The sequence below is a fragment of the Pygocentrus nattereri genome, chromosome 11 (assembly GCF_015220715.1).
Source record: "Pygocentrus nattereri isolate fPygNat1 chromosome 11, fPygNat1.pri, whole genome shotgun sequence".
Classification (NCBI taxonomy): domain Eukaryota; kingdom Metazoa; phylum Chordata; class Actinopteri; order Characiformes; family Serrasalmidae; genus Pygocentrus; species Pygocentrus nattereri.
The window spans coordinates 32,174,875-32,233,004 of NC_051221.1; the positions used below are offsets into that span (position 1 = coordinate 32,174,875).

The 58,130-nt window shown below is 38.4% G+C and overlaps 2 protein-coding genes across 2 annotated transcripts; both read right to left on the reverse strand.

Annotated features, from left to right (window-relative positions):
• Nucleotides 1–603: 603 nt before the first annotated feature.
• LOC108429398 (mucin-5AC-like) lies at nucleotides 604–29,836 on the reverse strand. The gene is made up of 18 exons (XM_017701103.2): nucleotides 19,254–29,836; nucleotides 16,614–16,828; nucleotides 14,514–14,682; nucleotides 14,134–14,369; nucleotides 11,944–12,127; nucleotides 8,206–8,431; nucleotides 7,841–8,016; nucleotides 7,684–7,753; nucleotides 7,447–7,568; nucleotides 7,218–7,249; nucleotides 5,600–5,750; nucleotides 3,698–3,738; nucleotides 3,271–3,393; nucleotides 2,868–2,966; nucleotides 2,628–2,759; nucleotides 2,453–2,492; nucleotides 2,169–2,286; nucleotides 604–1,160 (listed from the first exon to the last, which is right to left on the reverse strand). The coding sequence occupies exons 1-18, from the start codon at nucleotides 29,650–29,652 to the stop codon at nucleotides 986–988; spliced, it is 12,708 nt and encodes a 4,235-aa protein (XP_017556592.2). The 5' UTR covers nucleotides 29,653–29,836; the 3' UTR covers nucleotides 604–985.
• Nucleotides 29,837–30,106: 270 nt separating this feature from the next.
• Nucleotides 30,107–57,747, reverse strand: LOC108432636 (mucin-5B-like). The gene is made up of 27 exons (XM_037543066.1): nucleotides 57,689–57,747; nucleotides 57,316–57,577; nucleotides 56,203–56,317; nucleotides 51,196–51,283; nucleotides 50,699–50,802; nucleotides 49,608–49,821; nucleotides 49,028–49,153; nucleotides 48,483–48,600; nucleotides 48,227–48,365; nucleotides 47,939–48,037; nucleotides 47,037–47,103; nucleotides 44,512–44,646; nucleotides 44,259–44,423; nucleotides 44,019–44,113; nucleotides 43,767–43,893; nucleotides 41,748–42,003; nucleotides 41,392–41,438; nucleotides 41,186–41,289; nucleotides 40,372–40,523; nucleotides 40,030–40,168; nucleotides 38,331–38,438; nucleotides 38,012–38,191; nucleotides 34,939–35,178; nucleotides 33,379–33,535; nucleotides 32,881–33,003; nucleotides 30,489–30,956; nucleotides 30,107–30,372 (listed from the first exon to the last, which is right to left on the reverse strand). The coding sequence occupies exons 2-27, from the start codon at nucleotides 57,555–57,557 to the stop codon at nucleotides 30,107–30,109; spliced, it is 4,074 nt and encodes a 1,357-aa protein (XP_037398963.1). The 5' UTR covers nucleotides 57,558–57,577; nucleotides 57,689–57,747.
• Between the last annotated feature and the right edge of the window lie 383 nt (nucleotides 57,748–58,130).

A 58,130-nucleotide genomic window follows, 5' to 3' on the forward strand; every position in this document is an offset into this window, starting at 1 on the left:
ACTGTCCCCGGCTGCAGCTGAGTCTCTGGTCCATGCTTTTGTTACTTCCTTCATTTGTTACCTCCTTCATTTTTCTCCTGCATCTTCCTCGGGCCTTGTGTAAGGTGATATGCATTTTGTAAAGCGACCTTGGGTTTTGTGTAAAGGCGCTATATAAGTTCAACTTATTATTATTATTATTATTATTATATTGCAAGAGAAACTGTTGCAGTTGTGACAGTAAATGGACTAGTTAGACATGGCTTCACTTGGTTCTTTACTCTACTGAAAGACTTTGCATCATCATGCTTTGTGCTCTGGGCTAGCTGTAGTAAAGTGTTCTTCCTGCATATTTTTCAGATTTTTTTTTTCAAATAAATGGAGATTATGCATAACAGTGAATGCTGCCAACACATAAGAGCACAATCCTCTCCTCAGATTCAGAGATAGATTTCTTAATGCATTAACCACCTTTGCATTATCTGCCCATTGAGGAAATCATATTGATAAGTAAACTGAGAAAGCCTCTATACAGACATCTATTACTAGTTTAATTGCTGTATGATGGAATTTGATTTAAACAATTCTGCAGATGTGTAGAAACACTGAAGAGGACACATCATGACTGATGCTGTATTATTTTATTTTTAGCATTGATTCTAAAAGAAATGACAATCATAAGAAAGAAGATCATATTTAAAGAAACATTAGGCCATCATGATCAGTAGAGTAAGTTAAGACACAGCATGCAGGAGATTACAGTGCTCATCTGTTTTGTGCCCTTTTTTAGATAGCAAAACATTGAACTCTGTAGCCCAAAAATCTAAGAAATTATGTACCCATCATATAAAATACTAATCATTAATAAAAGAACTTCTGGAATGAGCACAGAGAGAAAGACATTTATCTCACCATTTGATTACTTGGACTCAAATCAACAGTGTTTCATTATCAGTTGTAAAGACTATAGACAATAGTTGGTGAGAATTGGGAACGCTTCCTTTATTCACCGCTTTTTGTCTTTGCACTCTGTCACTTGGCAGCCACACTCTTCAACATAAGTGTATGTGTAAGTGATCTGGCGCTGGTCAGGACAGTTCATCTCCACCTGCTTGCTCCTGATACGCAGCTCCTGACAGCAGGAGCACTGGTGCATCATGCTGTTAGCTGCCATCGAGTATCTGCACAGACACAAGAGACATGGTTACCAGAAGAATGGAGAGAGGAACAGAAGTGCTGAAATCTTGAACTTCCTAGCAGGCATTAAAGGATGTAGTATGTCAACATTGATAAAAAAACTGTTATAAAGAGTGTTACACAATACAGGACAGCTAATCATATCTGAGGTAATAAAAAGGGAAGTGAAGTTGGAAATAGTCATGTAAAAATGAACTATGACTGTTTAAGGTACATAAACCTACACAAATATTATAGGTGGAAAAACTAAATTTCAAGAAAATTCAATAAAATTATACAAGAATAAATAATACAGGCCCTTTAAAATAATAGTTTGGCAAAAAAATGTAATTTACCTAATTTTCCACTGTTTTTTGCACAATTTTTATTCACAAACTCAATCAGCCAAGGTGAGTATTGTGTCCAAATTTTGAACTGAAGTTGCAAGGCTAACAAACAGTAGTACTCAATTATCACCCAAATAGTTACTTTTTTCTGTAAGTACATCCCCAAAACTTCTCTGCACTATAAAAATAAAGAAAACGTCACCCCTATGGTCAGCCACTTCAGGCAACACCAGGGCTGGTATGCACAATGCGGGACTGATCTTGGATCAGATTCCTCTGAATTTATAATGACCATTGTCACAAAAACTGATTGTAGATCAGCATTCCTTTTTTTGTTTATTTTTTGCTTCACAATAATTCATACTGTACCCTAAACCACCTCACTCATCTGCATGTCCTTAATGAAGACCAAGATGCAGTTTGAAGGAGCTGTAGAAAGTTTTGGAAGTATTTTGTCCAGAAATAATTTGGGTTATTGGGTGACTACTGAGTTATCAATGTTAGCCCTACTTTGTGTAAGTTTTTATTTTAAAATTTTTTTTAGAACAATTACTTTAAGTAAATCCTTTTCCTGCTTTACAATTTCTACCCATTTCTATACCTCTAATTCAAATGTGTGTGTGTGTGTGTGTGTGTGTGTGTGTGTTTGTGAGTGAACACACTCACATTGAGCTGGTGTCACAGGAGCCGTAGCAGGAGGTTATCTCCACAGACTGTGCAGATGTACAGTTATTGACCACCAGGTAAGTGTTGTTCCTCTGAACACGGCAGTTCTGAATCTTGCCTGAGAAAAGAAATGCAGGTGTATTATAATCAAATTTAAGGTGGAAGAAAAAAAAATCACATAACTCAATTGATGTGTGTACACTGAGTATTGTACAATGGCTTCAGAATTCAGCCAATCACACTGTAGGATCAGAATTATAGACAAAGAAAATGTATCATCTTACAGGTTTTGCAACATCCATCGGGAGTGGTTGTCACAGTGCCCTTGAGAAAGACATGGAAGACTTGTATTATTGATTACTATGCATTATTATTACATTCCTTACCATTCTGACAAATCGATTGCAGGTTAGTCATGAGTAAACAGTTTTGCATAGCAAATTAGATTGATAAACTTACATTTATGCAGTATTCTGGGTTAAATGCTGGGCATGTAGATTTGTTTGCCACCAATGTAAATGCATCGTTGACTTTAGTGCAATTATAGCTTATTGCACACTTTTCATTTGGAGGGTTAAAGCTCTTCCCAACCTGGAACAGTACGAGAGACCAAAAGACAGGAATGACCAACATGCAGTAAAGAGGGGGTCATAGATAATTTTTTTAATCTAATTTCAAATCACACTCTGTTGCCCATACCTCAATAGTGTATACTGTTTTGTTTGGTCCTGTATAAATGCAGTGTTGTTGTACACATGTTCCACAGCATTGCCCAGGGTGGCTTACATAGCTGAAGCCCTTCATAAAACAACAGTGTTATTTAGTCCAATTATTCCTTTATTTCTTGCATACTAGAAGACTCCTAGGGCACAATACATAAAGTTTATTTTGCACACAAGCTGCTTCTAAAACAAAATAATTGAGAAGCAACCAGGAGTAAGTTATGCAGTGAGTTTTGAAGAAAATTAATTTTATTGCCTTGGTTACATTTAAGTTAGACCATATGGAAGGAAGACCATGTGTTCTAGCGACGCTGGGAATAGATGAAAAGCTATGTGTGACTATTTAGTTCATGATTTAGATTTCAGATTAAGGCCAATACCTGAGAGCAGGTAGTGTTGCAGGTCACTGTAGAGCATTCTATAGCTTTTAGTCCAGTCTTGGGGTCCAGGCTGGAACCACAGATGCAGTCCTTGCAGATGTCTACTGGAACTTTAGCTCCAGGCTATAAAAGGACACGACACAGTCAACTGTCAACACAACAATGTATTTTTGTCTCCAAATGCAAACTGTTCAGCATGCTATATCACATCTTTACAAACCACCACCCACACCATTTTGCTGAACTGCTCATCATAAGTGAAATGTTACATGTAAAAGTGTTACTGAATTCGCAAAACTGATCCTTACTTTATAGTCTGTTCCATATGAACTATGCCAAGGAACTCACATCAAGCTTAAAATATGCATAAATGATACCAGGTTGGTGGGCAATCATGTGAAATCATGAGATGAAACGTAAATCTTACCAAGTATTCTGTGTTGTTGAATACACAGACTGGCTTGCGTACTGATGAAACAAAAAGGCAGGTTTAGAACAATTACAAAAATACTTTGTGTGTTCCATATGAAGTAAAGCTTGTGAGACTGAGACTTATTGCTCAAGGGGGGGGGGGGGCTGCATAATCAGTGTTAGTATGTATGTTTTTAAATGTATGTTCAAAGTTCCTTGGAAACAACAGGTAAGCCTAAATGTATCCTGTAGACATCTCTCCATTCGTTTATGAATGAATTATTTGGCCTGATCATTCGCAAAATAAAATGTATTCAATGCAGGTTGGGGGTGTTCCCATTAAAATAGTTTACTTGATTTGAATAGATCTGGCCACAATAACAAAACTCCACTTGCTTGGTCAACATGTGGATGGTCTATGCGATAGCTGTAAAGTCTCTGTAAGTTTTAAAGCCTCTAAAGAAGAGGTCTTTGGTCTAGCCATTGGCAGGGTATATGAATTAGACGCTTCCTTCCAGCTGTTTTGAATTGGGATCAGCTGAGGTCAATTGTGTTGGTGGATAGCAGGAATATGTTAGACTGCACAGGCGCCTTAATGACGCAAATCTCCAGCATAAGGTACAATTAACCATACAGTATGTAGGAACTCAACTAGCCTCAACTACACGTTTTATAATACTGATCATTACAAACTAAGCAAAATTGTAGAACGTACTGATAGTAAGTACTGGTTGTAAAATATTTTTGGAGCATTAAACAACATCAAATTGAATACTGAAGAAATTTTATTTGTTATGAATTACTGTTCACCATTATTATTATTATTATTATTATTATTCAGCAAACCTTCTCCATGCCTTATATTATTGAGCCTTTACACCAAACATTACAGCATAGTCTTTTAAGTCACAGCATCACATCATTTTCTGTATTGACGGAGAAAAATGTTCATTTTGAAACTATAAAGCAGTCGTCTAACCTGTGGACCAAACGGCAGATATTCTAGGAGTCTGCAACAGCTCTAAATAGGAATATTTTTATTTTATTGTTTATTTTTTGACCAAAAACAGACTGAAGGAATGGAAGAGAATGGAGAGCTCTTCTCAAATGGTCCTCAGTTCATACATGGTGACATGCTTTGGGGGAACTGATGCTTTGAGTCTACCTTGCACATTCTAGAATGATGGCAAAATACAATGACAGCAGAAAAAAAACATACATTTTTAAGAGAATGAAATGAATCTTAAATATAGTTTTTTTTGACTGGGTATGCCCATAATTAATCAGTTCCTACCTGTGGCTACATGTCTGGGTATATGTACATATACTCTGCCTTGCAAAGTGCTGTGACTGCTTGTCAGCAAAACACATAACTTTTCCTAATAATGTAAACTTTTCTTAAATATGCCCTTTGGCCTCCAAGACCCCCCGGGGTGCTCTCCAAAGTTGCCCTAATGTTATTTTTCATTTCTACTGCAGTGATTAAATGATACCAAAAGAGCAGTCCTGATGTCAGTACTGCTTATATGTGATATTTACAGACTTAAACAACAAAATTACATTTGAATTTAATGACCGAAATTGTGGAGGTCAGACTCCCTGATAAAGAGACCTATTTTGTTTCAAGCATGTATAAAATACTCTGGCAGCTTTTTTCTGTCACAAAACACAGCATCACAGAAACGTTCTGCTTTGGAGGCCATGTCTCACCACTTCTGGTTAAATTGTGCAGTTTAAAGCTAAACACATGCTTAGGCTTAACATAAATATCTAAACTTAAAATTCAGGGCAAACACTTGGTGCATTATCATAATTAGCATATACTATGTATGTACCTTTGGTATAAATTTTTGGTTTTTAGTCTTAAAACTAGTCCTTTAAATGGAAGAAATCTTAAAACAATGTACTGATCACTCACCACACTCGGGACAGCAACCATCTCTTTTGATCTCATAGCCTGCTTTGTTACAGGGTTCTAAGACTGGACACTGGACAGGTTTACATACTGGACCCATGTTCTCAGCACGGCATTCACAATCTTTACAGTTCATTTTCCATTTGTCCCCTGGCTGTGGGAGAAACACACGATGAGAGCACACAAAACAGTAGGATTGCTTCCTAATGCTCCCTAACACCATTCTGTGTATCTAAAGTATTTCATGTATTTCATGTAGTTTATGTGCTGGATTTAAAAATAATGTTATTATTTTATGATGATTTAAAAGTCTTTTATCTTCTTGAGTGCTATTTGAATATTCAGGACAGGTAGAAATGTTCTAAAAGAAATAAAATAATCTATTGGCATTTCCAAAACACTACACTAGGTGCTCATGCACTACAAACTTTTTTTTGGCATATCACAAAACATTCCACCAATATGCCAGGGAGATAAACTGCGGTGCTAACTAGGAAGATATTTGGTCAATAGTTTCAGATGGGAATGGGTTCTGTGGGAATTTAATATGCTGGAATCAATGTACTCAATATTCTTTTAATACACTACAATCAATGTAGAGGATCAATAATATCATTGATTCAGTTAATACAGTTGATAATAGAAGAAACTATATTGTGTACCTCTGTTACTGCCTACTGTCTGAGATTTGATAAAGTTCATGTCTTCATTAAGTTCCTCTTTTATGTAATTACTTTTCTTGCTGAACTGTTAGAGAGAAGTGACGACCTCAGGTTGACATTATGTTGCTGAAGCTGTCTTTGCTATGGAGAACACCTTTCTCCTCTACCAAGGTAGTGAAGCTCTGCTAGACTATAAAAAGCCATATAAGTGTTTTGTAATTTTTGGAATCTGCGTGCTCATGCATTCATTTCTAGGCTGTATTAATAACATATTTTCTGTCTTCCAAGCTGTCGTCCTTTGATTGATTACATTTTTACAACAGGTCAGAGCTTAGTCATTCTATGGAAATGTCCATTTTTGTGTCCCTGGCCTTTACAGATATATCACACTTGAAAAACATGTTAGGGTTACAGTAATAAATATATAATATAAATCTTTATTATAACATATAAAATGAAAGTTGTTGTCCCCAGGTGTCATGTCACTGCTGTTACTGCGTAACGAAATACCTCTTATTTTGAAATAAAAATCACACTGATGAAATCACTTGACTTCCTTTTACCTATACTCTGAGGATCTATGAAGAAAATCACATGATAAGTCTACTGTGTCTTTTCAGTTATTTTGCTCATGATTTCATGTGAAGCTTTCAGTTGAAGTCACTGGTATGACTTACATTATTATTGGATAATTGTGAAAAAGTTGGATTGAAAAATTGAATACAAATGGATTAACTTATTAACATATTTTAGTGGACATTTCTTGATTGACAATATGTGATTTGATGTTATATAGCAGCCATTTTGTAAATACATTTTTCATTAGAAATGTCTCTGGTGGTAATGGTACCTTTCTTATATGTAAAACCAATGACGATCAGTAACACCAGTGACTCCTATGTATAGATAAAAAAAGTTGACATTTCAGTAGAAGGACCCAGCTTCACAAAAGAACTCACCTTTCTAGCCAGCCCATCAGAATCTTCACAACCTAAGACAGAAGAAATACATGTATAGATACATTTATAGATTGCTTTACTGGAGAAGTTTAAAAAAGCCAAGCCTGAGAGCTTCTTGTTCAGAAATCAGTCTAGAAACACAAATTAGTATAATCTGCCTTTATATTACAGTTTATAGAGCTACATCCGTTATATTATGGATCAATTATGAGTCACAGTGTTAACTTACCACAGAAAGGCGTACAAATGTCTGTAACACTGTTCAACTGAGTGGTGCCTTTAGGACAGACGCATCCTTCCTCGAGGCCTTGACACACCTGAGACGCACAATTTACAAACTTGTCGTTGTACCTGGATTGATAGTGAAAAAAATATTGGGCACTTACTATTAACAGATAACATTCAAAGAATGACAGAGTAAAATAATACAATAATCAGTTAAACACTACTGTAATAGTTCCATTACCCTGAATTGCAGGTTTTTTCCACCTTGGAACCACATGCCTGGTAGACTTTATGGCTGGGACACTTGTATTCTATAAAAAGAAATGAAAGTTAATAAAAATGATCATCTACATTTTCCAATCCTGCTTTTAATGGCAATTTCGTTCCGTGCTCCTTACCACAAAGTCCATTGGTTGAATTCCTCCAGTCCACACATACAGACGCATCAGCACATGCGCTGGCATATGCCTCCAGACTGTAGCAGCCAGAGGAGTTCCCCATGCGGCAGACATCATATTTACAAGCCTCATAGAAAAGCTCATGGGGAGATAATTTGCGGCACTCTTTAAACACCCTATAAAAGAACATAGAATTTGGTACAGGAGTACAGCAAATGCCGTTTATCCAAACATAGATTAAGAACCGTGTTCACTTAACATATTGTAATCTTAGTATTAACTAGTGACAGTATGAATCTATCTAGGCCTTCCACAATCACTCTGAATTTCATAACCATATTTCTTCATTAGTACATCTGTCTTACTGGCTGAGGATGACTTTGCAGATGTCTGGGTCACATGGTGCATTTGTGGTTGGGGTTGTAGTTTTGGTAGCTGCTGTTGGGGTTGGGGGTGAGGTTGGGGATACGGTGGGAGGTATAAAAGGGCAGCGTGTGTCGTTTACTTTCCAAGCACCAGCCATTGTCTCACATGACCCAATTTGTCCATTAGGTAGTCTGCAGTCATTTTTCTTGTTGTTGTCACAAACACCTTCCAAGACAATTCATTTAAAACTTATCAGTTCAAAAGAAAAATGGCACATTTAGCTTTTGACATATTTGCATATTGTTAATGTTAGAACACAACTATGTATCTCCATTTGTGTCAATGTTTATATTTTTATGAGGTAGTGAAAATTTCAGATGCCCTTTTCAGTGTCTACTTTATCTTCTATTGTATGGACCAATAGAAACAGTCCAAAACTGGAACACAATCTTATCATATTCACATTACAGTTAATAAGAAGCTTTTTCCTTTCTCCTGTGATGTTACTATGTTTTGGACCAGCAGCAATGATATAGATGTAAAGTATAAAATTAAGTTTAAAATAGCATGCCAAAAGTACAACAGTTTTACAATATAAATAGATTTAAAAAACAAAATACCATTATATCACCTAATCCAGTAAATGTTTACCATAATTGTGCGACATACAGACACATGATAATTTAGAGGAAAACCTGACATACTCTACTTTAAAGAAAAGTGCACTGCATGATACAATTAATTCACACCCTACTTTGATCTGTGTCATATACACTGCTCAAAAAAACAAAGGGAACATTTAAACAACACAATATAACTCCAAGTAAATCAAACTTCTGTGAAATCAAACTGTCCACTTAGGAAGCAACACTGATTGACAATCAATTTCACTGCTGTTGTGCAAATGGAACAGACAACAGGTGGAAGTTATTGGCAATTAGCAAGACACACTCAATAAAGGAGTGGTTCTGCAGGTGGGGACCACAGACCACTTCTCAGTACCTTTCTGCTTTCTGGCTGATGTTTTGGTCACTTTTGAATGTTGGTGGTGCTTTCACACTCGTGGTAGCATGAGACGGATTCTACAACACACACAAGTGGCTCAGGTAGTGCAGCTCATCCAGGATGGCACATCAATGCGAGCTGTAGCAAGAAGGTTTGCTGTGTCTGTCAGCGTAGTGTCCAGAGGCTGGAGGCACTACCAGGAGACAGGCCAGTACACCAGGAGACATGGAGGAGGCCGTAAGAGGGCAACAACCCAGCAGCAGGACCGTTACCTCCTCCTTTGTGCAAGGAGGAACAGGAGGAGCACTGCCAGAGCCCTGCAAAATGACCTCCAGCAGGCCACAAAGTGCATGTGTCTGCACAAAATGGAAACCAACTCCATGGGGATGGTATGAGGGCCTGACGTCCACAGATGGGGATTGTGCTCACAGCCCAACACCATGCAGGACGCTTGGCATTTGCCAGAGAACACCAGGATTGGCAAATTCGCCACTGGCGCCCTGTGCTCTTCACAGATGAAAGCAGGTTTACACTGAGCACGTGACAGACGTGACAGAGTCTGGAGACGCCATGGAGAGCGATCTGCTGCTTGCAACATGCTTCAGCATGACCGGTTTGGCAGTGGGTCAGTAATGGAGTGGGGTGGCATTTCTTTGGAGGGCTGCACAGCCCTCCATGTGCTAGCCAGAGGTAGCCTGACTGCCATTAGGTACCGAGATGAGATCCTCAGACCCCTTGTGAGACCATATGCTGGTGCAGTTGGCCCTGGGTTCCTCCTAATGCAGGACAATGCTAGACCTCATGTGGCTGGAGTGTGTCAACAGTTCCTGCAAGATGAAGGCATTGAAGCTATGGACTGGCCCACCCGTTCCCCAGACCTGAATCCGATTGAGCTCATCTGGGACATCATGTCTCACTCCATCCACCAATGCCACGTTGCACCACAGACTGTCCAGGAGTTGGCGGATGCTTTAATCCAGGTGTGGGAGGAGATGCCTCAGAAGACCATCCGCCACCTCATCAGGAGCATGCCCAGGCATTGTAGGGAGGTCATACAGGCACGTGGAGGCCACACACAATACTGAGCCTCATTTTGACTTGTTTTAAGGATGTAGTAGTAAACACCTGTAGTGTGTTTTTCCACTTTAATTTTGTGTGTGACTCCAAATCCAGGCCTCCATTGGTTAATAAATTTGATTTCCATTGTGATTTTGTTGTCAGCACATTCAACTTTGTACAGAACAAAGTATTCCATGAGAATATTTCATTCATTCAGATCCATCCATCCATCCATCCAGGATGTGTTATTTGAGTGTTCCTTTATTTTTTTGAGCGGTGTATATAAATGCTGAGCAGGACCAGTGGTCCTTGATTTTGGAACAAGATGGCAAGAGGAAAAGTGCCTTTGAAAGTTGGTTCATTTTTGGGGCACAAACAGCATGAGCTTCCTCAACTAGCTAGTGTTTTAACAAGAACAGTGAGAGACATCTGCATTCAAATCTGTGGGAAACACATCAGTAAAAAGGGTTTTATCCCTACAGTGAGAAAGACTAGTGGCTCTGTTATGCTGTGGGGGCATTTTGCTGGAATGTTTTGGGTGAACCTGTCCCCTCAGAGGGAAAGTAACTGTAAATCAATACAAAGTTATTATAATTGATAAACTTTATTTTCTGATGAAACATTTCTATCCTGATAGCACCACCCCCAACATCCACAGGGCAAGAGGGGTCAATTAATGGTTGTATGAATATGAAAATGAGGGTAACCATTAGGTCTTTGCAGTTATCAGATTGCAGCCCAACTGGATACGAGATCTTGGACAGATATGTGTTTTCTACTACCATCACTTAAACCTTAACTGAGGGAACTGATTTGGAATGATGGTGTTCTCACACGGGAAAGGGTGGAGAGCCCTCTCTGGGTCGGGGATGAGCTCTTGCCTCAAGTGGAGGAGTTCAAGTATCTCGGGGTCTTGTTCACGAGTGATGGTACAAGGGAGCGGGAGATTGACAGGCGGATTGGTGCTGGGTCAGCAGTGATGCGGGCTTTTTACCGGTCTGTTGTGGTAAAGAAAGAGCTGAGCCATAAGGCAAGGCTCTCGATTTACTGGTCGATCTACGTTCCCACCCTCACCTATGGTCATGAGCTTTGGGTAATGACCGAAAGAACGAGATCGCGAATACAAGCGGCCCAAATGAATTTCCTCCGCAGGGTGGCTGGACTCCTCCTTAGAGATAGGGTGAGAAGTTCGGTCATCCGGGAGGGACTCAAAGTAGAGCCGCTGCTTCTCCATGTCGAGAGGAGCCAGTTGAGGTGGTTCGGGCATCTTGTTAGGATGCCTCCTGGACGCCTCCCTTGGCCCACCAGGGAGGAGACCCCGGGGAAGACCCAGGACACGCTGGCGTGACTATATCGCCCAGCTGGCCTGAGATCGCCTCGGAATCCCTCCCAGGGAGCTAGTGGAAGTGGCTGGGGAAAGGGAGGTCTGGGCCTCATTGCTCAGGATGCTGCCCCCGCGACCCGAACCCCGGAGAAGCGGAAGATGATGAATGGATGGATGGTGTTCCATTCCTCCAGTACAGTTCCGGGGACTTGTACAATCTATTCCAAAGAGCACTGGAGCTCTTCTTCTGGCTCAGGGTGGCCCAGTACCCTACTAAGACACTTTGTGTTGTTATTTCCTTTAATCTGTCACCTATATGCACCTGTTGTGGACCTGTAGTTGCACTTACCACACTGTCCCTCAGTGTTGTTTTGGAATAAAGAAGATGGTAGGGTCACTAAAAAGTTCCTGCCTGCGAAGTTAATCTCAGCATTGATAGCAGGAATAGTCACAATCATCTTAATCCCAGTACTGGTGATGGTAAAATCGTCATTAGAGAAAGCTGTGTTCTTCTCTTTATTATTGACCAATACCTGGTAAAAATAAAAGAGTTTTAGATTTGCATGATTTATAATACAATCTCTTCAATATTGTATAAACAAAATACAAAAAGGTTCTTACTATCTATAATCTCCATCTATTACTCCATCTATTGCAATCCCCATCTATTGGTTTTGAGCGCATGTTTGAATAATAAGGATATGCCTCATGATAATCCAGTCTGCCCAATTTTTTGGCTATTGCACTTGTTATGGCTATGATTCCTAGTGAAGATCCAGACGCAGTAGAAGAGCTCTATAGAGTTGAACATTTGACTTTGAAGTTGTGCTTATTTGACAGGGACAGTAAAAAGTTTAATAAAAGATTATGCGTTCACAAATTAAGTACTCTCAGCACTACGAGCTCCCAGACATCTCTACTGCGACTAGGGGTGGGGGGGGTGATTTTTAAATGCACCACAATGTGGACGTGGACAATTCTAATGCTGACGGAATGCAAAAGGCAAAACTTGGCAGCGTACGGACACACTGTAGCGGCACATAACAAAAACAAAAATGGATGAGTGAGAAATCCCTCCAGGCACCCTCTGCATTAAATGCCAGGTTAAGTCACAACCCAAATGTTAAGAAGAGCCATGTGTCCTTTCAACAAAACTCAAACCACCTTGAGAGCCACAACATTTAATGTGCAATATGTGTTAATGTCAAAGTATAGGCTAAAAAGTATAAACAAAAATGCAGATTAACTTTGCTCTGCTTTAAGCCTCCGGCAGGAAACTCTCAACATTCAGCTGCTGTAGAAGCTGAAGTCGCTTCTTATTGCCAGCTTTGAATTTGTTCGAATTTTCCCATTCCACCTTAAATTCTGCCTGAGGCACCAGAATGTAAATGCGGCTATATTTAAGGTGGAACGGGACAATTCAAAAGAGAAGCTGACTTCAGCTTTTCAGTGTTTGACAGTTTCTCGATGGAGATTTAATGTACCAGGAAATCAACTGCAGTGCTTATAAATTCAAATAAGCCCATTTGTCTACAAATGCTCATCTTAAATCTTTCTCTTTGCCTTTTCATAACTAGGTTTGTCTAAATTGTTTCATAAGTAGACAAGACTGTTGATGCTATGTGCGATGCTATGTGACCTGCAATCATAAGGGTTATGGGGGGTGAATGAGCATCATTTAAGAACATTTATTGTTAAAACATTGTTAGAACGATCAGCAGAGCTTTATTTTACTGCAAAGGAGTTTTTTTTATTTTTTTTATTTCTGCTGTGGACACAAGGGCAGTGAAACAGCCATATGTTGCCAACCCCTGCATTAGCATATGGAACCACTTTGGTTTCTATGAATATTTTGGAATCGATAAACATGAGAAACCATATGACATGTTTCCACCTGTTTTCTGTCCGGTTGTAGTTGCTGCCAACCAGAGGACATTTGGATAACCAATGTCAAAGCAACTCGGAAGCGAATTACAAACTCTATTGGAACTTTTATTATGTTGCCCACTTGGAGCTTATATACAGCGTCCTGTCTAGAAGATATTTTACTGACACAGTAATCCCCAAGCTGGTAGGTTACTGGGGACCAACTGACTATTAAAAGGGGTGCTATATAGTGTCCCGCTACTGGCTGGCACTAGCACTTAGAGATTCTGAAGGTGTGGCTAGGCTAGTGGCCACACACATGGCTCATGGTAGCACACACCCTCCAACAAACAGACTTACTGTGTTTATTAATTATTGTCTATCAGTTTAAGTTGTGCATATGTTGACTGTTTTTTATATGTTGGGGTGTGGGTTTAGCACTTCTTTTTGCCCCTTTCTTCCAGTGTAACAAAGAGCACGTTTCGACAAAGAACACTTCTTGCAGCAAAAACATGACTACTCTTGTTTTCATCTTCTGCCAACACTGCAATATTTTTTGAAAAAGTAAACTTTTTTATGGTTCAATGAAAAATATGAGTTAACATCTGTACAACTGTTGAAAGTTATGGTTGCTAGTTGTCAATAATTATCAATTTTACTTTTAAACACTTACTGTGTTCACAGTTGGGTTTCTTGTCTGTATCAAGTTGATTTCATATGATTTATAGTATATGGTCAAACTCTCAGGACAAGCCAAACCTTGATCAACATTACAGTTCTTGATGTGGACACTGAAGTTGTACTTTTTGATGATTTCCTGGACCAACACATATGTGCAGTTTCCTTGGAAAGCATAATACTGTCCATCAAAAGTCACATAATGTGCATCTCCCCAGCCTTTGCATGTACCTTTTGGAAAAAAGAAGAAAAATACCACGCAATAAGACAATCGTTTTGCCTTACTTTGTTTTTGTGATTTCAGGCACTATAAACTTACAATATTTGCTTAATGTTCAGTGTTTTAGATAAAGGATGAAGTCAGAATAAACTTACATGGACATTTATAATGTAAGCAGCACCCATCTTTAATTCTTTCTGGTTGAGTGTTTGGATTGTCACACACTGGTTTAGGAGGATGTAAATCCTTGCACACAGGTGTGATGATGCCTGAACCATTCACGCATGTTTTCACAAAACAGTCCTCAGTCCAGGTTTCTCCATTCTGTCATTATGAGGAACACAAAGAAGAAAGCAAGCAAACACGCAAGCAGTTTTTGAATAGCATACTATTTGAAATTAAAATAAATCATGTTCCTTATCTGTGCCTTCAAAGCATTGCTTTAACCTAAAGATACAGTACATCAGCATCATAGTTATATATTTTTGGAGGCAGATTTACTAAAAGAGGTCATAGTAACTGACAAACTACTGTCTCTTTGCACCAGTGGGAGTGGCAGGTTATCTAATAAGATAGAACTTCCATGCAAATGAACACCTACTGTCTGCTCTATTAGACACAACTGACCTTATTTCACCTTGTAGATCTAAAGTCAGAGACAGTAGCTCATCTTTTGCTGCAGTTTCTGTACTAGCATCCTCTAGTCTTTCATCAGTGGTCTTAGGATGCTGCCCACAGGATGCTGTTGGCACTGAGGTGTTTAAAAACTCCAGCAGCACTGCTGTGTCTGATCCACTTGTACAAGTGCAACACACACTAACACACCTCCACCACGTCAATGTCATTGCAAAGCTGAGACCACCCACATAATACCTGCTCTGTGGCGGAGCTGTGGGGGTCCTGACCACAGGGTAAAAGGAGCTAACAAAGTATGCAGAGAAACAGATGAACTACAACCTGTAATTGTAGAACTACTAAATGCACTTACATGGTAAGTGGAGCAGATAACATGGACAATGAGTGTAGAAACAAGTAGATGGTTTTAATGAAGTCGCTGGTTGGTGTCTAATGAGTCAAAAGAATATGTACTAAATAACCATAGATTTTAAAGACTAAATGGAGTATGCAAAATGTTAATTTATCTGCCCCTTGTGCAAACACACAAATAAATGGGCAATTAGGATACACTTGTGTATACCCCTGGTCAGCGTTATAACCCTAGAAAGCCACTAACATTGGGGACGACCCCATCCATCCCTCACACAGACTTTTTTCACTGCTGCCATCTGGCAGGAGGTACCAGAGCATCCATGCCACCACCGCCAGACTCTGCAACAGCTTTGCTCCTCAAGTAATCAGGTTTTTAAACTCACAAAGACTGAGCTAAAGCCCCCAACCCCCCCCCCCCCCCTCATACACATACTCCACACACACTGTTTTACTGTTTTTCTACCTCAGTAACTGCTGTGTTTATGTATGTCATCTGACTGCGTGACTCACAGATCACAGCATGTTATATATCTCTGCACCTTTTCCACTACCTCATGTCCAGAATGAGTGCTGTGTCGGTGCTGCACTGTCCTGTCTGTTTACTGTGTCTAATGTCTGTTTAATTTATCATATTTATTGTTTCTAGTTTAATTTTTTGTTTATACACTGTGTCTGCACGTTCACACTTTGTACTTTTTGTTCCTTGGTGCACCGTGTTGTTCCTGGAGGAACGTAATTTCACTCCACTGTGTACTTGTACGTAGATGGAATGGCAATAAAAGCCTCTTGACTTGACTAGACTGTAAACAACTCTCTTAACATTTGGAGGATGCAGAGGTTAAGTTCACAGCTGTGATATGGTCAATTCATAGCCTATGGTTCATGTGAACGAAATTCAGAAAAGTTTGGAAACTCAAATACAAATCCAATTCCAAAAAAGCTGAGACAGTATGAGAAATGCCAATATAAAAAAATACATATCTCCTCAGAATCACCCATTGTGGTTGAAATAGCAACTAAATGACTAAACTTTGACATTTGTGTATACATGCCACCTACATATTATTCAGTACATAAATTCACAAAATACATCTATACATTGTTTAAAATGCAAAAGAAAAATTGATTGTTATTTTTGAAAATTCAAATTGTATACTGTTTAGTGGTCGAGACATGTTCAGTTCATTTTAACTAAAACATAGAGGTTGAACATTTTCAATCTGTAATCCAAGTTGAATGAATTTGGTTGTGTTTATTCAAATTACCTTTTTTGGTGGATCAAGGTATTCGCAGTCCATAAATGGCTTAGACGTAGTAATAGCAGGAGTGGAGGTACTACGGGCAGCAGAAGTAGGAGGTGTTGGAGAAGGAGGAGTAGTGGAAGGGCAAGGTTGTGGTGTTATAACAATTTCACAGGCTGGACCACAGTAAACACTGGAACACTGCCCAGCCCCTCTAGTTTCATTATACATGAGAGACCCTAGAGGTAGAGTTGAGCAAAAATAAAATTATTAACAACTCAGAAAGAAAGGAAAGCAAATTTATATTCCCATAATACCTTGGCATCTTTCCTGTAAATCAGGAGTGTCCAGCCTTATCCACAGAAAGCTTGGTTTTAATGCTCAGGAGCACAAGTAGAATGAGATGCGCTTATGCTTGACTACAATGAAATCCTGAACTCACACAGGCCCTTTGTAGATAAGACAGGACAGCATTTTCTGTTTCCATGAAGGAAGGCTGTATGGCAGCTTTTTGCAATATGGAACTAGCAGTAAGTGAGCATGAACTTACACAACTATTTAATAGCACATCTGTATAAATGTTTGTATATCTGTGTTTAAAAGCAAGTCAGCTATGGATCAGCCATGGTAACACCCATATTAAGGACAACCACTTGTAGCTTTACATGTTTGCATATTAGACCACATTAATTTAGTTAGCAACTGTTAATATTTATTTATTTATTTATTTATTTTTTTAACCTGTCATGTCTGGCCATTTTTGCAATCGGAATGGTAATCCGAATGTACTGATGTACCAAACATATTTGTTTTCACAAGAAAAAGCTCTATAGGTTACTAAAGCCTATTCTTGTTAAAGTTTGTATTTTATTTGTTTGGCCAGGCCTGACAGGCAATAAAAAAGAGGACAGGAAAGAAAGAGAAGAAGGGAGGAAAAAAAAAAAAAGATAATAATAATAATAAAAAATCATGATAATGATAATTAAATAGTAAAAGTGATAAATAGTAAATAAATAAATAGAAAAAAAAAAATAAAAAAAAGAAAGAAAAAAAAAGAAAGAAAAAAAAGTAAATAATCAGACAACTAAATAAACTGTTATTATTTAGTCTAATTGAATTTAAGACACTGCAAACATTATATTTCCTTTTTAAATCAAAGGGGCACTGTTCAGTTAATAACCTATTATTTTGCAGACTTGTGTCATCTAGCTAACATGAACTAACTGTGCAAAATACAGTAATTTGGTAATAAAAGCAGGAAATCACTAATCCTACGACTGGCAACAAGAATCCTGAACGCTTTGTCTATAACAATAAAGTGGGAGGAAAGATTGTAGTCTTCACAGGAAAGTGTGAGAATGTTGTAATTGGAAGCTGTCGGGAATTATATACAAGAGTTATAATTCAAATGTGATTGGTTTGTTCTTGGACAAATGCCATTAGTGCCATTCTGTGGTTGACCTGAGGTGTTTCCCATAGTGAGATACTGAAGGGATGATTAAAGAGAAACTGAAGTCTTCAGTTTCTGTTATTCATACACTCATCAACTGATGACAACTGATGAGTTAACAATAATGCATTGTAGTGCACTAAGGTGCCAACTATGGGGTCCACTGAGTTATAGGCTCCTGCAAAACTTAAAAAGGCATAATGTATCCCCTATCCTAGGGCAGAGTTTGAGGAAAGCCACAGTAGTAAAACAGCAACTGTAGTGAAACTGCAATTAACAGTGGGGATTTTAGGCATTTAGGGTCACTACGACAAACAGAAATATGGTGATGTTCCGGGCATATGCTTCACTCACGGGTTCTTTCTTTGTCCTGCAGGGCTGCCAGAACAGATGGATATTATACAGTCACAGGGTATAGGATATTTACAGAAAAACACAAAAAATCTTTGGAAAGCTGGATAAAACATAATTTGAGCACTAAAACAAAACGTTTTTTTTTGCCCATCCAGTGTTTCACTCAAGTCGCACATGACAGTGCATGGATCTCACACAGGTGCTGAAGGTTGATAAAACCAATAATTTTCTATAAGCTATCACTACATGTTTTCTATTTGCTTTACAGTGTTCTTTAGTGTACTTTTGTGTGAGACCTGGTTAGCTGTTTTCAAAATGTGTGTAAAAAATGAGTGAAAGCAATGAGAATGCACTAGTCATGTAAAAAGACACTTCTGCTTTGCTAGGAAGGTGACAGTGAGTGTTAGGTTGAACACAATTTCATTAAATGTTCATCAATTTTTAGAAAAGCAAAAAGCCAGTAAAGTCTGTGGGTAACAGCAGATTGTTATATCTTAACAGAATCACTAAATCTGAAATGGAATTTGTCAATTTTGCACAAACCATTAGGAAAATATCAAAGTACTCCACCTCCAGTGGACTGAGAGAAACTGATTTGAACGGATAGTGTTCTAGCACGCTTACACATGCCTATAGATCATGTATTCAGTCTAATTCTAAGTGCACCACTCTGCGCTGGGTTAGTGCTGGTCACGAACATACTGAAAACATATCTGCCACAGTTACAGGAACCAGTGGTGAAATTTATGCTTTATTTTGAGCTGGCACCATGACCATGAAAAAGGCAGTTTTTAAATAATTCAAAATGAATAAACATCAAAATACAATTTTATCAGCAGGAAAATAAAAGCAGCACTTGCCTGGGCTGAACTCCTTGGTTTTATATATGCAGACACAAATGACGGGTGATGGGGTGTTGGTTGTTGTTGGCTTTGTGATTACATTAAATGTGGTTTCTGTTGTGCTGTGCTGTGTTGGTCTTGATGCTGTTGTAGTTTTGGCTGGTGTTGTGGACACCGAGATACGTGTTGTTGAACTTCTTGTGGTAGAGCCTGTTGTAGTTTTTGTTGTTGTCCTTGTTGTAGTTGATGGAGTTCTTGATGTTGAGCCAACTGTTGTAGTTTTCATTGTTGTGGACACTGGATAGGTTGTTGAACGTCTTGTGGTAGAGCCTGTTGTAGCTGTGGTTGTTTTTCCTGTTGTTGTTGTTGATGATGGCTTTGTAGTGGCGCAGTTTTCATTACCTCTACAGCATTTTACCCGTATTTCATAGTTGTAACATGGTGGAAAGTTGTTTTCCGTGTTATAACATTTAAGACCAACAGAAACGTCACATGTCACATTTTGACCCAAATCTGCTAATGGCACATCCTTGTATTCTTTGGCTCTGCATTCAATGTCTGCTGGTTTCTCACAGGTAATGTTTCCAGATTTCCACATGGCAGCTATAGATTCAAATTCGCCTCCTCCTTTGGTTGTTACACTATCAGGGTAGTTGGTGTCCAACCACTGAGACCATTGGCAAGTCAAAGGCAAACAACCAGGTGCTGTTGGAGTTGTTATTGTTGTTGTTTTTGGAGTAACTTTAGTAGTTACAGTCATAGTTGTAGAACCTTTTGATGCTGTTGTAGTTTTGGCTGGTGTTGTGGACACCGAGATACGTGTTGTTGAACTTCTTGTGGTAGAGCCTGTTGTAGTTTTTGTTGTTGTCCTTGTTGTAGTTGATGGAGTTCTTGATGTTGAGCCAACTGTTGTAGTTTTCATTGTTGTGGACACTGGATAGGTTGTTGAACGTCTTGTGGTAGAGCCTGTTGTAGCTGTGGTTGTTTTTCCTTTTGTTGTTGATGATGGCTTTGTAGTGGCGCAGTTTTCATTAACTCTACAGCATTTTACCCGTATTTCGTAGTTGTAACATGGTGGAAAGTTGTTTTTGGTGTTATAACATTTAAGACCAACAGAAACGTCACATGTCACATTTTGACCCAAATCTGCTAAAGGCACATCCTTGTATTCTTTGGCTCTGCATTCAATGTCTGCTGGTTTCTCACAGGTAATGTTTCCAGATTTCCACATGGCAGCTATAGATTCAAATTCGCCTCCTCCTTTGGTTGTTACACTATCAGGGTAGTTGGTGTCCAACCACTGAGACCATTGGCAAGTCAAAGGCAAACAACCAGGTGTTGTTGGAGTTGTTATTGTTGTTGTTTTTGGAGTAACTTTAGTAGTTACAGTCATAGTTGTAGAACTTTTTGATGCTGTTGTAGTTTTGGCTGGTGTTGTGGACACCGAGATACGTGTTGTTGAACTTCTTGTGGTAGAGCCTGTTGTAGTTTTTGTTGTTGTCCTTGTTGTAGTTGATGGAGTTCTTGATGTTGAGCCAACTGTTGTAGTTTTCATTGTTGTGGACACTGGATAGGTTGTTGAACGTCTTGTGGTAGAGCCTGTTGTAGCTGTGGTTGTTTTTTCTTTTGTTGTTGATGATGGCTTTGTAGTGGCGCAGTTTTCATTAACTTTACAGCATTTGACCCGTATTTCGTAGTTGTAACATGGTGGAAAGTTGTTTTTGGTGTTATAACATTTAAGACCAACAGAAACGTCACATGTCACATTTTGACCCAAACCTGCTAAAGGCACATCCTTGTATTCTTTGGCTCTGCATTCAATGTCTGCTGGTTTCTCACAGGTAATGTTTCCAGATTTCCACATGGCAGCTATAGATTCAAATTCGCCTCCTCCTTTGGTTGTTACACTATCAGGGTAATTGGTGTCCAACCACTGAGACCATTGGCAAGTCAAAGGCAAACAACCAGGTGTTGTTGGAGTTGTTATTGTTGTTGTTTTTGGAGTAACTTTAGTAGTTACAGTCATAGTTGTAGAACTTTTTGATGCTGTTGTAGTTTTGGCTGGTGTTGTGGACACCGAGATACGTGTTGTTGAACTTCTTGTGGTAGAGCCTGTTGTAGTTTTTGTTGTTGTCCTTGTTGTAGTTGATGGAGTTCTTGATGTTGAGCCAACTGTTGTAGTTTTCATTGTTGTGGACACTGGATAGGTTGTTGAACGTCTTGTGGTAGAGCCTGTTGTAGCTGTGGTTGTTTTTTCTTTTGTTGTTGATGATGGCTTTGTAGTGGCGCAGTTTTCATTACCTCTACAGCATTTGACCCGTATTTCGTAGTTGTAACATGGTGGAAAGTTGTTTTTGGTGTTATAACATTTAAGACCAACAGAAACGTCACATGTCACATTTTGACCCAAATCTGCTAAAGGCACATCCTTGTATTCTTTGGCTCTGCATTCAATGTCTGCTGGTTTCTCACAGGTAATGTTTCCAGATTTCCACATGGCAGCTATAGATTCAAATTCGCCTCCTCCTTTGGTTGTTACACTATCAGGGTAGTTGGTGTCCAACCACTGAGACCATTGGCAAGTCAAAGGCAAACAACCAGGTGTTGTTGGAGTTGTTATTGTTGTTGTTTTTGGAGTAACTTTAGTAGTTACAGTCATAGTTGTAGAACTTTTTGATGCTGTTGTAGTTTTGGCTGGTGTTGTGGACACCGAGATACGTGTTGTTGAACTTCTTGTGGTGGAGCCTGTTGTAGTTTTTGTTGTTGTCCTTGTTGTAGTTGATGGAGTTCTTGATGTTGAGCCAACTGTTGTAGTTTTCATTGTTGTGGACACTGGATAGGTTGTTGAACGTCTTGTGGTAGAGCCTGTTGTAGCTGTGGTTGTTTTTTCTTTTGTTGTTGATGATGGCTTTGTAGTGGCGCAGTTTTCATTACCTCTACAGCATTTGACCCGTATTTCGTAGTTGTAACATGGTGGAAAGTTGTTTTTGGTGTTATAACATTTAAGACCAACAGAAACGTCACATGTCACATTTTGACCCAAATCTGCTAAAGGCACATCCTTGTATTCTTTGGCTCTGCATTCAATGTCTGCTGGTTTCTCACAGGTAATGTTTCCAGATTTCCACATGGCAGCTATAGATTCAAATTCGCCTCCTCCTTTGGTTGTTACACTATCAGGGTAGTTGGTGTCCAACCACTGAGACCATTGGCAAGTCAAAGGCGAACAACCAGGTGTTGTTGGAGTTGTTATTGTTGTTGTTTTTGGAGTAACTTTAGTAGTTACAGTCATAGTTGTAGAACTTTTTGATGCTGTTGTAGTTTTGGCTGGTGTTGTGGACACCGAGATACGTGTTGTTGAACTTCTTGTGGTAGAGCCTGTTGTAGTTTTTGTTGTTGTCCTTGTTGTAGTTGATGGAGTTCTTGATGTTGAGCCAACTGTTGTAGTTTTCATTGTTGTGGACACTGGATAGGTTGTTGAACGTCTTGTGGTAGAGCCTGTTGTAGCTGTGGTTGTTTTTTCTTTTGTTGTTGATGATGGCTTTGTAGTGGCGCAGTTTTCATTACCTCTACAGCATTTGACCCGTATTTCGTAGTTGTAACATGGTGGAAAGTTGTTTTTGGTGTTATAACATTTAAGACCAACAGAAACGTCACATGTCACATTTTGACCCAAATCTGCTAAAGGCACATCCTTGTATTCTTTGGCTCTGCATTCAATGTCTGCTGGTTTCTCACAGGTAATGTTTCCAGATTTCCACATGGCAGCTATAGATTCAAATTCGCCTCCTCCTTTGGTTGTTACACTATCAGGGTAGTTGGTGTCCAACCACTGAGACCATTGGCAAGTCAAAGGCAAACAACCAGGTGTTGTTGGAGTTGTTATTGTTGTTGTTTTTGGAGTAACTTTAGTAGTTACAGTCATAGTTGTAGAACTTTTTGATGCTGTTGTAGTTTTGGCTGGTGTTGTGGACACCGAGATACGTGTTGTTGAACTTCTTGTGGTGGAGCCTGTTGTAGTTTTTGTTGTTGTCCTTGTTGTAGTTGATGGAGTTCTTGATGTTGAGCCAACTGTTGTAGTTTTCATTGTTGTGGACACTGGATAGGTTGTTGAACGTCTTGTGGTAGAGCCTGTTGTAGCTGTGGTTGTTTTTTCTTTTGTTGTTGATGATGGCTTTGTAGTGGCGCAGTTTTCATTACCTCTACAGCATTTGACCCGTATTTCGTAGTTGTAACATGGTGGAAAGTTGTTTTTGGTGTTATAACATTTAAGACCAACAGAAACGTCACATGTCACATTTTGACCCAAATCTGCTAAAGGCACATCCTTGTATTCTTTGGCTCTGCATTCAATGTCTGCTGGTTTCTCACAGGTAATGTTTCCAGATTTCCACATGGCAGCTATAGATTCAAATTCGCCTCCTCCTTTGGTTGTTACACTATCAGGGTAGTTGGTGTCCAACCACTGAGACCATTGGCAAGTCAAAGGCGAACAACCAGGTGTTGTTGGAGTTGTTATTGTTGTTGTTTTTGGAGTAACTTTAGTAGTTACAGTCATAGTTGTAGAACTTTTTGATGCTGTTGTAGTTTTGGCTGGTGTTGTGGACACCGAGATACGTGTTGTTGAACTTCTTGTGGTAGAGCCTGTTGTAGTTTTTGTTGTTGTCCTTGTTGTAGTTGATGGAGTTCTTGATGTTGAGCCAACTGTTGTAGTTTTCATTGTTGTGGACACTGGATAGGTTGTTGAACGTCTTGAGGTAGAGCCTGTTGTAGCTGTGGTTGTTTTTCCTGTTGTTGTTGATGATGGCTTTGTAGTGGCGCAGTTTTCATTACCTCTACAGCATTTGACCCGTATTTCGTAGTTGTAACATGGTGGAAAGTTGTTTTTGGTGTTATAACATTTAAGACCAACAGAAACGTCACATGTCACATTTTGACCCAAATCTGCTAAAGGCACATCCTTGTATTCTTTGGCTCTGCATTCAATGTCTGCTGGTTTCTCACAGGTAATGTTTCCAGATTTCCACATGGCAGCTATAGATTCAAATTCGCCTCCTCCTTTGGTTGTTACACTATCAGGGTAGTTGGTGTCCAACCACTGAGACCATTGGCAAGTCAAAGGCAAACAACCAGGTGTTGTTGGAGTTGTTATTGTTGTTGTTTTTGGAGTAACTTTAGTAGTTACAGTCATAGTTGTAGAACTTTTTGATGCTGTTGTAGTTTTGGCTGGTGTTGTGGACACCGAGATACGTGTTGTTGAACTTCTTGTGGTAGAGCCTGTTGTAGTTTTTGTTGTTGTCCTTGTTGTAGTTGATGGAGTTCTTGATGTTGAGCCAACTGTTGTAGTTTTCATTGTTGTGGACACTGGATAGGTTGTTGAACGTCTTGTGGTAGAGCCTGTTGTAGCTGTGGTTGTTTTTTCTTTTGTTGTTGATGATGGCTTTGTAGTGGCGCAGTTTTCATTACCTCTACAGCATTTGACCCGTATTTCGTAGTTGTAACATGGTGGAAAGTTGTTTTTGGTGTTATAACATTTAAGACCAACAGAAACGTCACATGTCACATTTTGACCCAAATCTGCTAAAGGCACATCCTTGTATTCTTTGGCTCTGCATTCAATGTCTGCTGGTTTCTCACAGGTAATGTTTCCAGATTTCCACATGGCAGCTATAGATTCAAATTCGCCTCCTCCTTTGGTTGTTACACTATCAGGGTAGTTGGTGTCCAACCACTGAGACCATTGGCAAGTCAAAGGCAAACAACCAGGTGTTGTTGGAGTTGTTATTGTTGTTGTTTTTGGAGTAACTTTAGTAGTTACAGTCATAGTTGTAGAACTTTTTGATGCTGTTGTAGTTTTGGCTGGTGTTGTGGACACCGAGATACGTGTTGTTGAACTTCTTGTGGTAGAGCCTGTTGTAGTTTTTGTTGTTGTCCTTGTTGTAGTTGATGGAGTTCTTGATGTTGAGCCAACTGTTGTAGTTTTCATTGTTGTGGACACTGGATAGGTTGTTGAACGTCTTGTGGTAGAGCCTGTTGTAGCTGTGGTTGTTTTTTCTTTTGTTGTTGATGATGGCTTTGTAGTGGCGCAGTTTTCATTACCTCTACAGCATTTGACCCGTATTTCGTAGTTGTAACATGGTGGAAAGTTGTTTTTGGTGTTATAACATTTAAGACCAACAGAAACGTCACATGTCACATTTTGACCCAAATCTGCTAAAGGCACATCCTTGTATTCTTTGGCTCTGCATTCAATGTCTGCTGGTTTCTCACAGGTAATGTTTCCAGATTTCCACATGGCAGCTATAGATTCAAATTCGCCTCCTCCTTTGGTTGTTACACTATCAGGGTAGTTGGTGTCCAACCACTGAGACCATTGGCAAGTCAAAGGCAAACAACCAGGTGTTGTTGGAGTTGTTATTGTTGTTGTTTTTGGAGTAACTTTAGTAGTTACAGTCATAGTTGTAGAACTTTTTGATGCTGTTGTAGTTTTGGCTGGTGTTGTGGACACCGAGATACGTGTTGTTGAACTTCTTGTGGTGGAGCCTGTTGTAGTTTTTGTTGTTGTCCTTGTTGTAGTTGATGGAGTTCTTGATGTTGAGCCAACTGTTGTAGTTTTCATTGTTGTGGACACTGGATAGGTTGTTGAACGTCTTGTGGTAGAGCCTGTTGTAGCTGTGGTTGTTTTTTCTTTTGTTGTTGATGATGGCTTTGTAGTGGCGCAGTTTTCATTACCTCTACAGCATTTGACCCGTATTTCGTAGTTGTAACATGGTGGAAAGTTGTTTTTGGTGTTATAACATTTAAGACCAACAGAAATGTCACATGTCACATTTTGACCCAAATCTGCTAAAGGCACATCCTTGTATTCTTTGGCTCTGCATTCAATGTCTGCTGGTTTCTCACAGGTAATGTTTCCAGATTTCCACATGGCAGCTATAGATTCAAATTCGCCTCCTCCTTTGGTTGTTACACTATCAGGGTAGTTGGTGTCCAACCACTGAGACCATTGGCAAGTCAAAGGCAAACAACCAGGTGTTGTTGGAGTTGTTATTGTTGTTGTTTTTGGAGTAACTTTAGTAGTTACAGTCATAGTTGTAGAACTTTTTGATGCTGTTGTAGTTTTGGCTGGTGTTGTGGACACCGAGATACGTGTTGTTGAACTTCTTGTGGTAGAGCCTGTTGTAGTTTTTGTTGTTGTCCTTGTTGTAGTTGATGGAGTTCTTGATGTTGAGCCAACTGTTGTAGTTTTCATTGTTGTGGACACTGGATAGGTTGTTGAACGTCTTGTGGTAGAGCCTGTTGTAGCTGTGGTTGTTTTTTCTTTTGTTGTTGATGATGGCTTTGTAGTGGCGCAGTTTTCATTACCTCTACAGCATTTGACCCGTATTTCGTAGTTGTAACATGGTGGAAAGTTGTTTTTGGTGTTATAACATTTAAGACCAACAGAAACGTCACATGTCACATTTTGACCCAAATCTGCTAAAGGCACATCCTTGTATTCTTTGGCTCTGCATTCAATGTCTGCTGGTTTCTCACAGGTAATGTTTCCAGATTTCCACATGGCAGCTATAGATTCAAATTCGCCTCCTCCTTTGGTTGTTACACTATCAGGGTAGTTGGTGTCCAACCACTGAGACCATTGGCAAGTCAAAGGCAAACAACCAGGTGTTGTTGGAGTTGTTATTGTTGTTGTTTTTGGAGTAACTTTAGTAGTTACAGTCATAGTTGTAGAACTTTTTGATGCTGTTGTAGTTTTGGCTGGTGTTGTGGACACCGAGATACGTGTTGTTGAACTTCTTGTGGTAGAGCCTGTTGTAGTTTTTGTTGTTGTCCTTGTTGTAGTTGATGGAGTTCTTGATGTTGAGCCAACTGTTGTAGTTTTCATTGTTGTGGACACTGGATAGGTTGTTGAACGTCTTGTGGTAGAGCCTGTTGTAGCTGTGGTTGTTTTTTCTTTTGTTGTTGATGATGGCTTTGTAGTGGCGCAGTTTTCATTACCTCTACAGCATTTGACCCGTATTTCGTAGTTGTAACATGGTGGAAAGTTGTTTTTGGTGTTATAACATTTAAGACCAACAGAAACGTCACATGTCACATTTTGACCCAAATCTGCTAAAGGCACATCCTTGTATTCTTTGGCTCTGCATTCAATGTCTGCTGGTTTCTCACAGGTAATGTTTCCAGATTTCCACATGGCAGCTATAGATTCAAATTCGCCTCCTCCTTTGGTTGTTACACTATCAGGGTAGTTGGTGTCCAACCACTGAGACCATTGGCAAGTCAAAGGCAAACAACCAGGTGTTGTTGGAGTTGTTATTGTTGTTGTTTTTGGAGTAACTTTAGTAGTTACAGTCATAGTTGTAGAACTTTTTGATGCTGTTGTAGTTTTGGCTGGTGTTGTGGACACCGAGATACGTGTTGTTGAACTTCTTGTGGTAGAGCCTGTTGTAGTTTTTGTTGTTGTCCTTGTTGTAGTTGATGGAGTTCTTGATGTTGAGCCAACTGTTGTAGTTTTCATTGTTGTGGACACTGGATAGGTTGTTGAACGTCTTGTGGTAGAGCCTGTTGTAGCTGTGGTTGTTTTTCCTGTTGTTGTTGATGATGGCTTTGTAGTGGCGCAGTTTTCATTACCTCTACAGCATTTGACCCGTATTTCGTAGTTGTAACATGGTGGAAAGTTGTTTTTGGTGTTATAACATTTAAGACCAATAGAAACGTCACATGTCACATTTTGACCCAAATCTGCTAAAGGCACATCCTTGTATGCTTTGGCTCTGCATTCAATGTCTGCTGGTTTCTCACAGGTAATGTTTCCAGATTTCCACATGGCAGCTATAGATTCAAATTCGCCTCCTCCTTTGGTTGTTACACTATCAGGGTAGTTGGTGTCCAACCACTGAGACCATTGGCAAGTCAAAGGCAAACAACCAGGTGTTGTTGGAGTTGTTATTGTTGTTGTTTTTGGAGTAACTTTAGTAGTTACAGTCATAGTTGTAGAACTTTTTGATGCTGTTGTAGTTTTGGCTGGTGTTGTGGACACCGAGATACGTGTTGTTGAACTTCTTGTGGTAGAGCCTGTTGTAGTTTTTGTTGTTGTCCTTGTTGTAGTTGATGGAGTTCTTGATGTTGAGCCAACTGTTGTAGTTTTCATTGTTGTGGACACTGGATAGGTTGTTGAACGTCTTGTGGTAGAGCCTGTTGTAGCTGTGGTTGTTTTTTCTTTTGTTGTTGATGATGGCTTTGTAGTGGCGCAGTTTTCATTACCTCTACAGCATTTGACCCGTATTTCGTAGTTGTAACATGGTGGAAAGTTGTTTTTGGTGTTATAACATTTAAGACCAACAGAAACGTCACATGTCACATTTTGACCCAAATCTGCTAAAGGCACATCCTTGTATTCTTTGGCTCTGCATTCAATGTCTGCTGGTTTCTCACAGGTAATGTTTCCAGATTTCCACATGGCAGCTATAGATTCAAATTCGCCTCCTCCTTTGGTTGTTACACTATCAGGGTAGTTGGTGTCCAACCACTGAGACCATTGGCAAGTCAAAGGCAAACAACCAGGTGTTGTTGGAGTTGTTATTGTTGTTGTTTTTGGAGTAACTTTAGTAGTTACAGTCATAGTTGTAGAACTTTTTGATGCTGTTGTAGTTTTGGCTGGTGTTGTGGACACCGAGATACGTGTTGTTGAACTTCTTGTGGTAGAGCCTGTTGTAGTTTTTGTTGTTGTCCTTGTTGTAGTTGATGGAGTTCTTGATGTTGAGCCAACTGTTGTAGTTTTCATTGTTGTGGACACTGGATAGGTTGTTGAACGTCTTGTGGTAGAGCCTGTTGTAGCTGTGGTTGTTTTTTCTTTTGTTGTTGATGATGGCTTTGTAGTGGCGCAGTTTTCATTACCTCTACAGCATTTGACCCGTATTTCGTAGTTGTAACATGGTGGAAAGTTGTTTTTGGTGTTATAACATTTAAGACCAACAGAAACGTCACATGTCACATTTTGACCCAAATCTGCTAAAGGCACATCCTTGTATTCTTTGGCTCTGCATTCAATGTCTGCTGGTTTCTCACAGGTAATGTTTCCAGATTTCCACATGGCAGCTATAGATTCAAATTCGCCTCCTCCTTTGGTTGTTACACTATCAGGGTAGTTGGTGTCCAACCACTGAGACCATTGGCAAGTCAAAGGCAAACAACCAGGTGTTGTTGGAGTTGTTATTGTTGTTGTTTTTGGAGTAACTTTAGTAGTTACAGTCATAGTTGTAGAACTTTTTGATGCTGTTGTAGTTTTGGCTGGTGTTGTGGACACCGAGATACGTGTTGTTGAACTTCTTGTGGTAGAGCCTGTTGTAGTTTTTGTTGTTGTCCTTGTTGTAGTTGATGGAGTTCTTGATGTTGAGCCAACTGTTGTAGTTTTCATTGTTGTGGACACTGGATAGGTTGTTGAACGTCTTGTGGTAGAGCCTGTTGTAGCTGTGGTTGTTTTTTCTTTTGTTGTTGATGATGGCTTTGTAGTGGCGCAGTTTTCATTACCTCTACAGCATTTGACCCGTATTTCGTAGTTGTAACATGGTGGAAAGTTGTTTTTGGTGTTATAACATTTAAGACCAATAGAAACGTCACATGTCACATTTTGACCCAAATCTGCTAAAGGCACATCCTTGTATGCTTTGGCTCTGCATTCAATCTCTGCTGGTTTCTCACAGGTAATGTTTCCAGATTTCCACATGGCAGCTATAGATTCAAATTCGCCTCCTCCTTTGGTTGTTACACTATCAGGGTAGTTGGTGTCCAACCACTGAGACCATTGGCAAGTCAAAGGCAAACAACCAGGTGTTGTTGGAGTTGTTATTGTTGTTGTTTTTGGAGTAACTTTAGTAGTTACAGTCATAGTTGTAGAACTTTTTGATGCTGTTGTAGTTTTGGCTGGTGTTGTGGACACCGAGATACGTGTTGTTGAACTTCTTGTGGTAGAGCCTGTTGTAGTTTTTGTTGTTGTCCTTGTTGTAGTTGATGGAGTTCTTGATGTTGAGCCAACTGTTGTAGTTTTCATTGTTGTGGACACTGGATAGGTTGTTGAACGTCTTGTGGTAGAGCCTGTTGTAGCTGTGGTTGTTTTTTCTTTTGTTGTTGATGATGGCTTTGTAGTGGCGCAGTTTTCATTACCTCTACAGCATTTGACCCGTATTTCGTAGTTGTAACATGGTGGAAAGTTGTTTTTGGTGTTATAACATTTAAGACCAACAGAAACGTCACATGTCACATTTTGACCCAAATCTGCTAAAGGCACATCCTTGTATTCTTTGGCTCTGCATTCAATGTCTGCTGGTTTCTCACAGGTAATGTTTCCAGATTTCCACATGGCAGCTATAGATTCAAATTCGCCTCCTCCTTTGGTTGTTACACTATCAGGGTAGTTGGTGTCCAACCACTGAGACCACTGGCAAGTCAAAGGCAAACAACCAGGTGTTGTTGGAGTTGTTATTGTTGTAGTTTTCATTGTTGTGGACACTAAATAGGTTGTTGAACTTCTTGTGGTAGAGCCTGTTGTCGTTTTTGTTGTTGTCTTTGCTGTGGTTGATGGAGTTCTTGATGTTGTTGAGCGAATTTTGGTAGTTTTGGTTTTTGCTGTTGTTGTTGATGTTTGTACTGGCCAGCAGTTTTCACACTTCATGGTTGTCTCATTCAAATATGGCCTGTCTGTGGGGCACTTGGGGAAACATCCTAAGGAAAAAAAGTTACCATTAGTAAAGAATTATAATGAAAGCTTAGCACACCTACCAAGAGAAATGACTCTTTGCATTATTCATCTTTTATTAAATTTACATGTACTGTAAAAATAGTATTTAACATGAAATTGAGAAAAAAAAGATCTTATGAACTTCTAAGGATCCTACGTCACCACTATGATTAGGCCCAGTATGACAAGGTCCAGTAATTCATGTTATTAGCCCTTCTAGTCATGGGAGGTATATTGGTTCCTTCTATCACTCTCCATAAGAGTATAAAAAAAGATATATTATATAAATATAAGAGCCACCACACACCAGCCCGTCATGCAGTGTCACGTAACAGATATAGTACAAAGCATGTCTATACCACATACAGTGTGTCACAGTGAGAGTGCTTCTAAAGGCTAAAGTTCTAAAGTTCACATTTACACTCTTTTCATATAAATTTTATAGAACAAAACATCTAACATAATTTATGAAATTGTATCATTATCTTGTAGAATCACTGTTTTCATGACCCTTTTTATTATTTTCTGTCATACACAGGGAGAGACAATGCTTGAGTAATTCTATTTTCTGCACCTGCAGGTTTATTAGGAAAGGCAAGGCAAATTTATTCATATGGTAACTTTTATACACAGTGGCAATTTAAAGTGCTTCAAACAAACAGAAAAATAAAACCATCAGATACTAATACAGATTATAACAATTCTAGGGTCCAGCACCTCAGAAATGCTTTTTCAAGGATTGTTATCTGAATGCAGTTACGGTACAGCCAGTAAAGAGCCCACTGCAGTAGCCCAGCCTGCTGGAGATAAATGCATGAATTGGTAAAGAGGCTGTTTTCTTATTGCTTTTACATGGCTGCTGAAATTCAGATCTGAATCAATTGTTGCCAAGATTTTGAGTTGATCTTTAGCCCTTTGTGCTCTGGTGTCAAGATGAGCACTGGTCTTTAGTCTCTGGTCATTACTACCAAATACAATTACCTCTGTCATGTCTTTATTTGGTTGGAGAAAGGTTTCTGTCATACATTCATTTTTTATATCTAGGCAATGACAAAGTGACAATGGGACTGTAGTCATCAGGCAAGAGAGGTAAGTAGATCTGGGTGTTATCTGTGTAACTATGGTAAGATATTTTGTTATTTTTAAGGATTCAACCCAGTGGTAACATATAAACATTGAACAATAAGGGCCCAAGAATGGATCCTTGAAATAGCACAGGTCAACATTTCCCTTTTAAATTGGTTGTTTAAGATTAACACAACAATATATCAGTGAAGTAGCTGTAGTGAAGCATATGAATACGAATGAATATGAATATGAATATGCAAAGTTGCATTGTAGATATACTACTTGATATATATCTACGTATATTAAGTAGCTATGTTGTTGATATGTTACAAGATGTTCCATTACTTAAAACCTAACCTTACCCAACCTCCCTTTACTAGCTGACTTTAGCCAGCTGTTATAACATGCTGTGTCATTTCACTCCAGAAAATATTATGACATTGTCACAAAAAACTGTCACTTGATGTGGGTGTTATGTCAACTTGACATCAAAGTAAACAAAAAAATGCCTTTATTACAATGGCCACTTATTGGAATAAGCCTATTGTAAATATTTATGTAGTTGTCATTGTCATGTAGCCTTATTTACTTTCCACATTTTGTGATTATTTGGTAATTATGAGCAAAAAGTACACACATTTGCAGCCTCATCTGTGATTGTTTCAGAATTATCTGTCCTGTTAAGTTAATTAGACACTAAAATGAAATAACAGACAGGCTCATTTGTGCTTCTAACTAAATGTTAGAGGACCATAATCAGCATTCCCACATTCAGAGAGTCAAAATGCAATTTACAGAACATAGTTAAATATGGCCAATTATTAGCCAGGAAAGTCTTACCCTCTACTGGAGTTTGATTTAAGCAGACTCCTGACGGATTGCTGCAGGTTTTCACACACTGCCCACAGGGTTTATAGTGCCACTCACAGCCTCCAGGTACATTGTAGTAGTCGCAGAACAAAGCTGCAGAAACAGTTTAAGTGGGTTAGTGGCTTGTCAAGTCAAAGTCAATGAGATTTTGTGCTATGCTTGAATGACAGGGGTCAGTACCATTAGAATATCTCATATCTCCACTACTCTCTTTATTCCATTAGAGTCAATGTGAAAAAAAAATATTAATATATTCTTTTTCTAAAGCAGCTAAATAAAGCTAAATATTTTAAATACATTTGTGGTGATCACTGTTTTTAGCTGATCCAGATGATTAATTTAAGATCAACTAGTGATAAAACTACTACAAGGCTACTCTTGTAGTTATTAATCATTTTACATTAGTAAAAGCAATTCCCTTGACCCTTAAAGCGAGATGCTTTTAGTGATTTCTTTATTGAGGCTCACGGCAGATGGTTGGGGTCCTCCACGATATGCAGGCTCCCTTCTCGTTGCATGCTGCAGCATACGCTGCTACGGCAGTGCAGAAACACTCACAGTCTCCACCGCTGTCACATGCACACGTGTCTTGCACACATATATCATAATATTGAGCTGGATCCACCTGAGAGGAGAAACAGAATAAAACAGAACCATAGTAGAACAACTCATAGGATATGAGTAATTAATTTGACCTACACTATATAGCATTGCACAAGCAAAACATAAACTGCACTGCAAACGCAAAACATCTTTAAGGGTACATTTACATTGTTTGTAACATGATGTAGAGGTTTGCGCTGGACTATTTTTTCAGTCCCACTACCGCCAGCTCCCGCAGAAAGTCTTAATCATTTCTCCCGCTTCCTCCCCAGCAACCTCCCGCAGTCCCGCACACATCCAACATCTCACACAGTCTATTCACAAATACATTATTCTCTGCTGAAATAACATGACAGTCATGGTCATAAGGCTCACTGTAAGTAATGTCACCAAATGCCATTTATTCCCAGTAAACACAGAGCAGGAATTAAACCATAGAATGCTTATTTTTGGTGTTTTGCTGGGCTGTAGCTGAAAGACTGAAGACTCCACCATCACTCTAAGACCTGATTGACACTTCCATGAGTGATGGGATATAAATATAATTTATAAATGTACAAGGTATGTTTGTTCATCCTGGACAGCATTCTAACATGTGATTAGCCCAACGTTCCAAGCCTGGTAGACCAACCGGGAACTCTGGTTGCTACTATTTTGCCATGAATTACATAAAATATCGCATTTTTACATTTTCATATGGTCTTCTTACACTTTCATTGATTTTCAGAGCTTTTTCCACAGTGTATTTAGTTGAGTGACACATGCAGAAAGAAAAGGCTCTAGGTCTCTGCCGCTTCTCACACGCAGCCTGATTGAAGTGCTGACCACTTAACATGAATGCAGAAATGAAAAGCAAGACTGCCTGCGCCGCTCACAGCACACAGAAGCAGTATGTCAGGCCTATGAGAATTTGTGTGTTGTTCACCTGATCGTTGCTTGAGAATGACTTTATTCATTGTAACTGATTTACTGTTATATCATTTACATATATGATTTAGTGATCGTTCTTCTTTATTTAGACTATTCATTCATTTGTGCGATTTCTCTATGTGTGTGCTCCTGCAAGCAACACTGAAAATTAGATACTCAGTTGGGGGACCTGTGTATCCCGTGGGAATCTGTGGTAGTTCACATCTCTACCTTGATAAGTAAATAATGTACTTGGACATAACTTATATTTCTAACAGGTTTTTGACGTGATTGGAAGGATAGAAGAATTAAAGTGGCAGTAGAGGGCACAAAAGTAAAGAGTGGTTAGATGTTAGATGTTGACATTTTTGGAGGATTTTTTGTAATTTGCAGTTAAATATATGTTTTCTGCTTTTAACACTTAAAATTGGATAACTTGTTCTTGGTCACCACTTTAACTGGAAATAAATTAAACAACTACCACATTTTTCAGCATCTCTCTGAAAGAATACTCACTAAGGAGTGACATGACTTAAAGACATCACTCTTGATAATGCTGCATTGTTTGAGGGCCCAGGCCTGGCGGGATGGTCTCATATTGCAGGGGCTGCTGATAATGCTGGCTTTGGGGCATGCAGAAGAAACTCTCCAGCTGTTTCCAAACTTAAGTGGATCCACCACTTCCTCCCCACCACGAGTCACAAAGTCATTTTTCCCGTTGCCATCGTAGTTTCCACACAGTCCGCATACTTTTCTCTGTTATGGGGAAGAATGGGATATATATATATATGTTGCCAAGTGAAATGATTTCAAACCTAGACAGTTCTCAGGAGAAAAAAGTAGTGATGGCTGAGTACTAAATACACTGTTCTAAGTGTATTCAGTTGTAATGTATTCCATTACCACCCTTACTGTTACTGTTTGGCAGTTTTCTTCATGTTGATTCTTTTGTAAATATGTTTCATGAAAAATTCACTTCTTTAAATAAAGTTACAAAATTTTCACAATTGTTTTGGCTCTCATTGCTGCTGCTTTTACAAACCCACTGCTGTACTAGTTATGTACTAAGCAAACAATTCTCCATATCCTGATAACAAAATCTCACAAGTTTGACTACTGATAGCTATGGCTATGTGAATATCATGTCTTCATATGCAGTGTGCTGATTTAAATAAAACTTACTAAACTATTTTAAAAGATGCTATTTTTTTACTGAGTACGTTTTCCAAATGTATTCTGCTAAAAAATGTAAAAGGTATCTGCATTCTAAATACTGTCTTCATAAAATGTAACTTGGACTGAACACAGATAATGAATGTCTATATTCCAAATACACATTCCCAGTGCTTAGGTTTCATTACATGTCAATACTGAATTTATCTAATATATCAGATTTTTCTCATATCTAATATTATAGTTCATATTGAATGTAACTGCAGGAAAGGGTCAGTATGTGAAATGCAAAAAACAACAGGAAAATCCTCTTTGACCCATAATTAAATGAAAGACATCTAAAAACATTTTTTTAAAAATGAGCTCATATTTAAATTCAACCTGCAACATGTTTTCAGAAAAGTTGGGACATGGGCAACCACTGTGTTACACCAAAAAAAAAATAGATATATATTGGCAAGTGAAATGATTTTGCACATAATGTGCTAGATGTTATCAAGAGGAGACAGACAGGCTAGTTTTGCACCCACGGTCTGATTATGCAGCTATTCCCGTCATAGCACAAAAAATTCTTGTATAATTAATACAGGTCAAACAAAAGTGACTAATCACTGCTTTTTTTATTGGCATTTTGCATACTGTCCCAACTTTTTTGGAATTGAATGTGTATTTCTAGATTTTTAAAACTTGTTTTAGGCCATTTCATCCTTCATACTATCCTAACTACTCTAGGCTTATTGAAGCATTTCCTTTATTTTAAGCTTTGAAGCTATTTAAGATACAGTGGGGCAAAAAAGTATTTAGTCAGCTACTGACTGTGCAAGTTCTCCTACTTGGAAAGATGAGAGGCATCTGTAATTTTCATCATAGGTACACTTCAACTATGAGAGACAAAATCAGAAAAGAAAATCCAGGAAATCACATTGTAGGATTTTTAAAGAATTTATTTGAAAATTATGGTGGAAAATGATTATTTGGTCACCCACAAACAAGCAAGATTTCTGGCTCTCACAGACCTGTAACTTCTTCTTTAAGAAGCTCTTCTATCCTCCACTCATTACCTGTATTAAGGGCACCTGTTTGACCTCGTTATCTGTATAAAAGACACCTGCCCACAGCCTCAAACAGTCAGACTCCAAACTTAACCATGTCCAAGACCAAAGAGCTGTTGAAGGACACCAGGAAGAAAATTGTAGACCTGCACCAGGCTGGGAAGAGTGACTCTACAATAGGCAAGCAGGTTGGTGTGAATAAATCAACTGTGGGAGCAATTGTAAGAAACTGGAAGACATACAAGATCATTGATAATCTCCCTCGATCAGGGGACGCACGCAAGATCTCAACCCATGGGCTCAAAATGATCATGAGAACGGAGAGCAAAAATCCCAGAACTACACAGAGGGACCTGATGAATGACCTGCAGAGAGCTGGGACAAAAGTAACGAAGGCTATCCTCAGTAATACACTACGCCGAGAGGGACTCAAATCCTGCAGTGCCAGGCGTGTCCCCCTGCTTAAGCCAGTACATGTCCAGGCCCATCTGAAGTTTGCCAAAGAGCATATGAATGATCCAGAAGAGGATTGGGGGAATATCATGTGGTCAGATGAAACCAAAATAGGACTTTTTGGTAAAAACTCAACTCGTCGTGTTTGGAGGAAGAAGAATGCTGAGTTGCATCCATACCTACTGTGAAGCATGGGGGTGGAAACATGCTTTGGAGCTGTTTTTCTGCAAAGGGAGCAGGACAACTGATCCGTGTTAAGGGAAGAATGAATGGGGCCATGTATTGTGAGATTTTAAGCCAAAACCTCCTTCCATCAGTGAGCATTGAAGATGGAACATGGCTGGGTCTTCCAGCATGACAATGATCCCAAACACACCGCTCGGGCAATGAAGGAGTGGCTCTGTAAAAAGCATTTCAAGGTCCTGGAGTGGCCTAGCCAGTCTCCAGACCTCAACTCCATAGAAAATTTGTGGAGGGAGTTGAAAATCCATGTTGCCCAGCGACAGGCCCAAAACATCACTGCTCTAGAGGAGATCTGCAGGAGCAATGGGCCAAAATACCAGCTACAGTGTGTGCAAACCTGGTGAAGACTTACAGGAAACGCTTGACCTCAACAAAGGTTATGTTACAAAGTATTGAGTTGAACTTTTGTTATTGACCAAATACTTATTTTCCACCATAATTTACAAATAAATTCTTTAAAAATCCTACAATGTGATTTCCTGGATTTTTTTTTCTCATATTTATTTCTCATACCTATGATGAAAATTACAGACGTCTCTCAAGTAGGAGAACTTGCATGATCAGTGGCTGACTAAATACTTTTTTGCCCCACTGTAATTCATTTGCTATCATTTTCAGCAGTGTAATACAGAAAAAAAGTCATGGATTCTGAATGTTTTTTTACTTACCTTAAACAAGGGATCAAGTGTAATCTTTAGACTTGTTTTCTTGTCCCAGTGCAGAATGAGACCATTACTGGTCTCAATGACAAAGTAAATCCCCACAGTGTAGATTTTGTGACCGATTTCTGTGCCATTATTATTACTGAAAACTTTAATTTTCTCCTCTGACAGTACAAACTCTTTGTTCTATAAAAATTGAAAAAGGAAGAAACAAAAAGTTCATCAACATTTCATGGTCAACAATTCAGTAGTCTTTAAATGACTACTGTTAATGAATAATACTGAAATGCAATGATGCTGAGAGGAAGCTGTGTGATAACCTCACCCCTAGAAAGAGTTTGACAGATCTGGAGCAGGTGGTTCCGGTTGTGCCACAGGGGATATTTTCTGTGATGATACGAAATGAACCACTGAGACTGTTGCCACAGTAATCCTACAAAGAGTAGATGCTATGAGAATTCATATTTTGGTATGACAAGTGAAATGAATCATACAAAGTAAAATACTGCATCTATCATTTTTCAGGTTACCACACAAAGTTTATTTCAGGTAAGTGTCACAATGGTGGGTCAATTTTCCTCACAGGAGAATTATTATGATACATTATATTTCCAAAAGTATTTGCTCGTCTGCCTTCACACACATATGAACATGAGTGACAGCCCATTCTTAATCCATAGCGTTTAATATGATGTCGGCCCACCCTTTGCAGCTATAACAGTTTCAACTCTTCTGGGAAGGCTTTCCACAAGGCTTAGGAGTGTGTTTATGGGAATTTTTGACCATCCTTCCAGAAGCGCATTTATGAAGTCAGACACTGATGTTAGTCGAGAAGGCCTGGCTCACAGTCTCCACTCTAATTCATCCCAAAGGTGTTCTATCGGGTTGAGGTCAGGACTCTTGTCAAGAGGCCAGTCAAGGTCTTCCACACCAAACTCGCTCATCCACGTCTTTATGGACCTTGCTTTGTGGACTGGTGCGCAGTTATGCTGGAGCAGAGGGGGGCCATTACCAAACTGTTCCCACAAAGTTGGGAGCATGAAATTGTCCAAAATCTCTTGGTCTGCTGAAACAATAAGAGTTCCTTTCACTGGAATTAAGCGGCCGAGCCCAACTCCTGAAAAACAACCCCACACCATAATCCCCCCTCCACCAAACTTTACACTTGGCACAATGCAGTCAGACAAGTACTGTTCTCCTGGTAACTGCCAAACCCAGACTTGTCCATTGGATTGTCAGATGGAGAAGTGTAATTCGTCACTCCAGAGTGGCTTTACACCACTGCATTTGACGCTTTGCATTGCGCTTGGTGATGTGAGGCTTGGATGCAGCTGCTAGGCCATGGAAACCAACCCATGAAACTCTCTGCACTTTTCTTGAGCTAATCTCAAGGCCACATGAAGTTTGGAGGTCTGTAGTGATTGACTCTGCAAACGTCTATATTACATCTTATTAACTGTATGAGCATCTTTTTTTCTATTAGCTGGGGTTTGAGATAGACCTTTACAAAATATTTTAAATGTATGCTTTTTCAGTAATCTGTGAGGACAGAGGAGCAAGAGAGCAGAAGAGACAGAAACTGAGAGACAGAAAGAGGCAAAGGAAATACTATCAGTGTAACTATGAATGGATTTAATAAATACAGGTTGAAAATAAATGTGTAAATAAATAGTTAAATGAATAATTCAATGAAATGAAACAGGATAGCGAGTTTATGAAACAGTTCTGGTAGTTTGTGGGAGACTGGAGGGCTGGTAAAAAGATAAATGAAAGGAAAGCAACACTTTTACCAAAGCCTTACTGTATAAGTTACAAAAGCATGGTACACATGCATGTGTGTGTGTGTGTGTGTGTGTGTGTGTGTGTGTGTGTGTGCATGATCACAATCGTACCACCTCTACCTCATTCTGAGCCAGGAGGAAAAACCTTGTTTTCGCTTATTTGGCTTTAAGAGATAAATATTTGGAGATAAGAGCATGACTGTATATAGCATAACATATTATAACAACCATTTTATAACATACCTGGGCCAACATGTATTCACAGTCACCACTGAAAGAATATCTCAAACTATCAAAGGTCATGTAATGACCTTCTCCATAGATGATACAAACGCTGGGACACTTTTTGCTTGTGCACTGAAACTTTCCACTTCTGCAAGTGCTGAAAAAAACAGAACATTTTCTGGTTAAAGCAGTGCATAACTTCATAATATAAGCAGAAATAGTTTGAGAGTTAATAATCAACTGAGAAATGTATTGGCAGAAAGCCTGTATGCTTATAATGCATGTCAACATATACATACCATACATACAACATCAGCACCAACAGTAGCACATAAATGGCACCATGTAAGCTTTGCTCACCATGTGTTACAGTCTTCTTTAACAGTCTGTCCAGGCTGGTAGAAAACTCCATTATGAAAACATGGACAGTTTTCTTCTTTTACACACCCTCCTTGTCCATCAGCCAGTTGATCCTCTGGACACACACATCCTGATGTACACCGTGTGCTCATCTTGGAACACAGAAGGAAGACACAGTGTAAGAGTCAGAAGCTTCATAACTAACTATTTACACTCACTATAGACGGACAATTCTCTTCTACCCTCTGTGTGAACAAAATAACAAAATATATGAACAATCTTTAACCTCTGAAACACATTTCAGAAAATGTATCATTAACCATAACTGTAGGCATTGATGATGTTCTTTGAATGTAATTGAAGTCAAAACTGAATCAACGTAAAAACTAAATACACAATTAATGAATCCTCTATAATATATCACACCATATGAACACAGAAATATAATTTTTACACCAACTACTACCAGCATGCATCATGATTTTAAAACATCTTGTACATCATAGAACTTTTATGTCTTATTACATTAGTTCTGTCTCTTAAGCTTGGCTTCTAAACACTTCTATATGTTTGATCACAGGCACAAATACACAGAGGAGAAATGGTAAATACATTCACAAAAAAGCTATTTGAGGACTGACTCCTTCATGCTGTGCAGATGTGGGTGGGACAGACACAGTGATATAAAAAAAACTGGCACCTAGTTGTATCATATTATGTGATGTACCTCTCCATTCACCTCTCTCTGACAGACATTCTTATTCACTGACCCATCTGTCGATCCATTTAACCACCCATCCATTAGTATACTTACACACTGGTTTGAGTCCAGTGTCTGGCAGCTTTTCTGACATTCTACGCCTTTTGCTCCAGGTGCAGCATTGGAGCAGTTGAAGTAGTACATGGGAGCTGGACAGTCTAAACCAGAAAAATAAACATGCAATTCAGATATTGTATCAATTCCAAGAGACACAATTCCATTAATCAAATTGTTAATTCATTAAATTAATTAATGCTCACCAAGTTGCAGTTTCCCAAGGCACTTTAACTTGCCGTGAGTGCAAGTGCTGTGAAAAGGTAAAATAACGTCTGATTAAAAATAAAACATTAATCTGATATGTGTTTATTACACATAATTTTACTGCAGTGAAAGTCTGGTACTCAATCCCAGTCCTGGAGTCTCCTTGACTCTGTTTCATCCTCTACAACAATTTTTTTGCTTTGCCTGGTCCAACACACCTGATTGAACTCATAAAGGTTTGGTATTTATCTGACGAGTTAAACTGTGGGTGTTACAACAGGTTAAACACTACTACTGAACAGTGGTACCTCACAGCAGAGGATAGACAGTCACTGATTAAATTAAATTTTCTTACCATGTTGTTCCATCCTTGCTGATGACCTGAGAGGGGGCCACAACCTGATTGTTGTTGTAACATGGGCAGCTGGAGGCAGGCACACAGTCACCCTTGTCATCGAGGTAGGTACCCTTGGCACAGGCACAGCCGTCCACAGGTGTGTAAGACACCTGACAAGTGTAGTCAAACCCACTGAGGGAGCGGCAGGTGGTCTCACAACTGTTCAAGCTGTAGTAGTACACCATATTGCCTGGACAATCTTGGGAGAACTTGCCTGCAGAACATAGATGTAACAACATAGCCAGATTCTTCCCCACTGTAACATTTTTTTAATCATTTGAGATAATAAGATGAGATAATGAGTAATAAGATAAATATTTACAAAATCATCATTTATAGGGTACTTTCTGTTGGAAAGTGTCTGTCGCAAACCCTAAGCTCTAAATTTCCACTTGTGAAAATGTCACAATTGGCCCCTCCCACTCCTGTCTCCTGTCCATGTGTTCGTGTTGTGTTTTGGTCTGGTTCACATGCTTTTTTGTTTTGATTCCCTGTCCGGCCCCTTGTTTTGTGACTCCGCCCTGATTATTCCCACCTGTGTTTTCACCTTCTTATATTTAGCCCTGTGTTTTCCCCTGTGTTGTTGCTGGTCTTTGTTTTTTTGGATGCGTGTTTGAAGTAAGGTTTGTGTTTGAAGTGTATGTTTTGTTTGAAGAAGTTTTGTTTATTTCTGGCCTGTTTGGAGTAAATTTAACTGAAAATAGTACAAAGACAACATATCAAATGTTGAAACTGAGAAACGTTATTGCTTTTGAAAATATATGCCCATTTATTTTTTGCATTCTGCACAGCATTCCAACTTTTGTAGAAACAGGGTTGTATCAAGAGTTAAATTTTTAAGTAAATGTTATTTAAAATTCTGTTTAAAAATTCTGTTTTAGTTCTGTTTAGTTTAGAGTTTTAGTTTATAGGTGGGGCCTTTTTAAAAGCACCCCACATTTTAGAGACTGTATCCCTGTCACCCATGACCACATGATTAACAGTTAGATCCCATTGACTTGAACTCAAGGTGTCCCAAAGTCTGAAAATCATGGCGTAATCTTAAGAACTGTCACTACCAAAACACATATTATCAGCAATTAAATAACTGTTGAAAGCTTTGTAGTCATGTTTATGACTTCATGACTGAGTTATTTGGTTTTATTGTATTGTAAGTAACAAAATTTAATTGAAAAAATGAGCATAAAATAGTAAAGAACTGTTTATGGTATATAATATCATTAAAAGATTCCAAAAATCTGTAAAAATTTGAAGGCAAGGGACAAGGCCGAAAACCGATATTGGTTATCCATGATCTTTGGGCCGTCAGGCTGCACTGCATTAAAATCAAAATTTAAAACTTTTTTAGTGAAGACCATGCTTATTTCAGAAAGACAGTGACAAACCACACTCGGCATGTATTACAAAAGCGTGGCTCCAAAGTAAAAGAGTCTGGGTGCTAAACTGGCCCGTTCAAAATGGGCAAATAATAAAATAAATAAATAAATAAATAAATAAATAAATAAATAAATGTGGTGTTTTAATGATTTACTTATCATTTCATTCTGTTTTTATTTAGCACAGCATCCCAGTGGTAAAACATTAATTTTCTATTTGTATTTTTAATTTCAGGCCATACAGCCAAACAGCATAGTCAGAATGATGCTAGTTACACTGTAAACTACCTATCTGAGCTCTGACTTTTTGAGTGACTACTGTAATTTGTAACCAAGTGATCACTCTTAGTAATAGAGACAGTGAGTTTTCTTGTGTGGATAAGGATGATCTATAATGGTCAAAATGTATACACACAAATCTGTGTACTTATTATGATACATGAGATATGGGCATGAGATAAATAATAAAAGTCAATAAATTTAGTTATTTTCAAATTTGGTATCTAATAGTATCTGTCTTAGGCATAAAACACGTCTACTGCTAAATTTGGAACTACAGCTTTTCTGCTCCCACAAAACCTTTTTCAAAGTAGAATCTCACCACAGGTGATGTTTCTCCAGCCCTGAAGCAGAACACCTTCAGCAGCACATTCATGGACGTAGGAAGACACAGCTGCGCACATGCATTCTTCACTTCTGGCACACTTGCATGCATCATAAATGCACCTCTACAGAAAAATGATTAACACTGTTAAATGCTTTAAAATAATTTTTGAACTGTAATGTGATAGCTGCTGTTAATCCATACTCACATTATGTAAAACAACTACCATAATGAATGATTTAAACTTACATCTTTGTAAGGACTTGGATTGACTTCGGCATGACATTTAGAAAAGACTCCTTTTGGTTCAGTAAGGAGGGAGCACCATTCTTTGGCAAACCTCTCTGAAAGTACATAGAATTTCAAACTATAGAATAAAAAGTTTTCATGTACATTTCATGCTTAAGTTGGTACTTTAAATGTATTGTCCTGCTTATGAATTTTTTATAATTTTGGCGTGTGCATCTATCTGAAGATTAAAGTCTGTACCTTTTTCAACACTCATACTACAGGGGTCTTGATTGTAGTTACTAACATCTGGACAGATGGTGATAACTTTCCACATGTTGGCAAAAGTTGTGGCTGTGCCCTCTTTCAGTCCTAATTCGGTTTTGAAATCATCTGCCTGGACATCATTAAAATTCCCACACAGACCTAATTGAAAGATTTCTATTAGTCATGTGGGGTTCATTATATGAGAAAAGATTTTCATAGTGCTATAGCAGCAGGTGGAAACACACACCGCTCAATGTTCCTTTCTTTTTAGAGCTGGCTACGATGTACACTTGCATGACTGGAACCATTTGGATCACCAGCTGAAGGCTTGGAGTATGGGCGATGATGTAGAACGTAGAGGGCTTGAAGACTGTCACTTGATCTAATTCAAATATAAGAAAGCAGCACTTCAAACATCTTGTCTTTTGCACACTCTTTGATTTCCACTAATTAGAAATACAAGTCTAGAAATAGGGTGAATACTGGTAAAGTGAGACAAAGGGTAGATTGGGACACTTCAGCTTGATCCTCCATACATTCATCTTCATATAGTGATGAAAAATGCCTATTGTGTTTATTGTTTGGAAGTGAAGTGTTAAACTGGAGGGTGTTCTATGATTGTGATGTCATTTCTGGGGGAGTCGCACCCCCCAATTTCGAAACCAATGTAATGAAAATCAATGTTAAGTTAAATGACAGCAAAACGAGGCAAGTCATGTTAAGGTTATAAATTGTAAAACTTGAATTAGTATTCGTAAAATCTGATTGGCTGAGCTGTGATCGACGCAATGCAATGCTCAATATACGCACACCTATGGCCGCCTCACAACAACTGGATTCTCCACTACTCTTCCACCTAACGAAAAATCCATGTGCTGTTAATGGGATAATCTATGACAGTAATGCTGATTGCGTGGATGACAGATGAAGTAAAAGCCTGTTTTGTTAAAACTGAGGGGTACACACAATTTATTTCCTAGGCTGTCCAGCTAGCTAGCTACCAGGCTAAAGAAAACAAACATGCTCAACAACCACATCATTCATGTTGTGGCATCTGCAGAGAGTAGGATGCAGGGGAGACCATGCTTCTGCTGCAAATAAGTGCTCTTTATTCAACACACCAACAGAAAAGCACATCCAGTACACTGCGCTAATGGGAGAGGTCACCTCTTGCCACAAACTTCATCCCTACAGAGACTTAACCTCACAACAACCTCACTTCCCAACACATAACAATAAACACATGCATGCAACTTAAACTACCAGACAATATACATAACAGTAAGAGACCCTTTTCAGGAGGGCGTACACATACCATGTGCCCTTGTATGTGTCTATCTGCATAGCCACACCTCCAGAGTCCAGGTGCCAGCCAGTAGCAGGATGTTACTATATCAAGGCTTGAAGTACTTACAATATGATTTACAGTAAAATGACAATATAAGATTGTCAAGAATGTTACTTGAATGGCTTATAGACTTCAAACGTTGATGTTTCATTCAAATCTGCCTTAAGTAGCATCAAACCCAGGCTGACCAGGATTTACATTCCTATTTATTGCGCTGTATAGGGAGCAGGAAGCTGTTTGAGATTCATCCTCATGATGGGAGGGGGGCCATCAGACGGATCCTAATTAAGGCTCACGGCACTTTGGTGACCAAAAAGTATTTAAATTAAGGTTTTTGCATTAAACAGTACTGTTATCATTTGCTCATTATTATCCAACAAAACTTTAATGAGATGAACACAATATACAGCGATGAGTCACCAAACATTCAGCTCCTCATTCAGAGGTCCACGTTGCTTGGGAACAAGGCCATATTCTAATGGTACTATATTTTTGGTGGAATGTGTATGTTGATAATTAAAATTATTATTAATAATAATTTTAATTGTTATTCTTCTTTTTCAATAAAGAAATGAAGTGTACCACCTCATTTGTTAAATCTAGGGCCCAATCCCATTTCACCACTTGCTCCTACCGCTTAGCCTTTCCCCTCCATTTTGTGTGTTCACTCCTAGAAGTAGGATGTTTTATTGTTCTTTACGAGCATTAAAAATTGCTAGTAGTATGCTGATGTCTCAGTAGTTAGCTAGTCAAATGGCCTGTTCCAATTGAAACGCCTGAGGTGCCAGAATGTAACTGCAGGTCCATTTAAGGTGAAACAGAAAAACTAAAATAAGAAGCTATTCAACAGCTGACTCTGGCTTCATATCACCAAAGAATTTGGGGTCAATGGAAAAAATGTGCATCCCCCCTTTGAAAGCATATGATGCCCTGAATTTAATTACAGACCAGTAGTGAGGTCACTGAACATTACCGCTCCTCTGCTATCACTGCAGACTGGCCAACAGAGCACCGCTAGTAGCCTATTAATAAAGTTATGTTCTTCTTTATTTGGGGGTAATCTAATATCATAGGGGAAGATTTCACCCATTACGCTTTGTTGCTCAGTTCCAAGGGGCAAGGTGACGCTCAAAAATAAGGGGTAGGGGTAAAAATAAGAAATGGGATTGGGCATGTGTTTTTTCTTTTGTCTTAAGCTTTCTTTTAATTAAGATATCCTGTACAATTATTTATGACCACATATATATGAGTCATATGCCCATATGACTCATGACATGAGGATCAAGTGCCAAACAAAGTAATATATTTTGAAATTTCCCACTTTGTCATTATTCACCCAATGCACTGATATATCATAATTCAGAAACAGTCTTTCTATTTTGCCATAAGGTAAATATGAAAGGTATTTATGATTGAAAACTCACCAATAAAAATCGGAAGTTTAGTTGTAATATCATTCACATGTACAGTGCCAGTGGACAAGAATGTAACCTGTTCATGGAGATGAATATTTAAGAAGCTGTATAATTTGATATGAACAGTTTGTGAGACAATACACTATACATTCAAAAGTTTTGAGACAATACACTATACATTCAAAAGTATTGGTGAGGTCAGGCTCTGATGTTGGATGATTAATTCTGGATCACATATGTCAATCCAGCTCATCTCAAACTGGCACTGGATGGAGCTTGATCACTCCAGAGAACAGTCCAATGCTGGGGGACTTTTTACTCAATAAGGCAAGAAGGGGTGTCTATAAATTTTTGGACATCTAGTACATTAACAAGTATTTTTTCAGATTATCATACTTGTATGATTATCATAATCGTAATTGTAATGATCACCCAATAAACATGTAACATATGTGTCAACCAACCTGATCTTAGAGACAGGTAGGGGAAGATGGCAGCAGTCAGTTTGTTGGCAAGCTATTACTCCCTATTTGTCCCACCTGTGCTGTGTATAGTCTTGTTTGTGTTCCAGTTTAACCAAAATATCTCCTCATTCTTGGATTATGATTGCCAAGTTCTCCTAAATCTAAGTGCTACTGCTGCAGACTTATGTAATCAGTACTTTTTCACAAAATTGGAAACACACGACTGACAGTTGTTGATCCTTGTAGACGATCCACTGGTTCACCCTAATCCCTTGAATGATACTGCAGACATATCATTCAATTAGTACTCTTAAGGCTTATTACACCAGCAGACACTCTGAAACTAATATGCAAAGTACATGGTTATGAGAGTAAGACAGGAATGTCTGGACCAGTCAACAGCTTTTTAAAATGTTTTAAACCCTTTATATTCTTGGAAATTCTTACAGTAGCTGTTGGGGTGATGAACTTGACGTCAGTTAGACATGTTTCAGTATCTGTCTGACCACACTGCACCAGATTCACCAATACAGTCACAGTATCAACCTGAGGAAGGAAAGAGTATATTTTCAAACATTTTGATACAAGGACAACTACTACTTGTATTACAACTTGCCCACAGGTCATAAGAAGAGTATTTATGTTGCATTAGTGATAACATTAAAAAAGATATTTTGAAATATCAGCGACTGGTTTGAACTTCCTTGTCTAATATATGTGTCTGAGTTTTGTGACCTTAGAAAGAACGTAGTGGCAGTTTCCATGGAAAGTGTAAGCTTTGCCGTCGTATGTGGTGATATGTGACCCTCCTTGCAAAGAACAAGTGCCAGGACAGTCCAGGTTCTTACAGCTCCACTGGCCTTTAGAACACACACTGACCACAATAGAGTGAGAGATGAAAACAATATTTTTCTCATTTCAATCAGAGTGTGTATCTGTGAATATTTATCTACCACATATATACCATTTATCTACCATAATATTTATTTACCATTTTTGACAGGTTCTGTTGTATGACTCTCCAGGCTGATAAATCCGTCCATTGTGGATGCAGGGACACTTTTTAACTGGGATGCAGCCATTTTCCTCAATGTCATTAAACACAGTTCCTGTATAGTGAGAAATATAACAGGGCATTATTTGGCAGATGCTAGACACAATTTGCAGCATGCAAAATACTAGTTATAGGGGAATAGCATACAAATTCATTTTCACCAGATTAAAAACTAATCTTAATTAGATTTGCTGATCAGAACAGTAGCCTGTTCTTTCTTCTTATTGCTGTTTTTCTGTTGATCATAATTTTCTGACATAGCAGCATGAAAACAGCACAAAAAATGTTCCTATTCTTGCCTAAATTAACTGATTCTTTTCCCCAAGGAATTTTTTTCTAAGAAATATTCTGGGAATCAGAGAATTACTATCTGGGAATTACTCTCCAAATCAGGGGTTGAGCACCTTGGCTCTAGAGCATATAGTAATGTCCTGGTATATTTGCTTGGTTTATATTACTTCTGTTCATGAGTGGAGGATTACCTGGTGGACAGAAACAGCCCTCTATACAGTGCTCTTCACAGATCTGGCTCTCCTCTTGGTTAGAACAGGAGTCTTTGCATGGGTTCCCACATTCCTTGTGCTTCAGGTTAAATGAACAGTTTTTATCTATGCAGGAGAAACACAGGTGACAACATTAGCACTCAAAAAGAAAGAAACAAAACTGGTCAATAAGAGATTTTTGTTAAAGTCCTACTTTTCATCTGCTTTCATTCGCATGATGGATTTCAGTAAAGAATTACCCCACACCTCTCAAAAATGTCTTGACATCTGAATAATAGTATTGCATGCTAAAAATGTCAACTATTTCATTACGTTTTAGAATAACTCTGGGAATGAGCTTTTGCACATACCAGCAATACCACTTCAAGAATATATTTTACAGTAGTGAAGAATACATTACAGTAAGGAGACAAGACAATTTGTCTTTTTAAAATTGCCCATAACATGTTGATATTCCAGTGAGACATTTTTAAGTGCACTTTAGTAGTAGTGCATTGTATGTGAGCCACACAAGGTGCACATGACACCTACATTTATGGTGATGATGTTAAATACTTACCACACAAATAGTTGGTCCTCCAGTTCTGCGGCTTGCCCCCAGCATGCGCACACTGGCGTGAGAACTCAGATAGTGTGTCACACAGACACAAAGCCTGGCTGCTGTTACACTGACACATGTCTTTAACACAGGCTTCCACAAATGCGTCAGTGGACAGCAGTGTTTGGCAGCTACTGAAGGCTGGATTAGAAAGCAACCGTTCACATTTGGTTTTCTGTAAAAGATGATATGAAACTGATGAATCTGTTGGCTACAAAGATGACCAAAATCAAATGTTTAGGGAAAAAATTATTTATAATGAGTTCATTGATTTGACTCATTGAAAGTGTGAATAAACATAGAAGTGTGTTTAAGTTTAAGTGCAGATGGAAAAGCAGGCCCACCATCAACAGAATGAATCCACACACACCAAGGCCAGACAGAAAGTGTGTGGGGGAGCTATCAATTATTTACTGGTACTCTATATTCAAATTTCAGAACTCAGATTTTAAAAAGGTTTTTTAAAAATAAACGTTTAATTTTTGTTTTACTATGGCCAAAAAGTGCCAATTTTAGGAAACCTGAATAAAAATTTGGTATCTTCTTTTTTTTAGTGTGAATTTGTGGGAGTGGTCCCACATGTGACCAAATACATGGTCACAGACACATATGTATACATTCCAGATTTTACACTGTAACATGAAGTAAACAAAATACAACATTACAAAAACCTCCTATACATGAATACACAAAAATCCCATACATGTTGTTGTGTTTCTACGCATGCAGCTAAACAGAGACCTTTATTCTAATGGGGCCCAAACACAGGTGTGGTAGTTGGCTTGGAAAAAGAAAAAAATAGTGCGTGGTGCTTTTTTTTTTTTTGAGCTTTTCTGCCGTTCAAAATGAATTCAGTTATGGACCAGGCCCCTGACTCCACTGAGTTTCTTGGGGAGAATGCCACAGTAGTCCAAAACCTTAGTACTTTTAATTAAAGTTTTCAGAACGGCTCGGTATGAGTTTGAGTTAAGGTGGGCACTGCTCATATCATTTTTGGCTGGTGTTGTAGAGGACATCCTTAATAATAAAAAAAAATTCAGGACAATTCATACCTGAACCACACATTTTTTCGTATAGAGCTCTGTATCTTCACATATCTTGTTGGGTGCATCCATCTTCCATTTAAGGCCATACTGTTGTGATGTCATTGGCTCACCTTTTACAATGGATATGAAAAGTGTTTAAAATGTAACTGTTTTGCAATGTAAGACTTAAGATAATGATCTGGAGATCACTATAGTCTTCAAAATGCTACAGTTGTTACATTAGAAATATTATGAATAGTAATAAGTAATACAACCAGGACATATATATCGCTGCTGTCAGAAGAAAACCATGTATCTCCATTTTTGTCATTTTTCTGGCATAATTTCAAAGGACATGTTGCTCTTTACATTTTCTGGTTCCATTGACATTAAAACTACTGTATGTTTTTGCCTTCTCCTGTAAAGTTACCATTTTGGAGATATGAGGTTTTGATCTGACAACAGTGATATATACACATGCAACCCTTAACATACATTTTAAAACAATTATTTAACAGACTAACCCTTTTCACTGAATTCATTGTTCTTGACGCCATTGAAGTCCCCACAAAGTCCACAGGTCTGATTCCTGTACTTTGTGGATATCTCAATCTGATGGGTAGATACAGTACACATTGTGATTATATGAGTAGTAACGAATGGAAAATACTCACTGCATTTCTCAGCATTTAAGTACGTATAAGATTGAGTACTTAATGTATGTGTGTATGAACATACATTTCATCAGCAGCACATATATGAGACCAATTGATAACTATGGAGTTAATTTGGTGGCAAAAGTTTCAAATAAATCAATAAAATCCACAGGTGGGTAAAAAGTGTATTTTGTAACATATTGCAATAGGCTGGAATGTCGCCGGTTTGATCCCCTCAGCCGACAGCATGCGACTGAATAGCCCTTGAGCAAGGCACCTAATCTCCCAACTGCTCTGGGCAAGTGTGCTCACTGCCCTCTAGTGTGTATGTGGTATTTCACTGGATCGGTTAAAATGCAGAGGTGAAATTCCCCATTGTAGGACTAACAAGGGGCTCCTTAACTACCTTAATATTTTTTTACATTTTGATACTTAATATTGTGCTTGTAGCTTTTATTTTATTTTATTTGAAACCTTAAGCAAAAAAAAAAAAACATAGATGAGACTTTTGTTGCAGCCATGTTGTCATTAATATATAATATCAGTTAAAAATAGGTAATATTTATACTTACTGACTACAATAGACAAAAATGTATGTCAACTTTAGACATAGGGTTTGTTATTCAATTGAAAGGATTGTGTTTTAATGTGAACAGAATCACTTTTTTCATTTAACAACAAACTTATCTCTACTGTGTCATTCATAGACACATGAAAGGTTAAAAAAATCATATTAAGTAAAATGAACGAATACAGTGCCTTGTATGAAAGCGTGTTCCTAAATATTAATGGACTACAATGTAGGTGCATTATCAGTGCACCTCAGTAGGAACGATACAGGAATGATACCTGCAGGATCAGAGACTTCTGATTGTAATGAAGTTTAGAAAAACCAAAAAACAAAACAAACAACCAAAAAAACCCCCAAAAAACAAATCAAGCTCCCATGTCTTGAAAAGACATTAAAATTATGAGCACTGATCAACATTTTTGTCTCAGTTTCACATAGGGCGAAAGTGTTATGCAATGTTATGCAGATGATAAGTTGCAGTTTTGGTGACAAGCTTAATGTGAGACTCAAAAGTAAGAGATGAATCAGATGAAGATGAAGACAGACAAGGTTCTTAACAAATTGGGCTAGCTTAATATCAACACCATCAATGTTGACTGAAAAGTTCAATACCTGAGAAAGTGAGGTTTGAGCTCCAACAAATAGAACCTTGGTTTTATCAGTGTTTCGTTTCAGATAATTGTTTTGCAACCAAATTTTCAAATCTCTGAAACAAGAACTGAACGCCTGGGCAAAGGCAGAGAGGGAGGTAGTGCTGACGTAAATTTGAATGTCATCCACATTGCAGTAAAGTTAAAACCATGGTTGTGGATGATCTGACCGAGTGGGGTGATGTAAATGATAAAGAGGAGAGACCCAAGGACAGATCCTTGGGGTACAGCTCAATCTACAGGAGCAATACCAGATTTGTGGGAGCCCATAGAAATGTATTGATGCCTATCAGCAAGGTATGACTATAACCACTGAAGGGCAAGGCCAGTAATGCCAATAGATGACAGTCTAGACAGAAGATTATGGTTAACAGTATCGAAAGCTGCTGTTAAATCTAAAGCAATCAGGATATTAAGACCAGCATCTGTAGACAGCATCAAGTCATTTACAACTTTTACAAGGGCAGATTCTATGTAGGGTGTGGAAGCCAGACTGAAAAGACTCATATAGATTATTGGAGGATAAAAAGTCATGCAGCTGAGAGGCTACAACTCTTTCCATAACTTTGGCTGAGAAAGAGAAATTGGAGATCTGTAGTTGGCCAGTGAGAATGGGTCCGACCCAGGTTTCTGTAGGGTAAGAGTGACAGCAGCTATTTTGAGAGATGGAGGAACAGTGCCTAATGAAAAACATAGATTAATAATATGAGCTATGAGAGGTGTAGTAACAGAGGAAGCAGACTTAAGAGTAGCTGTAGGAGCAGGATCTAGTTGAGATGTACAAGTAGAGGATTTAGAAATGATCTTAGACACGGTGGAAGAGTTCACAGGGGAGAAAACAGAGAGACAATTATCAGGTGACAGAATTTCATGATTCTAAGTTCTGGAGTGAACCATAGTGAAGTACAAGTAATAGGAACACACCTAGTCTTGAGAGGGGCAAGAGTACTGAGTATTTCAGAGATAGTGCTATTATAGCATGTGACAAATTCTTCAGGGGAGGAAAGCTTAGTAAGATCATAAAGAGCAGAGGTCTGGAGAAGTTTAGAGAAGGTATTGGTGGGAACAGAGGTAAGATTACAAAAAGAAATAGTAGATTTCTTCTAGGATTTAAGGGGGGACTAAACCAGGACCACACTCAATGAGCTTGTGGTCAGAGAAACCAACAACGGAACCAAAAACTGAAACATCATTTAAACCATGGGTACAGAGCAAGTCAAGTGTGTGACCATGAATACGTGTTGGGAAATCAACATGCTGGATCGGTCCAAAGCAGAGCTCAGTAGAGAGTGTACAGCTGGTGTAGACATGAATATTAAAGTTGCCCAGCACCATAATAGCAGTTGACATAGATGAAGCTAAAATAAGTAATTCATTCAGCTCAGATAGAAAGATATTAAGAGGAGCTTTAGGAGGGCAGTATATTAACAACAACTGCAGTGGCACAGATGAAAGAACCTTCATAGCGAACTATTCAAAAAGAGTCATGTCACGAAAGTCCAACTGTTTGATATTTAAATTAGTGTGGAATACAGCAGCCAGGCGTGGCTTAGATAGGTAAGTAAAGTGTGAGGGCACTAATTGATTTAGGTTCAGATTATCTCCTGCTTGTTGCCATGTTTCAGTAAGAAGAAGCATGTCCAGGCTTTTCTCATTGATCAAATCATTTATAAGTGATGCCTTGTTAGTAATAGAATGAGAGTTTAAAAGACCTATTTTTGCAGGGAATGTTCCAAGCGAGGAGTAAGCTAGACTGTGCAAGAGGGCGAAGATGATCGAGAGTGATTCCACATGTTTGTTTATCGAAACAATTGTTTGTCGAAAGGTCCAGACGAGCGTGAGTGTCAAAACTTTTTAGTTCAGTTGCAGAATATGTAATCACCGTGAAAAATAAGGTCCAAAAAACAGTGATCCACATCCAAGAGCAGACAGTCAGTCCTAAACCAAGGCAAGGCATGTTGACTTATCCAACAGGCTTGATAGACAATCACAGCATGCACTACACTACACAATTTATTTATTTGATATAAAGGTAACACTTTTTGGATGGTCCACCGTGGATGCTTCACAAATGCTCAGTCTGTCTTTAATTAACATTCAATTAAATATCAATTAAATTAAACAAAACTTCATGTTTAGTATGAAATATTTTATGAAATCTATTCCTAAACCTAACCCTAACCTTAACCTCAAGGCAAAACCTACATCTACTCCTAACCCTAACCATAACCATACCTTTGTTGATAATCAACTGAATATCACCAGAAAGTTTGTTAGTGATTTGAGTATCTGTAGAGCACCTACAGGGGACAATCCAAATAAAGTGTGACCAATATAAAGATTGTGATATGATTCCAGGTGAAATTACAAGAGCAGTTACTGTAAAGTCCTAGCAGCTCCCATTGAATCAGAGGCAGTGCTAGTGAATTATTAAGAAAAGAGCAGGCAGAACTGTTACTTTATGGTTCTTTGCCAAACTTTCTTATCTGGCTTTCTCGACAGGGATTAACTGGAGAGATGTTATCTGGGGCTGGCTGCTGCAGTAAATAAAGATATTCAGGCTTGAGGATAGTTGACAAATGTCTTAGAAGAATTCCTCAGCATTTACCTCACAGAACCAGACAGTTCAGTTTTCCCAATGTTCTTTATTCATTGGGACATTCCCCTATTTGATTAGACTAAGATATGTAGGTTCCCTATCCTGTTCAATATTTATCTTTCCTTCTCACTGTTTGTATGTAAACACTCATTTACATGAAACTTTTAACAAACCACAGTACAGTTTTCGTTCACGCTTAACAAGCAAGTTCTAAGACTGAATGAGTGATAATGAGTAACTGAGCTGCCTAAAAGTGAACACTGACTGTTAAGACCTCAATAAGCCTCAATAAGGTGCATATGTCCAATACTGTTATAATATGTTGTATGAACCAAGTAAAATCTTTTATATATTTTTAATAATAATAAAATAAACAAGATCCCTCTGGTAGTTGCTATTTTTCTTGCTACATTAAGTGATTGCTTTTATCCACTGAATGAAGAAATAGCATTTTCATTTAATTGAACAGATATATAATTCAAGCCTCACAATGTTAGCTATAACATTATTTTGTCCTCGATAAAAAAAAAAAAAATTATTACAGTGTAACCATGTAACATTATCAAGGTGCAACAATAGTGAGCTTTTAGCAGAGAATTTTGCCTGGTTGTCATGTCTTTTTATTTGGTTTATATATCACATTTCAATAGTATGTACTCAGTTTTTCAGGACAGAGCTTTGGCATAAGACATACATTGTTATGATCTGAACAATCAGCAATGAAAAGTTTGAGTTGAAAGTTTGAGTTGATCTATAATCAACACATTAACAGAATGAAACACAGATTAATGATCTGTTAACTCACTATTAGAAGTTCAGGAAACACAGAATTTAAGAAACCAGTTTACTTACTGAAACCTTAAGTGCAGTGTATATATAATTGACCTCAGTTAAAATTACACTTGTAATATTCTTAAATGTAAGCACAAGAATTAGGGGCTAAATTGAAGAGTTAAGATGAATTTAGACTCAAATTTCCTTCTCATCTTCACTTCAGTTTTAAATTTAGTGCACAGTAAATGCAGTATGAAATGAAAAGCTTAGTACAACCATACCGATAGAGTGTTGCGTTCATCCCAAAAGACAGTCAGTCCTATCTTGGAGCGGATCTTAATGAAACTTGTACCTCTCTCAATCGAAATTCCATTCTGATAGCTTGGTATGTCCACACTGTTTAAAAATATACACATTAAGAGAATGTGAGAAGCATCACATAATAAAAAAAATTGGAAATATTTTCACCTTTACCACAAGTCCACAAAAAAGCTGGGACCTCAGATAAAATGCAAATATAAAGTAAATTTGCTCTTACCTTTATTTGAATAAAAACATTACATGTAATATTTAACTTTCAAACATCATTATTTTTTGTGTATTTACACACATGCTGAAACCTGCAACATGTCCAAAAAAGTGGTGACAGGAGCAATTTAAGACTAGAAATTATGTTCAAAAAAACATCTTAAACAGGTGATGCAATCACACTAAAAGGAGTGTCCAGAAAAGGCAGAGGCCTTTATGAGTGAGCATGGGATGAGGTATTACTTGGCCAAACATGCATCAACAGTTTAAGAATAACGCTCCTCAACAAGCATTTGTAACGATTTAAGGTCTTTCACCCTTTATATGGCGCAATATCATATAAAGATTCAGGAGAAACCTTGTAAAGGTCAAGACATCAAAAACCAACATTTGCCCGTAATGAAAAAAATCCACTTTCATAACTATGACAAAAGGTGATACAGTCTCAACCTTTTTGGAACATGATGCAGGCATTAATTTCAGAATAAGCTTATGTTACCAAACAACTATTAAGTCAATTAGTCATTTAATATCTTGTTTTTGGAATGGGTCAAAAAGGACTTGCAACTTTTTTTTCTATGCTTTTTGGGAATTGGATTTGTATTATAAGAAACTGCTATTTTTACTGGGTATAAGTAACATGGTGGCTTGAACTTTTGATTGTATTTAACATCTGATAATCAATAAACAGAGCCATGATTTGCCTTTCATTCTGTTAGCTTATCGTTTGAAGCTCACTAAAGTCAATATTTAGTAGCCAGGTTACTTTTTTTACTTACAGCATGAAATCACATTCTCACTACACTCTTACAAAATTGTTCACTCTTACTGTCAATTTTTTATAATGCAAGTTCAAAAACACTTACATCTTCTGATTCAAGGTTATGTTGCCACCTTGAAGCTGGAACACAGCCCCTTGTATCTTTATGGTGAAGGAGCTGATGGTGGGGAGATTGTTGATATACTGCCTCCTCATTTGGATGTTAAAGTCAGTCTTGGTGCTGTCACACAGGGTGGTCAGTATGTAGTTGCAGGTATAGGGCAGCTGGAAGAACTGTCCATCAAATGTACTGAAGTGGAAGTTTCCCCATGTGCTGCACACCTGCATGTTGTGATTCACGTTGATTCCTGATGAAACAGTAACACATTCTCTTAAATGCTGCCATCAACAATCAATAATGTAATGGAGATTAATATGAATTCATATGAATTGGATTAGTATTGTAGGAATATGTTTACCGTAAAGACTCTCATAGCTATCAGCGATGAATTGTGTTGTTGGCTGTATAAACCGTGTTGTTGGCAATGTATACCTTTGGGACACTTTGTGGGAGACAAAATTAAAAAGACAAAATAACAGCAATAATAAAAATAATAAACTCTATTTAAAATGTATTTTGAGGTGTTCTACTAAAGAACAAATATATGTATATAAAAGCATACAAGTAAACAAGTATATCAACAAACAACATCCCATGATTCATTTCTAATATGTCTAAATTGATCTATAATCAACACATTAATGAACAGAATGAAACAAAGATTGATGTTCTGTTAACTCACTGCTAGAAGTTCAGGAAACACAAAATTTAAGACAACTAGGTTACTTACTAAAAGCTAAAGTGCAGTGTATATATAATTGATTTCAGTTAAGATTACACTTATAATGTTCTTAAATGTA

Bases quoted from the DNA above. Each gene is read 5' to 3' on its own strand.
- LOC108429398 (XM_017701103.2), bottom strand. From the start codon at position 29,652: ATGAAAACTACAACAGTTGGCTCAACATCAAGAACTCCATCAACTACA. The intron at 7,569-7,683 runs GTAATGGAACTA...CTATCAATCCAG, and splicing joins GAAAAAACCTGCAATTCAGG to GTACAACGACAAGTTTGTAA. The intron at 3,739-5,599 runs GTGAGTGATCAG...TTGTTTCATCAG, and splicing joins TGGTTGCTGTCCCGAGTGTG to TACGCAAGCCAGTCTGTGTA.
- LOC108432636 (XM_037543066.1), bottom strand. From the start codon at position 57,557: ATGCAGGTGTGCAGCACATGGGGAAACTTCCACTTCAGTACATTTGAT. The intron at 48,601-49,027 runs GTAATCCTCCAC...CTCACTATACAG, and splicing joins GGGCTGTTTCTGTCCACCAG to GAACTGTGTTTAATGACATT. The intron at 30,373-30,488 runs GTGACGTTTCTG...GCCACTACAAAG, and splicing joins TTTGGGTCAAAATGTGACAT to CCATCATCAACAACAAAAGA.